Source organism: Salmo salar, chromosome ssa07 (genome assembly GCF_905237065.1).
Source record: "Salmo salar chromosome ssa07, Ssal_v3.1, whole genome shotgun sequence".
NCBI classification, from domain to species: Eukaryota; Metazoa; Chordata; class Actinopteri; order Salmoniformes; family Salmonidae; genus Salmo; species Salmo salar.
The window spans coordinates 47,592,874-47,653,165 of record NC_059448.1 but is presented as its reverse complement, the minus strand read 5'-3'; the positions used below and the strand labels follow the sequence as shown (position 1 = coordinate 47,653,165).

The 60,292-nt window shown below is 42.3% G+C and overlaps 3 protein-coding genes across 4 annotated transcripts; 1 reads left to right on the top strand and 2 right to left on the bottom strand.

Moving 5' to 3' along the window:
- The first annotated feature begins 5,801 nt into the window (after positions 1-5,801).
- On the top strand, positions 5,802-35,573 carry LOC106609408 (protein lin-7 homolog A). 2 transcript variants are annotated; one of them, XM_014208202.2, is made up of 6 exons: positions 5,802-6,010; positions 16,679-16,797; positions 22,646-22,717; positions 25,460-25,669; positions 30,816-31,031; positions 33,591-35,573. In XM_014208202.2, exons 1-5 carry the CDS (start codon positions 5,974-5,976, stop codon positions 31,029-31,031), a joined length of 654 nt encoding a protein of 217 aa, XP_014063677.1. In that variant the 5' UTR covers positions 5,802-5,973; the 3' UTR covers positions 33,591-35,573. The 2 variants fall into 2 exon arrangements, with proteins under 2 accessions (XP_014063677.1, XP_045578078.1); XM_045722122.1 differs by lacking the exons at positions 5,802-6,010; positions 16,679-16,797 and adding an exon at positions 16,830-19,018.
- A 4,235-nt stretch (positions 35,574-39,808) lies between these two features.
- Positions 39,809-42,098, bottom strand: LOC100136547 (myogenic factor 5). Its single transcript, NM_001123644.1, is given in 3 exon segments — positions 39,809-40,002; positions 40,341-40,416; positions 41,649-42,098. Coding segments are annotated over 3 exon segments (720 nt in total).
- A 5,375-nt stretch (positions 42,099-47,473) lies between these two features.
- LOC100136544 (myogenic factor 6) lies at positions 47,474-48,940 on the bottom strand. Its single transcript, XM_014208355.2, has 3 exons — positions 48,357-48,940; positions 48,067-48,160; positions 47,474-47,969 (listed from the first exon to the last, which is right to left on the bottom strand). Exons 1-3 carry the CDS (start codon positions 48,867-48,869, stop codon positions 47,860-47,862), a joined length of 717 nt encoding a protein of 238 aa, XP_014063830.1. The 5' UTR covers positions 48,870-48,940; the 3' UTR covers positions 47,474-47,859.
- Between the last annotated feature and the right edge of the window lie 11,352 nt (positions 48,941-60,292).

Below are 60,292 nucleotides of genomic sequence, written 5' to 3'. Positions count from 1 at the left end.
CAAGAAATACATTATTCTATTCTATCGTATGCTGTTCTGATACAAAAGACTTAAGTACATGAACAGGGTGAAGGCATTGCAAATTCATGGAGCATTGGGCACATCAAATATTGTTAATATTAGTCTTATATTCCATATAAAATATGAGTTACTAATGTCGTATTGCTGAATCCTCAGCTCACCAACAGATCTGAAGAGAATTTGTCTGTGTACAATAGTATAACAACAAAAAAAGTTGAATGGTGTTCAGTGAGCAGAGTTTGCTGCACACTGTGTACCCTGCTTCAGGTCCCTTACCAAAATGACCGTGTCTGTTTATTTGAAACACTCTGAAATCCTGAGGTCCTTTAGGGTAAAGTTGATCTTAAATTATCTATTGAGGACTCGGATTAATGGCAAATATTGCAGTTAGCAGCTCCTCGGAAAAGCCCTGAGGGTATTTGTAAAATGGTCATATAAAGACAAGTCTTGTCTCCTCAAGCGCAAGAGTGAACACACTGAATGTACTTTATTATTGATCATGATTGCTGTCTCACTTCCCGTAGCATTTGCAGCCTCTATAAACCTACTAAAGTGAAGAGCAATGCAATGTGGGAAGTCTTGCAAACATGTTGATTGAAGTGCTTACACAAGACTTGCTTGTGCACACCTTTATCTCGTCACACCGCCGGTGTCTTTCGTTCATTGACTGCTGTCGGCTCAGATGCTGTTGCCCACGGTCCCTGCACTTTATCAATGTCATCAGCCAGTCTCTGGTAATTACCCACAATCCTGCTTACTCCCCAGTAAAATACCTATCTTTAGTTGACTCTGGTACCTGGAAACAATAATTGAGCAACTCATCAATCTGGCTGGCGTTAGAGTCCAATGTGATTTACAAATGCCCTGACTAATGTTTTCCATTTGGGTTTCTCAGGCATCAATCAATGCTAAACACATCATTCCAAGTAGTGCAATGTAAGAGGATAAATGCATTTAAATTCAATCATTCATTTAAAATCAATTCATTTAAAATCAATTCAAAATTGATTTGAACGGAACCTTCCATGACCATTATAGAATGGAAGGTGCTCAGAAAGTGAATTTATGGATCTGAATGTCAAAATATTCAAGAGATAAAGGTGCTCAAAGTTGACACATTTTGCATACCCCACCATACCACGAAACATCCATGTCTTCATCACTGGGAAAGATAACCAACGGTTGAGATTGATATAATTTAAATGTATTTTATTTATTTTACCTTTGTTTAACCAGGTAGGCAAGTTGAGAACAAGTTCTCATTTACAACTGCGACCTGGCCAAGATAAAGTAAAACTAACAACAGGGTTGTCAAACTATTTTATAATTTTTTAATAAAGATAATGTTTTAACCTTTATTGTCAATTATCCAAAAACATGTAAACTGAAACATCATATTCACATACAGTATGTTGTAGCTTAGACCCTATTTTACACCATCTAAGGTTTTGTACCCGACAGTGGTTGAGACACAACATGCTGTTGAATACAGAATGGGCGTCATGTTGTGGCTGATAAATGTACTAAAATGGGAATAAATATACATTTTAACATTCAAACATATCAACAATTCCCTCTGGGAAAGTCTGGAGAATATTTCTAACGATAACCACACAAAATTTGGTGAATGCTGATGCTGTGTGGGAAGAGCCTGTCTTTCGGGAAATGGCAATTAAAGACAAGTACACTAAATTTAGACTACCAAACGCCAAACCCAATTACCATCTATTAAAAGTAAGTTACTAAATATAGTCCAGTTTGTAACATTCTCTATGAAATGGGCTTTAAATTGTGTCATTTAATGTAATGAGCTGAGCTTTGCAGTTATTGATGTATGTCCATTTTAAAGTGGTTAAAATTCATTCAAGTGTTGATTACAGTAGTATGATAAACAGAAAATATATACATTTTAATCTAGTTTTTTCTAATGTTATGTTTACTTTTGAAAGTACTAATATTAATGGACCAACATACCAACAAATCTCCAAATTGATAGTTAGATGCAAAAATGGCATTTCAGCTTGTGGTACCTGGCCTTAGTGCAGTAAACTCTCCATAGCTGGTTTGTCTGCATGGCTCAACATGATAATGGATTTGTACAGGTTTCTGATCAGCCACTGTGATCTGTACCTCGATTGTACCTCTGCTTGCTTCTCTTTAATTAATTACTACCATGTCATCAAAAGGGAGATTGTGTTTTCATGTACAGGACTGGAGTCGTTGACTACATTCAAAACCTTGGATCGTCAAAGGCTGTCAATTCTCCCAGTGGTTTAATTTGTCCAACCGGAAGGGCTCTGTAAATCCCAGTACCCAGCGATAAAGCAATACTTCTTCCTCTAGTAACTCACGTGCTGCTGGCAGGATATGTTTCATTTACATTCTGTGTCTGGCACCAGGCACGGGTGTGCAGTGGACACTCAATGATCTCCTGTAAACGGGGGCTGCACTGGGTTAAATCATAAGGGCTCTTCCATTCACCTCTCTCCCTCTCTGTTAGATATGAGGAGTCAGTGTGAGTTTGTATGGGATCAAAACGCACTGTCCACTCACTGACTACTCATTAAGGGCAGGTTGAAGCCTGTGTAAAAGTCTATATAATTATAATTATATCGTACTGTGATTGATTTTAAACCCAATGTTACAATATGTCAGCATAAAAGTGGATTTATGAGATGATATTTGGTGTAATTATAGTGATTGTAATTTTATACCCTACTTTGTGACTGGGTTTAATGTAGCACCGCAGTAGATGCTTAGTTTCATTAATCTAAGTCATTTGTCAGAAGTCAATTTGAAGTAGCTACTTCTTAACCATTTCCTTACGGTTCCAAGCACATGACTGACTTGCTGTGACTGCGTTGGATGGTTGCCAGTTAATCTAGAAAAATGTTGGCTTCTCAGAGATCAGAAATGCAAACTAGTAGGCTACATTTAACATTTTTAAATGTTGGTCATTTAGCAGACGCTCTTGCTCAAGTCTTGCAAGTCCTGCATGTCTGAGCTCGAAGCCTAAGATTTTCACTGTACCCTGCAATCACACCTGCAACCCTGTACATGACCATTAAACACTCTGAATCTGAATCTGAATCAAAGGCACATCAATAGATTTTCCACCTAGTCGGCTCGGGGATTCGAACCAATGACCTTTTGGTTACTGGCCCAACGATCTTAACCGCTAGTACTAGGTCACATGTCTGATTTATTCTCATTTGACATCTGGACGTGTTACCTCTCTTTTCTGCCGAGACCAGGCTGGTTGAATGAAAGTTATTGAATGCATAAGGTAAATGCCTCATGTGTCTGTCATAGTACCACTGTACAGGATATGTAGATGGCATTTCCCTCCCTCTCCATAGGGAATAGGATATGTTTTCCAGGAGAGCTGCCATGCAGTACCAGCATAACACCCACATGTTTACACTGATTTCCTCACTGGTCTCTTTGATCAGCTGTCAACAGCTGCCTGTTGGATGGATTTGAACAGTCTGGACCACTGTGATGGCAAAGCAGAATGTCAAATCAAATCACATTTTATTTGTCACATGCGCTGAATACAACAGGTGTAGACCTTACTGTTAAATTCTTACTTACAAGCCCTTAACCAACAATGCAGTTTTAAGAAAAATAAGAGTTAAGAAAAGATTTACTAACACAATAAAATAACAATAACGAGGCAATATACAGAGGGTACAGGTACCGAGTAAATGTGCGGGGGTACAGGTTAGTTGAGGTCATTTGTACATAGGGGTAAAGTGACTATGCATAGATAATATACAGAGAGTGGCATCAGCATAAAAAGGGGGGGGGTCAATGCAAATAGTCTGGGTAGCCATTTGATTAATTGTTCAGCAGTCTTATGGCTTGGGGGTAGAAGGTGTTAAGGAGCCTTCTGGACCTAGACTTAGTGCTCCGGTACCGCTTGCCATCACAAACGTAGCCAGAGCCGACCAAAAACAATGTAGGCTAGTTCACACAAAAAAAGCTACTGTAGTCTACAGGCTACTGGTTTTATTTGACAAGCTTGCCAATGTTTCCCTGGTGCTTGTGTGTTTGCGACATGTCTCAGATACTTGTGAATACAGCAACAAGATTAGAAGGTGTCCTCTTGTCAGATTGATAACTCTGCTGCTTTTAATAACTACTAGATAAGAAATTCTTGTCTGGACAGGAGTCAGGAGATCCATGCATCCATCTACTGGATATATTCTCCCCGTCTCCCTGTTGCAGATTATAGCAGGAGGAGGATGGCATCCTGGCAACCAGCTTCAGTGTATTGTGTTGTCACTGATGTTGTTACCTATTGATTTCAACCTCAACAACCCCAATAGCAATTGATCATTCCTTGAAAATGGGGCTTGATCAGATCATCTCTGCAACCCTGAGCCTTTTACCTCTTGGATGGTGCATTCTGCACATAACCAATGGCATTTGTTTGTTCCTGACTTCCTTAAGTGCTCTCTTTCTTTCTTTCTCTCTCCCTCTGTCTCTCTCGCTATCTCTCTCACTCTCTCCCCCTCTCTCTCTGTCAAACACAAACTCTATCTCCTGAAGTAGAAAGTATCATCAATTTAGTAATCAATTCACTCTCAGTTGCAGGGCCTTAAGAGCACTGCAGTCTAATCCCCTCCTCTTTTTAAAAGCAGAAATGTTTTCCAAACGCTAGCGCAGCAGCCCATATGGATGTGAGCACATAATCTTCCTGTGTCCTCTTTCTCACTGGCCTTAAGCCCTCCCTCCCTCCATCCCACCACTTACCACCCGTATACAATTTGCATCTGCATGCAGCTGGGTGGAGCTGCTGTGTGGTTGTGATTCGCCAGCACATACGGTCTGTGTGGAGTTGATTACAAGTGCAAGTCGAAAAGCACTTTAAGATAAAGGATACAGTATGGAATGGGTTGCTGAAATGCAATCTTGAAAAATGGCACAGCGGTACACGGAAGGCTACAGAGTCATATTCTCTTCCATTGTTACACTTCCCCACATGAGAATGGAAATCTACCGGAAAGTGAGGTCATTGATTTTCTAATGTATAAGTAGACTTCGCTGAGAGGAGCCTAGACATAATTAAAAAATAAATGGAATCATTTGAAACTTAAACACTGTTGTCTAGTTTATAACTAATTGTGCACCGAAAAGTCAGCCAGCTAAATACATCTTGAAAAATGTCCCTCATTTGCTTTAAATCTAGAATAGCACTTACAAATGAAAATGTTCAGGCCTATGAAATGCTCTAGCCTACAGTATGATATGTCATCTTGTTTAAATCCTGCTTCCTCCACTCTAAAGGATGTACCCATGGCCATGGGATTGAGCACAACCTCTATGGAGAGGGCGGTATTCCATTTTCCTTGGTTTTTGGCCACACTGCTACAGGTCATGCAGTAGATTTGCCAAAGCTTTAAGCTGTAGCTGCAACAGGCATTAGTAAAGGCAACAGAGATACAGAGAGAGCCCAGCCCAGAGCCAGTTCCTGTCTATGCATGGGTCTCCTTTCTACAGTACTATAAACATGGGGATTAATCTATAAACCCTTGATCAGCTGCGGTTCCATGCCATCATTGAAATCTGTTTATCACTTTGTGGTTACTGTAGACTGTAGCCTTAGGCTGCAGGACAACAAAAATCCCCTGCCATGAGCACAGGTTGCCTATGAAATTGGCAGTGAAGAATTCAATATCAAAATGTTCATATCAGCTGGTCAATTGGGCTATAGGTCAATCCAGTCCCATCCACTCTCAATTATTTGCATAAAGATATTTATCCGGCGGTTGTTCGGTTTGACAGGACCATTGGGTCAGTCCGATAGAGCAGCGGCGCGGGAGGTAATCCCCTCTCCCTTCCAGCCACTCCCACCGACGGGCTCTGTGCTCTCACGCGCCCGTTTAGCTTGAGTTGCTTCTGATGCTGCAGCTACCGTAGTCGCTATATCTCCCCATAACAGCAGTCATGGCGACAGAGGTCCAACCGCTCACTCTGGATCGAGGTAAGACGCACAATTGTCGGATTCGCTTTCTTGTTGAATTATTTCTGGATGCCGAAACTTGAGCGAACGATGCATTGGCGGACCACATTTAAGTTGAAACTACTATAGGCTATTATTTCAATTTTTACATTCGTCAGCTTATATTTCTCTCTCGCTGGATACCGTTATTTGCTGGGAATAAAATGTCTGGACCGTTTGGTGCGCACTCTGCAAAATTGGATAAAAGGGCTTAATTAAATAATGCTGTTCAGCAATATTATAACAAATGTGTTATTAACGCACAGTATTACATCCCACTGCATATGAATAGAGTGCATTATCTCGGTTATGTAACATTCAGTAGAATATTATCTCGCTGTATTCTTCACTTCGTGATTGGGAGAAATAATGTATTGGGCGCAGGAATCCAATCACGCTTAAATCCTTACTTCTCTAGACACCAGACAACTTTTGGATGGGTAGGCTTAAGAATATATAACAAACATATTTTTTAATTGGTTTATATTTTTCTTGAATCTAATGGTCATTTGGACAGTGAACAATGAAGGGGTACAGGTCTTCACCCCATAGCATACCTGTTGTCGACAGTGAAAAATGAATTCACCTGCGGCATTATTCTAAAAGGAAGGGTGAGTCCACAATGTAGTCTACCTATAGCCTACGTCATAGTTTGGAGTAGTAATAGGTCTACTTGCACGCGGACTTCAGGTGATATTGCTTTCTTACAGTAGCCTGCCTGTCCAATGATAACAGATGGATAGCTTCTGATAGCTTCTCCTGGCTGTTCTTTAATTTTGATATTCGAAACGGGGACTTTGGGGAAATCAGATTAAATGTGTAGCCTACGTTTTAGTCTGTAAATATGTAGCCTATAGAGTGCTTAAAACGAATCCGGTGGTGAAATGCATTAGTGTGGCTGCATGGCACAAACGAAAGTGGTGGTGTTAAAAATAGAGAAAGAGGATACATCTGGGGAAAGTAATGGCCATGGGCCCACTTTGAATGATTGCCACAACTGTCAGTGACCGTAGGAAAAACTGTAAACGCCTTGGAATCAACAACTCACAGGAATGTAGAAGGCAAGAGGATATAAACATCTGTCTAAATTGGAAAATTACAAATGGTGACCTCTCTACGTTGTGTTGACCACAGCATTGCGCATAAGTAATCGAGCCTGGTTGTTATCATGAAGGATGGAATGGATGTAAACCGACCGAGGATCATCAGCGAGTGACCTGTTTTTATACCCAAGGAATAACGGATAATATAACGCTTTTATTCCCATTTTTTAAACATTGGCTCATTTGATTGATTTACAGTCAATTTAAGGCTCAGTGGCAATTGGATTCGTTATTGCGTGACTGCAACAACTGATAGAGGCTCTATATTAGTCAAACGTCTTCTCATACTGTATATGAGCTTGAATGGGAGGTGTGTGCAAGGGCAAAAACATGATACAGGGCAAAATGATAAACAAGAAGCTCTGCTCCGTTTCCTCCCACCATCTTCAGTTCAAGGAATTCAGTAATTAGGGGAAGGAACATTCCTAGCATTGAGATTCTACTGATGAACAGGTCATTCATTATATGACACATTGGGGAAGAGTTTTTTTCTCCCCAGTTAAACTGAAATATATATGCCAGTATAAGCTACTCAACCCTTTCCATTGGGTTTGCATAGGTAGACTAGTGAGTCAGAGCCCCTATCTTTTCAGAGAGAACATTCAGGTGGCTGCTGTGTCCACATGCTCTGCACAGTAACATTAAGTGGTCACTGCCCCGCAGCAGTGATCATGTAGGGGATCATAATGATAGCTTTATAAGAGCTGTCATTGTCTTTGCACAGAGTCCTTTGTCGCTACTGCCACTAGCGAAGAAACACTGTAATTGATATTGAAAATAATCCAGTTTTTTTGTTGATAGCAGGATGTGTTAGGAATTTGTCACGCACACACGAAGAGGCGGGAAACTCACAGTGTGCTTTGAGGTCATGACTGCACTTCCTGCTATTGTCTCAGGAAATGACTCCAATGCCACTGTCCTGTGGATAAACAGCCTGTGTTGAAAGCTCCCTGCTCATGGCACCAAAGTTCTCCTTCAATGATTGACTCTCATGCAAACACTAACCGGCTCCAGGCATGCCAAGACTTTTGATATTGATAGAGATACCGAGAGAGTTCTCATCAACTGTGTGCCATGAAGTCCTAATAATCCCAGTCAGGCTGAGGCTGTACAGTAATCACAGTGAAATGTGTTAGTGCTCTATCTACCAGATATTTGCTGATGGAGAGGCATTTGAGGCCTTTGTGAGCAGAATCCCTATCTATTTGCTGATTGAGTGGTGTAGGAAGACACAGATGCTCAAACAGGTTTCTGTGCTGTCTGAAATTACAGTGGATTTACTAAGAGGCCAAACATCGAGGGAGAGCAGAAGCTTGAAATCTGGAAGTCAATACTTTTTTGATGCTCTCCGTGCATGGTTTATTGCCGTAATAAATATAGAACAACCGCACATTTCCTTGCAAGTTATCACTGATCCTTTGTTTGAGTCTATTCACAGGGGAGAAAGGGCAACAAACTATAGCCTAATCAGGGCCCTAAGCATGTTGTCTCACCATACTGCAGACAGGCTTTGCTTTGCTTGCAGAGGTCACTGGATTTGTTCATTGTTGCGCAGCAACCTTCCCACTGTACCTTGCTTTGGGTGATAACAGAGAGGAGGGATTACAGGTGAGGTGAACAGCCAGCTCAGCAATTTCATCAACAGAGAGCTGTTTAGAATGGCACATCTCTGGGTAAGCTCTCATTAGAACCACAGTGAAAGGAAATGTCATTTGTTTGGGATGGACATCTGCCAGGTAATCAGTCAGAGGAAGGGAGACAAAAACAAAGTTCACTTATCTGCTTCTGCCTTAGGCTAATGAGCCCTGATGGGGACCGTCTAAGGAGTGATTCATTTTCCCTCTATAGTCAGAAATGTCACGGCAGGGCCATTTAGTGTTAATTCACTCGGCTTATGGGGGGATTGATAAAGTGAGGTGCGTCCATTTAAAAAGCTCTCCTGTTGAGGAGCTGGCCTTGTGTCTGGCAAGCCCCTGCTGGCCTGTTCCTCTACTCATCCAGAGAATGAGCACAGTAGAGGTTTTTGTGTGGTAATTTCAGCGTGGTTGCCAACGGCACAAAGGATACGCGGGTCAAACTGGGAAGTGGCAGATGGCATGGCCTCTCTGGGGCAATTTATTCTGGCATGTGTAAGTCAGCCATTCTGGTAGTGACAGTGTTAGGGCACTGCTCTGGGAAACATTGCATGTGGGAGTGAGGAATAGCTCAGACTAGTCTTGAATCAATCAGCTATGAAAGGTTTCTCTATTAGGACCTTAGACGTCCCAGTAGAGATGGAGAAGATGCACCTGCATCTCTGTTTTCATCAGCACCGTGTCTTAATGAGCCAGCTGAGTTAATTGGACATGTTTATTTACACCGCACAGCATTTTTATTGAAACTACGTGCCGATATTGGAAAATATATTCTATTCAGCTATGCCCTCTATTATCAACAGGGCAATTATCTGAGGATATTGGAGCACTGCCCAGTTTTGCAAACAGCTCAAAATCATGTTTAGACTTTTAACTCAAGTGTAGAAAGCAGGGAAGCACTCATTGTTTAATACTGCGGCGTGGAAAGGCTTGGACCCCAGGAAGAGTGAAATAAGCCGTGCCTAAGGCAGGACAGCACAGACCTGGCGTGTTTCAGCACTGCAGCATTGCTAGCTGCTTCTGTGGTCTTCACATTTATTTATGACACATCCAGAGTGATGGCTGCATTAGTAAATCCAGTCATCAAAGTAGAGCAGAAAGTGAACTCAGTGTACTTGAAAGCCTGACTCATTCTGGAACTGATGGCTATTTTAGACACCATGCTGTTTATAGTTTGAACATTGTATTTGATCAATATAATACCATCATTTCTGTGGTCGTCCGTCATTGATTCAATTGTAGGAAATCTCAAGGTAACACACAGCACAGTACTGTATATTATAGATTTATCACTAAACGTCTTTACATTTTCAGTCACAGACACAGATTTATCACTAAACGTATTTACATTGTCAGTCACAGACACAGATTTATCACTAAACGTCTTTACATTGTCAGTCACAGAAACAGATTTATCTCTAAACGTATTTACATTGTCAGTCACAGACACAGATTTATCACTAAACGTATTTACATTGTCAGTCACAGACACAGATTTATCACTAAACGTATTTACATTGTCAGTCACAGACACAGATTTATCTCTAAACGTCTTTACATTGTCAGTCACAGACACAGATTTATCACTAAACGTATTTACATTGTCAGTCACAGACACAGATTTATCACTAAACGTCTTTACATTGTCAGTCACAGAAACAGATTTATCACTAAACGTATTTACATTGTCAGTCACAGACACAGATTTATCACTAAACGTATTTACATTGTCAGTCACAGACACAGATTTATCACTAAACGTCTTTACATTGTCAGTCACAGACACAGATTTATCACTAAACGTATTTACATTGTCAGTCACAGAAACAGATTTATCACTAAACGTCTTTACATTGTCAGTCACAGAAACAGATTTATCACTAAACGTATTTACATTGTCAGTCACAGAAACAGATTTATCACTAAACGTATTTACATTGTCAGTCACAGAAACAGATTTATCACTAAACGTCTTTACATTGTTAGTCACAGAAACAGATTTATCACTAAACGTATTTACATTGTCAGTCACAGACACAGATTTATCACTAAACGTCTTTACATTGTCAGTCACAGACACAGATTTATCACTAAACGTATTTACATTGTCAGTCACAGAAACAGATTTATCACTAAATGTCTTTACATTGTCAGTCACAGAAACAGATTTATCACTAAACGTCTTTACATTGTCAGTCACAGAAACAGATTTATCACTAAACGTATTTACATTGTCAGTCACAGAAACAGATTTATCACTAAACGTCTTTACATTGTTAGTCACAGAAACAGATTTATCACTAAATGTATTTACATTGTCAGTCACAGAAACAGATTTATCTCTAAACGTATTTACATTGTCAGTCACAGACACAGATTTATCACTAAATGTATTTACATTGTCAGTCACAGACACAGATTTATCACTAAACGTCTTTACATTGTCAGTCACAGAAACAGATTTATCACTAAACGTATTTACATTGTCAGTCACAGAAACAGATTTATCTCTAAACGTATTTACATTGTCAGTCACAGACACAGATTTATCACTAAACGTATTTACATTGTCAGTCACAGACACAGATTTATCACTAAACGTATTTACATTGTCAGTCACAGACACAGATTTATCACTAAACGTCTTTACATTGTCAGTCACAGACACAGATTTATCACTAAACGTATTTACATTGTCAGTCACAGAAACAGATTTATCACTAAATGTATTTACATTGTCAGTCACAGAAACAGATTTATCACTAAATGTATTTACATTGTCAGTCACAGAAACAGATTTATCACTAAACGTATTTACATTGTCAGTCACAGAAACAGACTATAGTAGACTAATAGCTTATTAGATACGCACTATTAATTAATTGATTCCTCTTGAAAATGGCTCTTTAGTGGACACTGCCTTCAATAACACTTCAACAGCACTTTCAGAATATCTCTCTCCCAAAGTTGGGCACCCTCTAAAACACCTTCATCGTTGCATTAGAACATGAATCAGAATGAGCATAAATGTTTTATTTGTTGGCTGCCTCAAGAATTCTTTCCCACAAAGAATTCAGATATTATTTACATTGGCCTTTGTTCTATTGCTTTTATTTCTGTCTTTATTACTGTTAGGGACACATACATAGGCCCATTAGGAATGTATTCATACGTACACCGGAGGACGTACAGTATCATTTTGGTTCAAGTTGGCCACAGTGATTTCAGTAAACAGTAAGTTTGCTTCACTCTCTGTTGTAATTGGAGACGGATGATAAACCTTTCAAATAGAGAAATGTGTCATTACCCAGTCGGGAGTGATTGTTGAAATAGAAAATGGTAGATGAGAGCCCTATGTGACCGCTCCAAAGAACACGTCTCGTTACTTTCAGCTCATCCAATCAGGCAATGGTAATGTGTTCTCACTGCTGTGTGGCAAAGAGAAGTTAAACTAGGTCAGATGTTTGGCCAGTAGCATCAATGTTCCAGACTACTCAATGCATAGCAATGTACTGGTGTTTCATACTTTATTTAGCTATAGAATACTGATGAAGGCAAGAAACATGCCTCTCCAACTACACATATTGAATTAATGTCAATTAGGAGTTGTATGTTTAACTTTTAACAACCATTGTTTTGTATCCCATCTCTTGCTCCCCATCCTTAATTACACCTCCAATAAGAGCAGCAGTATCACCTTGACACCTTTGTCTTCCCTTGAAAATATGTGTCAAATGAAACAGAATCATTTTTATTTATTGCAAACAGTGCTCATGCCTTGCAGATGTTTTAATGGCAACATCGATTTGCAGTTGTGTCGGCGTTAAAGCTGAACATACAGTAACTGCTCTTTAAATATTTTCATTTTGCGACGTGGGGGGAGGGGTGAGTCGCACAGATGTTGCGGACATCTGGACCCCCTGAGTCCATCTCTAGAGTTGGTGAAGCGCCAAGGGGGCTGAAGTCTCATTGGAGTGTGGAGAAGAAGAACGACGAAGAGAATGCTAATGGTTTAGTAATGGAGTAATTCCATCTCAGTGGAGTGAGGACAGTGGAGTAATTCAATCTCAGTGGAGTGAGGACAGTGGAGTGAGGACAGTGGAGTGAATCCATCTCAGTGGAGTGAGGAAATCCAAAGAGAGGAGATCTGTAGGCCTACAGGACTGGTATCCTGGGGCTTCACTGAGCCACGGTCTTTTAATGAAGTGGAATAGAGAGAGAGAAAGGGCCAGATCCATGCATACTCTCAAGCTCCTCTCTCAGATGGGTTGGAGTGTTAGTAAGGCAGGCCAGGATCGTGTTGGCTGACTGTGTGTTACCCTCCAGATGTACTGTAGTTATTCATGGAGTGGCTCCGGCTTGGTAACAGGCCACGCCATGTGGGCGGTAAGGATATTCTTAGTGATGTGTAGAGCTACTCTTTCAAAGCGGTTTGCCTTTGTATTAGTATTGTAGGCTGAGGGACTTGCTAGTGGTGGTGTAGCTCAATATTACCATGGTTTTACTGGTCTGTGTGTGTCTACAGAGCCAACTATAATAAGGACTTAAGTTCTCAGCTGGTCTCCTAGGTGATGTGGGTGAATGCACCACGCATGGATTTAATGTGACGCGTCATTGTCTTATTTGGGAGTCGTTGCAGACTAAGCTATTTGGACGTGACATAACTCTGTGCCTGGATTCCCATAGTCATTGAAACTGCAAATCACCCTGGGCTGCCAAGCAAATCTTATACCCCGGGGGTTTATACCCCTTAGATCACACACAGAGGAAACCATTTGATGTCTCACTCAGTCCTCACACCGTAGACAAAATACAGGATTTCAGCAGAAATGCCTGACGTAGGCAGCTCGTCACAGGAATGGATGGTGTTCTATTACTGCTGCATGTTTTACACCAATTATCACACAACACTATCCACGGTCTGTCCAAGACATTCTGTCCACAAATAGCCATCTACTTATTGAAACAAATCGACATGACAGTGCTTGCAGAGTGGATGAGCTAGCAGACCAAGGGAAGCCGTGTGGATGATGGGCATGATATGTGTCACGATGCAGCAAATGAAATGCAACTGCTTGAGAGGTGAGGCTTTATGACCTATTACCTGTAATAACTCTAGGAGCAGGAGAGCCTCTGCTGGGGTGTAGTCCTCATCGCTGGTCTAGGGGGAAAACAACTGTCACATCTGGTAACCACAGGCCCGTTTTACTGCTGGTGTGTTGGCTGACTGGGCTCAGACACCGGACAGTCTGAATAGGGCAGATGGGGCAGGACATTTATGGCGTCGGTACGGTATTTGCGATTTTTTTTGTTATTCAAATAGGGGTCTAAAATACTGCCTTTGACTGCTTGGAGCCTAAGACCTTTGCGGACTGCTTTCTCCTTTCAAACAACTTGACACCCGAAGTCCTTCCTTTTAGCAATCAAACACGGTTAGCTTTACTTTTACAAAATAGCTTCTTAGCCTACACCCCAGTTTATTTCAAAGAATGTATTTATTTAATTCCCCAGACAGAAGTTGAAAGACAAACTACTTGAAAGTGGTGCTGAACAGGTGGAGAATCCCAACTATGGCTTTTGATCAGCGTAGCGTCAAAGTACAAAAACGGACCTCCATAAAAATCCCATCTATAAACAAAAATGTTTTTGAAATCTTAATCTTTGAAGTGTTGTTTGATGTCGGAGGCCTTGTCAGAGACCTTGACGTGGATAAAGAAATTGGCGCTAATGAGCAAATGAGAGCACGCAAAAGCTCTCCTGATCTGGCCCTGACCTCGTTATAATGAGAAATAAACGCTCATAAAACTACCCAGGCTGCTTGGAATAATACCTGCAGATTACTGGCCACTCATTAGTGCAAAGCTAACTCTGTTTTTTACAGATATGGTACAGAATATTGTGCAACCTCATTCACCTTACTTAGGGACTCATTGGATGCTTATTAAATCTGATGGAAATTCTGTACATTAGCTACATAACCATTGTAGGGGTAATGTAAAGTAGTAATGAATTCTGTTAGATCCCTCCATTCACACTCACAGGTTCAGAGAAAAGTGTACCCTTTCCTGTGTCCGACTCTCTATGGACCAGCTCCACTCTCATCTCCCATAGCTTAGGGTTCTTACCAGAACCAGCTGCCTCGAGGGTAGACTATACCACCCACGCCTAGACTTAGAGTGTTGGGCCAGTACCTGAAAGGTCACTGGTTCGAATACCCAAGCCGACAAGCTGAAAACAATCAGCCGATGTGCCCTTGAGCAAGGCACTTAACCCTAATTTGCTCCAGGGGTGCGTACTACTATGGCTGACCCTGTAAAAATAAAAATAAACATTTCACTGCACCTATTGTGACAATAAAACATATTTTTTTGTACATCCTTTAGAACGTCCTATGCGATATTATCTGTGCTATACAACACCATCATTACAGAAGATGCTGAGTGGAGTTGTGGAGTTAGGTTGATGAATGCCCTGTAAAGATCTCTCTGACAACACTTTGTGGCTTGCAGTAACCAATCCTGATGGAAATCGACCCCACCATTTCTTCTGGTTTAATGTAATCCACGCTGGTACTCTGGGTATCATGTTCTTTGTCCATGTATACTTGTGTACTAACAGTAAATGTTGTGCCCTTGTATGTCTGTTTGACTGCCTAATACTGGCACAAAACAAACCTGCCTAAACAACCACAGGTTCTACGTATGCAGTTCTCCCTCCTCTTACCTAGTTCGCCCTAGGTCTGTAAACGGTAATAGCTTTTCTGTCTCCTCTCTGCCTCACCGGGTTACACTAGATTGTCTTCCGCCTCAGTCCAGCCCCCCTGGGTTCTGCGTGATGTTTATAAACATCGTCGGTTGTTTACCTCTCTCTGTTGGTGTGGTGCAGAATGTGGCACTAGTTCAACACCAGGGTAATAGTGTTTAAGATGATTGTTTAGAGTCCTTGCACTTAGCCTCACTATACACTTGCTGTTGTGATGTAGTTGGATATTTGTTGGATTAATAAAGTAGACTCACTTAACGACGTTTCATTTTTCACATCTAAGCTATATTATCAACTCCAATACATCATCTTGCAATTCCCCTCCTGAGTGGCACTGTGTCACTGTGTTCGACATCAGGCTAGGTAGGAAAAATCTCAAATCTGTAGCTGATTACAAGTGGTTTGGTCATTTTTCGAGCGACTCGCTGATCTTTGCACATGCTCAAGGGATAAAGGGTTGACAGATGCACGTTATCCACCAACTGCTTTTTATTTAGTTTCTTCTAAAACAACTGACCCAACGATTAGGCTGAGCACCAAATCCCTCCTCTCCCCTTCCAGCACGTACTCTCTATTCTTTAATTTTCCCAGTTTGTCTTTAAGAGTGTGAAAACAATCTGCTTTACTCTGGATTTCTTCAGGGGATGATAATTAGGAGTGGCGAGTTTACTAGACACAGGAGTCAAAGTCTTTAACTCAGGGCATCATGGGTTTGTTTTAAAAGGATCGAATGCTCGTGGTGCCCGCTCCTGCCAGGAATCGCTCGCTTTGAACGGAACGATTCCCTCCCTCGAAGTCCGCCCCCCATTTTCTCATGCATGGAGCAGGCCTAATGCAAACGACGCTGGGATTGCTTTCTCTCTCTCTCTCTTGTTCCCCTTGGCCCTGACTCAGTTTTTTTTCCATTATCCTCTCTATCGATTCGCTCCGGACTTCTTTTTCAAGGCTCTGAGGTTAATGTAATTCAATGGGGCATTTCTTTCCTTCTTGTCATTTCTCTCTTTCTCTCTCTCTCTCTCTCTCTCTCTGACTTTCTCCACCTATCTCTCCCTCTTCCTTTCTCTCTCTCCCTCTCTTTGCCTCCCTCTCTCTCCTCCCTCTCTCTGCCTCTCCCTATCTCCTCTCTGTCTTTCTTTCTCTCTCTCTGTCAGATGTGGCCAGGGCGATTGAGCTGCTGGAGAAGCTACAGGAGTCCGGGGACGTCCCGGGTCACAAGCTGCAGTCCCTGAAGTTGGTGTTGCAGAGTGAGTTCTGCACAGCCATTAGAGAGGTGAGTCGATTCCCCTGCACCACGGCCCCAGGGTCCTTTTGCTCCTGCCAACACAGGGAAATTGACCACAGGTGACTGATGGTTATTTTAATGAATAAATGTGGCTACACAACAATGCAGACTTTTAGTGGTGTTTTCCCAGACATGGTCAGCTCAGACACACAGACTGAAGAGTAAGAGGGCCATCCATACTCAGACTGAGGTCATCTAGTAGGAAATGTAATCTACTAGAGGGAATGTCAGAGAGGGCTGGCCCTTTCATTGGACAGCAGGATGAGAGAAGCCTGGCCTGGGAGTCAGGCAGAGACACTGGAGCCTGGTGCTGCCTGGTGGTGGGGGAGGCTTCATGTCTCTGCCAGGAGTAGCAGCTAGGCAGCACCCTACAGACTAGGTTACAACAGCTGGCCATTGAGAGGGAAAGAGCGAGAGAAACACTTCAACCACCAACAACACATCCAGTCACCAGGGAAACTAGAGAGGATCAGCTTGGATTGGTTGCCGAGGCTGACCGGCCATAGTTTCCAGTCAGTTACGTCCTTGTGTGAGCTGACACTTTGCCATGGTGCAGAATGGCTCTTTCTCGTAGAGGTCTGACTGCTAGAGCAGCTGGAGAGTGAAGATGAGTGGTCGTGGCCATGATGATGATTACTGTTATTACAGAGATTGTTATCAGCACATACAGTCATGCTGCAACATTCAACAGCTGTGGCGTTCACGTCAGTGGTTATTGGATTAACAGTCTCCCAAGACAATAAATGCTCCCATGTCTCTATGGAAGAGCAGAGAACATGTCATTTATGTGAATTGAGCAATACCTTGCCATGCGTGCCGTGTCGCATGTGTTTACAATCCAGCATGCGGTCACAACCCCTGTATTCATTTTTCTAGCACATGCACATTTTTCCATGCAAATTTTTCCATGCACATTTTTCCCAGACTATGGATAGTGACGAGTATCGTAAAACACTTCCCAGCGGCTCGCTCTTAATACCCTGACATAGCAAGACTAGACTGCTGAGCCTCTTTGAGCTACATTGGTGAGCTAATCGTAATGTACTCACATTTGATCTCATCTGACCCCTGTTCTGTGCTGTAATGCGTCTGCAGATGGGAAATCTTTGTAGTTGAGAGAGCTACGTCGTGGGCATTCTAACCAAAAGGAGAGAGACTGTATTTTTCCAAACAACTTTATTATAAGATTTGCAAAAATGAAGCAATCAAAACAACCACTCAACATTGCCACCCTTGTCCGTTCAAGCCTGTATGTTTCCACACGTCTAAGTTGCTGTAGATTGTTAAAACAGGATGTCACATACTGCAGTCACACCTAAACGCCTCCTATCTGTACGCCCAGACAAATGACTAAGTCACACCAGACAAGCCTGTATCAGCAAAATACTAACATTTAACAAAGGACAATTCTTCAAGTAAAAACAGCATAGTATGTTCAATTAAACAACATAGTAGGTCATTAAATCATTTCCTCCACAGCTATTACAGGAAGATTAAGGGTTGCGTCAGAGCCATATATTGTTGCGCGGTATTGGGATTCACCTGCATGTCATTTCATTAATGCAGATGACCTATACTGCATTGAGCTGGGGCCACCGGGTATTATAATTGAGCGATTTCATTTGTTCCCCTCGTCTCATATCTGCTGGTGAAGCTCATTTCATGGTCTGATGAGCAGACACAGAATCCCACAGACCAGGGTAGCTTGATCATGTCTCTACTGTAGAAGTCATAGAGGTGATCTGGTTGAAAACCTTCTTCACAGTGTCAATAGAATTTACAGCCACATGAATCAGCCTAGCTATGGGTGATGGGGTTAGCTGGCTAACTGTTGATAGGGGAAATTTATGGGGGATGGAAATGCCTGCTAAGGTGAAAGACCCACATTTACAGAGAGGTGGAGTGAGGAGGAGCGTTGCTCTTCCAACCATGTCTATCAATGACATCTCGGAGCTCTGGGAAAGTGAGTCGTCAGAGCCAATCTGCTTTGCAAATGGAAAGGGAAGGACACCAGGGAAGACGACTGGGAGCGCTAACCAGCTGGAAATGATGGACTTTATGATGATTTCCAGCCACTCTGTTAGCTTGACTTAAAGCGTTATGCATATCAAGAACTGGTCCTGATGAAAATCCTCCTCAAGGCCCGAGCAAACGATTCAACCACACATGAAATCGAATCGTGAATTTCATTAGACACAAAACAATGCAGGTAATTTTTCCTTGCAAAAAAAAATCATAGTCTGAACTGTGAACTGAACTGAATCAATTATGTGATCATAGAGTTGTAGTAGCCTGATGATAATGGAATAGTGCATGTGAATACGGGTCTCACTTTGAGTTCATATAAAGGAAAGGATTTGTGTGCCACTCCATTGAGAACAGACCTTAGTCTCTTACTACATTTACTATGAGCTGAAGGCTGAAAGCCACTTCATTTAATTATCTCTGTGTGTTTAATATTCTATTTTTGTGTCATGCTGACAGAGCGAGGGAGGTCTGTGAATGAACAGTTATTAAATGCCATTTCGCTTCTACCAAATGACCCCTTTCAACTCTGTCAGCTAGAGAGAGGAGAAGGAGAGCTCTTCAAGCTCTCTCTCTCCGTCTCCTCCTTCCCCATTTTGCTCTCCGCTCCCCGACTCAGTAGAGAGAGGGAGACGGGCGGGGAGCCATGGTTACACGCGTCATGCCAAGCACCCTCCGGGCAGCTCTCTCCACTATCAGGCATTGTGGCGTCCTCGTAAGGCTGACGGTAGACTGGTAGCCCCCAGCCCATCAAGCACATTGAGCTTTCCACAGAGGTTAAATAGATCTGGGTTAATGAAAGCCTGCCGTGGTAAACGCCCAGTGAACCGGAGAGGAGAGAGAGGGAAGAGAGAGAGGGAGAGTATATTCAGGAGGGACAGGAAGAAAGTAGAGTTCGGAGGTAAAGATGGATGCATAGTAACAGGAGGGGAATGAGGTAGAAATGATGCCTTCAGGAGTGCAAGTCTTTCAAATCTCTCTCTCTCTCTCTCTCTCTCTCTCTCTCTCTCTCTCTCTCTTTCTCTCTCGCGCTCTTTCTACCCGTATGTATCTGTATGTTCCCTGGAGCTTCACAAAATCAACTGACTGCAAAAAGAACACAGCAATTTGTTCTATGTTGTGACTGTTTTCTTTATGTTATTGGAGATTATTTTCCCCCAATGAATTATCAGAAAAGAAGGTTAAGTTCATTCATTAACAGTGTTGTCAGACTGAGTTCAACTGGGTTCATTAAGGTCAACCTAAAAAGCTCCAATATCTTATTTTTGTAAATGAAATACTTGCTCAGAACAAAATACAATTGATTTATTTGGTTGTTGGGCATTGTGAGCTTGAGGTTATTATTTTATTTTCATATCAACAACGGACTTTGTTTTTCATCAGTCGGATATACCGCGGCTTCTCGAAACCACTTGTTTTATTGTTGAAACACAGATGAAGCACTTTGAAGTCGCAAAGAGGCAAGGGCCTTTGTTTTGCTCCAGCTCATCATACAGAACTATTGAATGATGGTTGAGCCCAGAAAACACATGCTCTCCTTTGGAGAGAGTAGAAACATACCGAGGTGTGAGCTGATGAGTAAAATCCATATTAGTTTTCATTCCAGAGAAAAACAATACAATGAAAAAGCTTTCAATTCACTGCACAGGGAAAAAACAAAGTCAATGTTGTTCTTCAAGAAGGGTTTGAGACATTACAATTTAATTTGGTTTGCTCGTTGAATAATTCAGCAGTAGTTAGTGGTAAATCCAATTTGCACTTCAACTAGTGGATGTTTGTGCATATAGTTAAGCAAATTACAGATTGAAATAGCTTGACCTTTATTGTTATTCACGTGTTTCCTAGACACAATTCTCCTGACTCACAGCAAGGCATCCACTGAGACCTTGAATACACAACAGTCCATACATCTTAAGTGTATTTAAATCAGGCTCACAATGATGGATGGATGCTGTATCTTTATATGAAGAACGATGCACTGAAAATGTTTATGGAATGGACCAGCCGCAAGCCTCTTGGCTAAAACACACAAAGGATGTGGGCTAACATGAGTCTCATCTAACAATTACATGACCCCGTATGGGGAATGTTAGGCCAATGTCTCATGTAATGTTCAACAATGCAACACTAATCAGAGCATTCATAATGTTTCTAGTTGTTTCTGTTGGATCACCAGAGGAAGGTGTCATTTTTAAAAAAATGTATTTATTGTACCTCTATTTAACTAGGCAAGTCAGTTAAGAACAAATTCTTATTTTCAATGATAATGTCATACTGTACACTGGGGGTGCTATTGTAAATGGTGTCGATACAGTATGTCATATTCTGTATAGAAACGAATCAAAATAGCTCTTTTACAGCTGAAAGCTTTCCATTGGCTCACAATGCTGACTCCTCTTTAGAGGATGTTAGAACACACTGTAGATGTGGAAGAGGTGTCCTGGAATGAAGGTCCCAAGATGGTGTTCAATATTGGAAATCAAAGAGTCGCTCAGCTGAAAAGCAAAGAACTGCTTTTTGACTGTAACACCAGAGTTCCACTAGTGTATACACCCTTAAGTTATACTAGGGACATTGGGATTCCATAGCTAGGGCCGACAGTGAGGACTTGTGAAGAGCGGAGTCAACAACCTCTGCATAATCAAAACAGTTGCTTTGTAAGGTGTTAAACATCATTCACAGTTAGCCATTGTTATGTATTACTGAACAAAAATATGAATGCAACATAAAGTGTAGGTCCCATGTTTCATGAGCTGAAATAAAAGATCCCAGAAATGTTCCATACGCACAAAAAGTTTATTTCTCCTTTGCCAAGATAATCCATCCACCTGACATGTTTGGCATATCTAGAAGCTGATTAAACAGCATGATCAGTACACAGGTTCACCTTGTGCTGTGGACAATAAAAGGCCACTCTAAAATGTGCAGTTCTGAGACCAGCCACCTGGACAGCTGATGAAACTGAGGAGTATTTATGTCTGCACCCCTGCCCAGTCATGTGAAAGCCATAGATTAGGACCTAATGAATTTATTTCAATTGACTGATTTCCTTATATGAACTGTAACTCAGTAAAATCGTTGAAATTGTTGCATGTTGCGTTTATATTTTTGTTCAGTATATAAATGATGCCCGAAAAGCCCCCGTGGCCTTGCCTTGGCCCCAAGTCAGGTCAGGTCCACTGAGGCCATGGCCCAGTGAGTACCAGGAGTTGGGCCATGGAGCTGGAAACAGACAGGTCTGAGGCTTTTTGGTAGAACACCAGGGTAAATCCTCAGTGAAAATTCACCTACTGTACCAAGAGTCTTAGCTCCACTCTCTACTCCGTTCCAAACTCCACTCTCTTCAGTTTATTTACTCAGTGCCATTTGTTACCCACATGAGAGAAAACCAAAAGGGGTAGTAGCGCCACACCCCAGTGTGCTATGAGTATTTTGTACTTACTGATGCACCACGCTTTGCTTATGCTAATTGTCGTAGGGACCAGATGTTTGAGCAGCCTTAAGGGCAGTAAGTAGCAGGAGGCAGCAGGATCAGGCGCCAAATAGTGTGCAGTTTATTAACAGTGAAAGGTGGTTCCAGGTGGATGAAGAAATCCAATGAATATCTACATAATCTTCTAAGGTATTTGCAAAATAAACACACTCAAAATACAGGTTTGAATTGAAATCAAAAACCTAACCCTACCAACTACCAAGTCTGGTAGCCTACGACATGGTTTAAACATGCAAGAGACTTAGAGAAATGTAGCAGAAAATTCAAAAGTACTGAGAAAATACACACATGGTTTGTCCATTTTTCTCTCTATTTCAGGTGTACCAGTACATGCATGAAACAATCACAGTCAATGGCTGTCCGGAGTACCAGGCACGGGCTACAGCGAAGGTGAGCAACATACTCTAATCTCAGACTGGCTTAGCTGTATTGACCAAACTTGAGGCTGAAAGATACTGTACAATGTAGCCTAGATACATAAACACCCATCATGTCTCCTTCAGATGATCAAAGACTGGAGCAGGTTTGGTGTACAATGAATTACTCATTAGCAGACCTTGGATGTAAACACTTGAGAGGTTCTACCAATGAGTCCCTCCACCACCGCTCATTCATATTCCTTCTGAGGAGAGCTTCTTTTGTGGAGGAGAATAAAGCAAGCAGACATCTAACAGTGAAAGGGGGACAGGAAAAGAGGGAATCAAGAGGGAGGGTGAGATGAGAGAGAGGAGTGCATCTCGGTCCTCTCTCCCAGTGTTAACAAAACATCAGAGAGGGAGTGAAGAAGAGATGGGGCAACATAGGGAGGTACGCACACTGACTGATTCAATTGGCTGCTCCTTCCAGAGACTGAGCACACAGAGGAGTAGGACACAGATTGATTGACAACACTGGGCAAGCAGGATGAATAGATAAATAGGCCCAGTGTGGAGTACAATTCCAAAGGGCTCTTTTTGTCAGTGAAACATCATCTCTTCAATCGCAAATGGTTTGCAAAACTTTGACTATGGTTCAGTCCCTTTCTCAAGGAGTATTAAACGGGGTAACCTTTTTTACGACTTTAATCAGACTGTAGATTGTGTTGTGAATTTCCACCTTGGATGAAAGGTATGCAAAGACATAGCTTAGGTCTATTGAAGGACACCACTTTATCTGATGTTGATGGAATACTCTTTCTAGCCTGCTCAGATCAAATGGTTTTGAGGTTGAAGGTATGCTGCTGTTACAGCGACTTGTCCTTTTCATTTCCCTTCAAATATCCATTATTTGTTGAATATTCAAGGTCCCTGTTCAACATTATAAAGCACATATTCATAAACAAATCATTTTATTTTCAAAGCTTATTCAAAGGCTGTTTTGAAAGAGAGAATGTAGATAGGTCTAATCAAACTACTTTACAATTCATGAAAGAGGCCTTGGGGCTTGTATTTAACAGTGTTAAAGTAAGCCAGATTGTCCATATGACACTGTTTACACAAGAAAGCAATGACAACAGCATGAAGTGCCTTTCAGCTTTGTCCTTGTCCATCACCAATCTTTTCAAAAGCATATTAAATACAGCCGTCAGTAGAGCAGCAATTAACATAGAGCAAACTCCGTTCACTGGCTTCCACGCCCATGGGAGTGATTTCAATCGATGACATCGAAATGAGATGGAGCGCTGCTTTTGAAAGTGCCGACCTGAGAGTTTCCGTTTAGCTGAGCCGGTGCTTGTTCCATCAGCCTCGTCTTCAAGTACATCTCAAGTACATCACTGACCAAAGGTCTGGAGGGCAGCACTCAGGGCATTTCACATGAATCACTTTAAGTAGGACATCGGGGGCCTAAAACGTGTTATAGTCCTATGGAAAACCAGGGATCCCTTGATACACCAGAAATCTTGAGGCATTAGCAGGGTAGATGTTATTTTAGATGCCTTTGCTGCAGTGTTGCTGGTGAGCGTTTACCAATTAAAAGGTGTTCCACCTGAGAACATGAGCACTTGATTCAGTTTATTACCCAGTTAATTGATTCAATTCCAGACTGTAATTTCTGGCCTGAGGTTTTTATCTTTTATCTTCCAGAGATGGGAGACCACTTAGTCTATGGTGCTCCAGAGAAAAGACTGAGCTGAACTGATGGCTGATGATGATAACATTTTATGAAATTAAGTAATTTCCATACGGTACTGTGACATTACTTTGGCAATTTCCCAGTGAGCTGTAATTTTGGTTTGGTTCGCCCCAGACACTTTTTGCATTTGGAGGAGGCAGCCATACGCCATCTAGTTTCTTCCTCCCAGGAAGGGAGATAAACTTGTGAAGGTCGATTTGCCGTTAGCCAGAGAGGGGATGGTGGCATACTGAACACAGTGCTTCTTTACCTCACAGTGGGAGAGAGAGATGGAGAGAGAGATGGAAAGCGGGGGACGAAGAAGTGGAGGATCTCAGGGCTTTCACCTGCTAGGGGAAACTTTGGATCCACATACACCAAGCTTTGAAACAGAGGCCTTTTTCCCCTGCAGTTTCCTGAGAAAGTATTGCTTAATAATAATGAGACAGACTTGACAGACAGGCACCTGTGGCGATGTACATCTGCTGTTCCTTTTCCAGGCTGGGCTAACAAGCTCCTGCACACTTAGTTTCAGACGACAAGGCGAGAAGAAGATTCCTCTAGAACTTGAAAGCTATCCCAAGCCAGTGGAATTTAATGAAGCAGGCTCACAGAGATTTAGTTAGTGGGGGTGGAAGTTATCTCGCTTCTTCTTCTCCAGCTGCGACAGATATGTGCTAATTCATGTTCTTACAGAGCCAGAAAACATCTCACATGGCTATACAATACATCACCACCTTGGTTCTCACTTTGTTATTCTCAGCCCTACTGGACGTCTCTAAGCCCCATTTAGAGAGAGAAGTCAGAAGGTCCCACCCACAGAGTGAATTTAAGTCTGTACGCTTTGCTTCTACATTGCTCTTGGGTATGGGAAAGTTTATTTGGCTGTTGGGAAATGCAATCCCAGTTCATGCACTTAGTATCGTCATTATCTAATCTATTTGTGTCGTAGACAAAATAGGGTGGTATAGGGCTTGGAGTTAGTGCTGAACACACCAATAACGGTCTGATCGTTATCCTCTCGCCTGTCTCTCTCTGCAGGCCACAGTTGCAGCCTTTGCGGCCAGCGAGGGTCACTCTCACCCCCGAGTGGTAGAGCTGCCCAAGACGGAGGAGGGGCTGGGCTTCAACGTGATGGGCGGCAAGGAGCAGAACTCTCCCATCTATATCTCCCGCATCATCCCAGGGGGCTTGGCTGAGAGGCACGGGGGCCTGAAGCGAGGGGACCAGCTCCTGTCTGTCAATGGTGTGGTATGTATTGCTTATTTATGATTACTGCTAGGTCTGGTTACATGGTCAGATTTTCCTGACCACGTGAACCGACCAGGAAAAACTCTGTACCCTATTTATGATAGTCGGTGAATTTGCGTCTTCTATTTTACGAATCCCAATCACAGTTGTGTGCTGTTAATATTTCAAGGTATTCATTTTCTCGTCTTGCTTGAAATTTCTTCTGACAAACCACATCCGAGCAGAGAAGCATTCTGTCTAAACCTTGAGTCAAACTTTCACAATATTGATAGGGTCAAGCTGTCACGTTTGTTGTATGAAGGAGCGGACAAAAGCGCAGCGTGTGTATCGTTCCACATCTTTATTTATCTGTGAAACTATGCAATACATACAATAAACAATAAACAAAAACAAACCGTGACAAAGAGGTGCAACATACACTAACTCAAAATAATCTCCCACAAAACCTAGTGGGAAAAACAACAACTTAAATATGATCCCCAATTAGAGACAACAATAACCAGCTGCCTCTAATTGGGAATCATACAAAAAACCCAACATAGAAAAAAGAAACTAGAACCAACATAGAAATACATAAACAAGACAAAACCCCAACATAGAAAAAAGAAACTAGAACCAACATAGAAATACATAAACTAGACAAAAACCCCAACATAGAAAAAAGAAACTGGAACCAACATAGAAATAAATAAACTAGACAAAACCCCGTGTCACGCCCTGACCTACTCTACCATAGAAAATAAAAGCTTTCTATGGTCAGGACGTGACACAAGCAGAGTGATTGGTTTTCTGAAGCCTAAATAAAAAGAGGCTTATAGTGAGCCACCGTCCAAGATATAGGAGAGCTATCTACGACTAAATGAATAAAGCAATGGGCAACAACAAACGCTATATCAAAGCGACAGTTTTTTAGAAGAAGCAAATGTCACCATGAGCAAAGTGTTCCAAACTTCACACGGCTTAGCAGTTTGGCCTTTCAAAGTCACTCCTTGCCGAATCCTATTCCGTAACTCTCCATTTACACCATCAAATGAAAACCAATTTACATGGTAAAGTCAGGATGTGTTTGGACTTAAAAAGTGCCTTCTTCAGACAAACACTAATCAAACGTGTGCTTTAAAAAGCAAGCTTCATGAAGGATTCATTTGATTTCCGTGACATCCAGAATTGTAATGTGAAAATATACAGTACCAGTCAAAAGTTTGAACACACCTACTCATTCAAGGGTTTTTCTTTATTTTTACTATTTTCTACATTGCAGAATAATTGTGAAGACATCAAAACTATGAAATAACATATGAAATCATGTAGTAACCAAAAAAGTGTTAAACAAATCAGCTTTTATATTTTAGATTCTTCAAAGTAGTCACCCTTTGCCTTGATGACAGCTTTGCACACGCTTGGCATTCTCTCAACCAGCTTCAGCTGGAATTCTTTTTCAATAGTCTTAAAGGAGTTCCAACATATGCTGAGCCCTTGTTGACTGCTTTTCCTTCACTCTGCGGTCAATCCCAAACCATCTCAATTGGGTTGAGGTCGGGTGATTGTGGAGGCCAGGTCATCTGATGTAGCACACCATCACTTTCTTTCTTGGTCAAATAGCCCTTACACAATCTGGAGGTGTGTTGGGTCATTGTCCAGTTGAAAAACAAATGATAGTCCCACTAAGCACAAACCAGATTGGATGGCGTATCACTGCAGAATGCTGTTGTAGCCATGCTGGTTAAGTGTGCTTTGAATTCTAAATAAATCACTTGCAGTGTCACCAGCAAACGCACCCTCACACCATCACACCTCCTCCTCCATGCTTCACGGTGGCAACCACACATGCAGAGATCATCCCTTCCCCTACTCTGCGTCTCACAAAGACATGGCGGTTGGATCCAAAAATCTCAAATTTGGACTCATTAGACCAAAGGACAGATTTCCACCAGTCTAATGTGTATTGCTTATGTTTCTTGGTCCAAGCAAGTTTCTTCTTATTGGTGTCCTTAAGTAATAGTTTCTTTGCAGCAATTCGACCATGAAGGCCTGATTCACGCAGTCTCCTCTGAACAGTTGATGTTGAGATGTGTCTGTTACTTGAACTCTGTGAAGAATTTATTTGGGCTGCAATCTGAGGTGCAGTTAACTCTAATGAATTTATCCTCTGCAGCAGAGGTAACTCTGGGTCTTCCTTTCCTGTGGCGGTCCTCATGAGATCCAGTTTCATTGTAGCGCTTAATGGTTTTTGACATTTTTCGGATTGACTGACCCTCATGTCTCAAAGGGTGGACTGTCATTTATCTCTGCTTATTTGAGCTGTTTTTGCCATAATATGGACTTGGTCTTTTACCAAATAGGGCTATCTTCTGTATAACACCACTACGTTGTCACAACACAAGTGATTGGCTCAAACGCATTAAGAAGGAAAGAAATTACACAAATTAACTTTTAACAAGGAACACCTGTTCATTTAATTCCTGTAGCACTAATTCACAAAATTTGGGGACACTAAAGTCCATGGAGAATAAGAGCACCTCCTCCCAGCTGCCCACTGCACTGAGGATAGAAAACACTGTCACCACTGATAAATCTATGATAATCGATAACGTCAATAAGCATTTTTCCACAGCTGGTCATGCTTTCCACCTGGCTACCCCGGCCAACATCTCAGCCCCCCCTGCAGCAACTTGCCCAAGGTTCATCCTTGGGAGCAATTTCCAAACACCTAAAGGTACCACGTTCATCTGTACAAACAATAGTACGCAAGTATAAACACCATGGGACCACGCAGCCGTCATACTGCTCAGGAAATAGACGCATTCTGTCTCTTAGAGATGAACGTACTTTGGTGTGAAAAGTGCAAATGAATCCCAGAACAACAGCAAAGGACCTTGTAAAGATGCTGGAGGAAACAGGTACAAAAGTATCTATATCCACAGTAAAACGAGTCAACATAACCTGAAAGGCCGCTCAGCAAGGAAGAAGCCACTGCTCCAAAACCACCATAAAAAAGCCAGACTACGGTTTGCAACTGCCCATGGGGACAAAGATCGTATTTTTTGGAGGAATGTCCTCTGGTCTGATGAAACAAAAATAGAACTGTTTGGCCATAATAACCATCATTATGTTTAGAGGAAAAAGGGGGAGGCTTGCAAGCCGAAGAACACCATCCCAACCGTGAAGCACGGGGGTGGCAGCATCATGTTGTGGGGGTGCTTTGCTGCAGGAGGGACTGGTGCACTTCACAAAATAGATGGCATCATGAGAGAGGAAACTTATGTGGATATATTGAAGCAAAATCTAAAGACATCAGTCAGGAAGTTGAAGCTTGGTCGCAAATGGGTCTTCCAAATGGACAATGACCCCAAGCATACTTCCAAAATTGTGGCAAAATGGCCTAAGGACAACAAAGTCAAGGTATTGGAGTGACCATCACAAAGCCCTAACCTCAATCCCATAGAAAATTTGTGAGCAGAACTGAAAAAGTGTGTGCGAGCAAGGAGGCCTACAAACCTGCCTCAGTTACACCAGCTCTGTCAGGAGGACTGGGCCACAATTCACCCAAATTATTGTGGGAAGCTTGTGGAAGGCTACCTGAAATGTTTGACCCAAGTTAAACAATTTAAAGGCAATGCTACCAAATACTAATTGAGTGTATGGAAACTTCTGACCCACTGGGAATGTGATGAAAGAAATAAAATCTGAAATAAATCATTCTCTCTACTATTATTCTGACATTTCACATTCTTAAATAAAGTGGTGATCCTAACTGACCTATGACAGGGAACTTTTACTAGGATTAAATGTCAGGAATTGTGAAAAATGAGTTTAAATGTATTTGGCTAAGGTGTATGTAAACTTCCGACTTCAACTGTATTACCCACCACTGCGACCTGTATGCTCTCGTTGGCTGGCCCTCACTACATATCCATCGCCAAATCCACTGGCTTCAGGTCATCTATAAGTCTTTTCTAGGTAAGCCCCGCCTTATCTCAGCTCACTGGTCACCATAGCAACACCCACCCGTAGCACGCGCTCCAGCAGGTATATTGCACTGGTCATCCCCAAAGCCAACACTTCTTTTGGCTGCCTTTCCTTCCAGTTCTCTGCTGCCAATGACTGGAACGAATTGCAAAAATCTCTGAAGCTGGAGTCTTATATCTCCCTCTCTAACTTTAAGCATCAGCTGTCAGAGCAGCTTTCCGATCACTGTACCTGTACACAGCCAATCTGTAAATAGCACACCTGACTACCTGATCCCCATATTATTACTTATCCTCTTGCTCTTTTGCACCCCAGTATCTCTACTTGCACATCATCATCTGCACATCTATCACTCCAGTATTAATGCTAAATTGTAATTCTTTTTGCCTATTTATTGCCTTCCTCCCTACACTTCTACATTGGCACACACTGTACATAGATTTTTATTTTGTGTTATTGACTGTACGTTTGTTTATGTGTAACTCTGTGTTGTTGTTTTTGTCGCACTGCTTTGCTTTATCTTGGCCAGGTCACAGTTGTAAATGAGAACTTGTTCTTAACTGGCCGACCTGGTTAAATAATTATTTTTTTAAATACAAAATTGAAATGCATTCCAAGTGACTACTTCATGGAGCTGGTTGAGAGAATGCCAACGCTGTCATCAAGGCAAAGGGTGGCTACTTTGAAGAATCTCAAATATAACATATCTTTCATTTATTTAACACTGTTTTGATTCCATATGTGTTATTTCATAGTTTTGATGTCTTTATTTTTTTTTTTGAAATAGTAAATATAAAGAAAAACCCTTGAATGAGTAGGTGTGTCGCAAATGTTGCTTGGTACTTGGTATATTACTCTGGGCTTGAGGAGGAATTGCTAATTATACCAAATATGCAATGCTTGTTGAACTAAGTTGAACTAAGTAGAAATACACTTGACTTCCATTCAAACCTAATTGGTTGTAACCATTTAGAAACTGAAGCTGCTGCTGTGTAACTGTGTCATTGTTGCTTACATAATAGTCTTGGCAAAGTTTCTTTATTTCTCTGTCCATGCCAATTAAGAAACTGAGGCAGACTTCAGAGACCATATCACTACAACACTAAAACATTGCCACCATATTTCTTAAATGTTCTGAGTCTCTTCTCTCTCATTCTCTTTCATTGTATCTCCCCAGAGTGTGGAGGGGGAGCACCACGAGAAGGCGGTGGAGCTTCTGAAGGCAGCCAAGGACAGTGTGAAGCTGGTGGTACGCTACACGCCCAAGGTCCTGGAGGAGATGGAGGCGCGCTTCGAGAAGCTCCGCACGGCCCGCCGCCGCCAGCAGCAGCAGCTCCTCATGCAGGCTCAGCAGCAGCAGAACCTCACTACCCAGCAGAACCATATGTCGTAGGTGAGGCTTTTCATTGCTTTAAGGGTGGGGGACCGTAGCCTGGTGCCAGATCTATTTGTATTGTCTTGCCAACTCCTATGGGCATTGTCACACCAAAAATGACTGTAGGTGTTGGCAAGAAAGCACAAACAGATCTGGGACCAGGCTAGGGGGCCACCAAGGAGAAGGAGTTGGACCACACAGATGAAGATAACAGCAGGTACAGTAAGAATACCAGTCCTCTAAACTGGCTATATATTCACCAAACTATGATTTAATTTAGATTCATACTGTTTTAAGGATCTGACAGGGATTTTTCATTTCAGTCATTTAGCAGACACACTTATTCAGAGCATACATTTTCTCACTTGTCCCCCTTGAGAATCAAACCCACAACCATGGCATTGCAAGCACCATGTTCTACCAACTGAGCCACACGGGACTCTTTGGCACTTCAAAAGTTTTTGGGGAATAGGGTGTACTGACGGAGACTGGCATTGTCTGGAGATACACATTGCACATTTGAAACAGCAACAACATTTAAAACGCAACGAATGCCTTTGAAAACTGCCTATGTGGCATCGATATGAGTCAGAAACAGTTATTCTTGTGTCCAAATTGACTACAAAGTGTTTGGAAACATTTGTGTGTCACAACGGGTAAATGAAGGATGGGTATTGATTAGATGAAGTACATTTGCCCATTAACATGGGGTGAACAGCTGCAGTGATTGCTCTCTATTCAATAGCATACAGTGAGACAGACCTGCCCAGCAGCCTGACTTTGTTTACATAAGACAACATGTTACGCATTTTTTTTACTTGAGAAATACTGCAACAAACACCTTAGTCAGATATAAAACTGCGCAACTACAACATGAAGTAGGCTTCTGCGTCTACAGTGTCTCATGGGGGACAAACATAATTAACCAAGCGTGGAATCGCTCCGGAAACAAACCTCCAAGACTGAAATCTTGTTTTTCTAATGAGCAACAGAAAAAACAGAAGTGCCAATCGGCGTGTTCAGTGGTTCTTTAAAACCCATTGGGCTCTTTATACCCAGAGAGAGTACCAGAGAGGCTCCTGCTACAGAATGATACCAGGCCTTGTCCTTTGGGTAAAAGTTACAGAGGATTACATCAAGCTTTTCATTTTTTCATTAAACATATGCTTGCTGCACACATTAAGTTCCTGGAATGAGCGCTTAATCTATTTCAGGGTGTTTGTTAACTAAGCAGTTGCAATCCCCTGTATAGTCATAACCGTCTATGTTGTGTCAGTAATTCAGCCGCGTGGCTTGTGAATTATTTTAGATATGGCTGAGCAAATAAGAGCTCACGCTCATGGGATGCTACATGTTTTATAACACATACCACAGAGCAAACTTTACTTGACTGAATCATATATACAAATATACCCCGTCATTGCTTAGATTGCTGGAGGTGATAAAGCAAAAATAACGACAACTCTGAAAATAGGTAGTAGTAATATTAAGCCTGTCTGGGCCTCAGATGAAGCTATAACACGTTGCTGTGGCTAACTCAGCTGAGCATTCTTTAAAGTGTACCCTTGACATACCTCCACGAGGCACATCACAAAAGACTTAACACCACCCGCAGGCTAAGGGATCCTCAGTGGCACGGATCGTTTGATAGTAACCCTCCTCGTGTAGCCCTCGTTTAGCTCGGGGAGGTATGTGAGAGCTTGTAGACCTGCGCAGTAGAGACATGGAGTGAGGACTGAGCAGGGATCATGTTGTATCAACCCTGGCATGCTGACTACAGGGCTTTGCCACAGTGGCCAAGAGGCCGGTGGCCAAGCAAGCGACATGCGCGGCGAACAGGCTGCTAGGTGGCAAGCACCATGGGACTGCATGGAATCTGTACGTCATGTAGCCTTCCTCTCTGACACGCTGCCCTGCCATTCTGTCTCCTCTCGCATACCTGGCCAGGCTGACCAAGGCCGAGGACACAATAGGCTCTGCTATATCTCTGTTCTCAGTAGTAGTGGGAAAGCCACAGACATGTAGCCATTTCCTGCTGTCAAATGACCTAGTGCTCTCATAGGTGGAATGTTATTCATATTTTTCATAATTTCATAATTAATAAACATTATTTCTAAAACCCGACCGAAAATCCTGTTTTTATGTCAGACGGTTTTGTTTTATTTCAGTCTTCTATGATGTATATAAAGTGTATTATTGGGATGCAAACTCAAATTGAATGCATTTCAACTCTATATCTGACATGGTACAGGTGTCTTCTTTTATTTAAGCCCATAACCATCTGTGTGATGTGTATACTTTTGTTTCAAAGTAGATTTGTTTAAGACTACCAAGAAACACTCTGTGTGACCCTGATTTAGCCCACTGCAGTAAAAGGTTAATTCACAATCATTTTTAATTGGCTTTTCACAGTTCAATGGGCTTTTCGCAATTCGCAGCAGAGTACACTTCACTTTTTTGTAAATAATTCTACCAGAATATGACATTAGCATCCCACTTTACTGACCTGTCAAAGTACTGACTTGTCAAATGGTTTCAAGCATTGCTCTCAGCTTTTCTTACATCTATCCCTCACAGGCTGTTCCAAAAGAAGAAGTGAAGGACGCTGAAAGGAATTTTCTAAGTCCATCTCTGTGCGGAGGATCCTGAAGGAACCACCTGGTAGAGGAGAATATGATACTGTTAAGCAGTGAAGACTCTCTCTCCCCCTTCAATGTACTACCAACAGAAGGAAGCAAAACTGAAAGATTTGTGTTCTGAAATGTAAACAATGGTGCTTGTGATTTGAGACATTGGAGGCTAGCACTGAAACCCATCCTTTTGACTTTTATTTTGTTTGTGTTCATTTGAAGTTTTCCTCTAACAGTTGAAAGTTGTGACCCTCCTCAATGTTCCTTCTTGTCATTTGTGATAGTTTATTTATTTTTGTTATCTGTTTTGAATTCATTTCACCTGTTTCCTGACTTTGGTTTTGCTATAGCTTTGTACAGTGATATTTCTATTGTTTCTTCTATGGGAGCTTGTGTCTGTGTGTGAATGAACATTGCTTTTTTTTGTGTCAAACTTGTCCTGCTTTGGATAAATGTGAACTCTTTTTTACCTTATATATTGCAGCGAGAAAATATTTTGTATGGAAACTTGTGGATTTAGCAATAACAGACTTTCGTTGGTTTTACATTTCACATGAAAGTAATGATTAGAGATATACAGTATGTGGTAAAGATACAAAACTTAACAATGTTATACTAGGTCAACTGTATCTTATGCACTGTGTGTCATAAGGCAGCTTCTGCCATTAAAATCAAATGGCTGTTAGAAGAGGGGTACATAAAGGGGGATGAATACACAGAGATAAGTGTATTCATACAATTGAATAGGCGAGTACAATTATCGTGCAATTTCATAACTTGACTTTCAGCTCTCAAGTCAGCCATTTAATGATTGTTAGTCATCTACTCCCATCAAATTAATATATACAGAGAGTATATAGAGTAATCATATAAAATAAAATCTACGTATATAATTTTAACATTTGCTATATCATTTATATGAGGAATGTCAAACACATTTATATATATATATTAATGACCTGGAGGGTTAATCATATGGTACAATTGTCTTTATTTTCAAATCAATCTATTTTATTGTTTATAATCTGAGTTTTGCATAAAGTAATTTCATTAAGGCATGTGTGTTTGTTAACATTCAGATGATTATTTAATAGATTGAATTGTATAAGACCTATAGCCCAGTGTATAATTCGTACCGGAATAGTATGGTTAATGGACTCATTCTCCTGGATCTGCGTCGTCACCTTTACATTGTGAGTAAGGGACTGTGGAATGTTCTAGTTGTCTTATCAATGAGGGACCTCTGTTTTAAACTCTCTCCTTCAACCCTCTACCTATAGTCTGACGTAGTATTCTCATAACAAGTAACCATATTTAGGTATAACAAGTTGCAATGTGGATTCATTGAAAGCTATTAGAAAACCAGTTGATGATCGACACTGATACTGAAAAGGAGTCTTGTATCTGTAGTACTGTCAGACAAACATTACATTGGATGGTTTTCCTAGTAGCAAACTCTAGTATGTGTGTATGTTCTATATAGGCCTAGTTCCTTTGTGGGTGGGTATTGAAGTAGTGCAAGATCATTTAACATCCACACTGTGTGCAATGTGCCATCATGATAGTCCAACCAGATTGGGCTGTGAACGTGTTTTGTCCCTCAACTTTTGAGCAGTTCATCTTGCCTCTGACAGATCCCTTTTGTACATTTACTTATTCTCTTTCTTATTGACGACTTGCATTTTTTTAGGCTGGAAGTACTGTACTTCCTGACTGGACGTACTGTACTTCCTGATTCGACGTACTGTACTTCCTGATTCAATCTACTGTACTTCCTGATTCTACGTACTGTACTTCCTGATTTGACGTACTGTACTTCCTGATTGGACGTACTGTACTTCCTGATTGTACAGAAAAAAAAGACAACACCAGGTGATATGCAATTGTTATACATATTATATTTGTATAAATAAATATATGTGCGTGTGTACAATGACGACTTTATTGACCCCAAACTTCTTCTTCTTCTACTGTGTCGATTGTGCTTGTCTGGAATCTGGGGTAAGGGGACTAACTCGTGACCCCTGTTTGTTTGAGCTGTGAACAGAAGTTTTAGGGCAGCAGTGTAGCACTCTTCAAAAGCAATTAAGGTCTCTCCATGATGAGGTCACTGGTTCTGACACTGCCTTCCACTGACAGGTACTGAGATGGAAGTGCCTGTGGTTGACGCTTTTACATTATAATTCCCCCTTTTTTTTAAGCATCTGAATATAAACCCAATCGCTAATGGCATGTCAATACAGAAGGCAGACACTGAAAGTAATGCCGGAGCTCAGTGGTCCTTGTAAGATGACGGAAGGAAACTCAAGCTGAGGATGTGGATTTGCTTGCGCCAGCTAAACTGACTATATAGAACATAGTGTGTATCGGCCTACTATTGTGTTTGTCAAAGGGAACACCACTAGACAAGCCAGGCTGTGTGTGCTATTATAAACTGGGTGGTTCGAGCCCTGAATGCTGATTGGCTGAAGCTGTAGACCGTATACCACGATTATGACAAAACATTTATTTTTACTGCTCTAATTACATTGGTAACCAGTTTATAATAGCAATAAGGCACCTCAGGGGTTTGTGATGTATGGCCAGTATACCACGGCTAAGGGTTGTGTCCAGGCACTCCACGTTGCATTGTGCCTAAGAACAGCCCTTAGCCGTGGTATATTGGCCATAAACCACACCTCCTCGGGCCTTATATCTTAAATATATTTCCCTCAGATAGAATCAAAGGAATATTTCCATCAGGAATGTCTAATTCATAAACAGCGAGTCATCCTCGCAATCCATCTATCTGTTTAATCACCTCTTTTCTCATTCCACGGGGCTAATGAACTGAGTAGTGAGGATGGAAACGCAAACTCGTAATTAGGCATCACTGATGAGAGATCAGTGAAATATGTTAATATCTGTCATTCTTATTCTGTAAAACGAATAGATCTCAGCTTGAATTCATCAATCAGTAGGCTACACACTACCGAGACCTTCATATAGTCTAGAGGGCTTGTGTTGGAGAATGTACAAGCTACAGAGACTGCGCCATGTCGTGGTTACTGACATTTGAGCCCTCAGGAATGACATTGCATTATATGCATCTCATCTCATCTTTGTGGACATATGAATCCTGGCTACAAGTCATTTCCATGATCACAACCTTTAAATTCATCTAAATGATCTGATGAGTCTAATGCAAATTAAGAACAGCATAGCTGGCATATGTATTCACTGTATAACACTGTAAGAAATTCACACTTATATGGCTGGTGTGAATTGATGTGTTTCTATGTAATGCTGGAACACAACACTTACTTTATAGCCAGGTGAAATCACATCTTCTCTGTCTCTGTGACGACAACATACTTCCAGATGCAGGGGTGGGGGTGTCTGAATTTATTCTGTAGGGTGGGTGCATTGCACGCATGTGATGTGATGTGATACCCTGTTGGTCTGCCGTGGCAACCTAGAGGTCAAAAACGTTGCTTTTGTACCACAGACATTTGGAAGTAGGTGATAAAACAATACTTTATATGATTCCCCATGGAAGAAAATGAAAAAGGAAAGGATAGACTAACTACAAAGGTTATGTTAACATAAATGATGATACAGTCTACTATACAGAGGAAAAGCATGGAAGATTAGACTGAAGCCTATAGTATGGTAGTCTGTCTGGCACCAAGTCTGGAAGTCTTCCAGTCACACCTCGCTGTGTAGTCACGTGGGTCGCGCGTCAGCCAGGCTAATAGTATAGACCAAATAAATTGTATAGACCCAAAAAACAAAAAAATACACATTTTAAATTTAGGCAAGTTAGCTGGCTAACTCATTGTTCCTGCTTTGTGGTATATCCCTCTGGTCTCCCAGGTTTAAATCAATCCCTGATTAGAGGGACTGAATTATGGTTTGAGGTCCAGATTTGAATTTGAGGGGTGTATACTATTATTAACTAGCCAACTAGCTATAGCCTAAAATCCCACTGGGCACACTGGTTGAATCAACGTTGGTTAACCAATGTAGAATAGACGTCTGTGCCCAGTGGGACAAATCAACATGGTGTCTAGATTACTCACTCAAAGATATGTCCTCAATGAAAGGGCAATAGTTAGCCATCATAATGACAAAATTGTTTGAATTGTATTGAATTGATGCGATTATAAATCACTTAATGTGGATAAATATGTTTAATTTAAGAGTCTGACAGCTAGCTAACCTCCTCATAGCCTCCTCATAATTTGAAGGAGGGATTTACAGTGAACACATGAGGACAACATTGGCTCCACTTGAGCACGTGGATTTTGGAGTTTTGATGTAGCCTACAGAGCAATTGAATTGTTACCTGTCTTCCTTTCATCCCAACCTGTCCCGTTAGAAGAGCACAATGTCTGTCAAAGACCTACAGATGTAGGATCTTAATTTGATCACCCTGTTGCTGGAGAGCTTTCCTGCAATCCAGGAAATGTAAAACGTGTAGTGTATTTGATGTTTAAAAAGGCTTCTGGAGTTTGTCATTTCCACTATGAAATCTCAGACTTGATTTTCCGTTACTAAAAATGTATCAACCCCTACAAAATGTCCATTAATTATAATCCACATAATAATTCACATCTCCTGTTGCTGCAGAATCATTTTCCTGCTGTAGTAAACTGGCTAAAATGAAGATCCTACATCAGTATCAAATTGTCAGGTAGTTATTGTTTAACTGGAATATGATGAAACAATATCACAGCCTACTTATTAGATAAGCAATAAAACAAGCTATGGAGTCATGAGAGAATGAGAAGTGACATCTCATAGTCAAGTATTAGAAATACCTCCCTCTTGTGGTAATAGTGTATACTCAGTACTGCAAATAATGGCTTTGGCTATTGTGAGAAATGCCAGAGTACTTCACATTAGAGTGATTTGTGTCAGGCTTCGTTTAGTCCTTACATTGTCCAGGTTGGAATATGAATCAAATTGAAATCGATTAATGATATCCTAATAATAAAGTACTTGATGCAAATTACCCCGTTTGTAACCATGGGTCAAACTATCTGTTGATGTGGGGAAAAAATATTAAATATCTTGTCATCTCATGACGTCACATGCCTGGTGCATGATGAGTGATTTATGAATATATCCAAGGTTTAGCCATGGAAAATGACTTCAATGCATGGGGAGCTTCGTAGCCAGCGGTGTGGCTTACTGAAATAGAAGCCCTCGCTGGTATGCTTGCTATGCCACAGAGCCATCTAGCATCGTGCCACAGAGGCAGAGCCAGAGTTTAACTACCAGTACGGCCCACTCGCCACTGAGTCTCTCCCTCTGGTGTCACACCAGGAAGGTGCTTGTCATAAATATGAAGACTTAAGTGTCTCTCGAAGGTTGTGTCACGACGAGACAGGTTTCTATGTTTTCACATGGTCGTGACTGTGTGCTGTGCTGCCATAGGGCAAGTGATACAGGACCTACATCACCTGTTGGTTGCTCTCAAACCCAAGTCAAAAAACATTTGATTTCACCGTCTTCTTCTATTATAAATGTGAGGGAAATCCTTTTAGCCTAATGGGGTCACAATACAACAGGAGAAAGACTGCAACGCTTTGATTTTATGAGCTATAGGCTTTGATGACACGCAACATATGATACTAGTAACCCCTTCCTCTCCCTTACACACAATTTCAAGTGTTACGTTCAGGCCATTTGTTGAAAGCGATAGTGTTTAGGGTGTAGTTAGGGGTGTTAACAATGAGAAACATCTGTTACTAAAGAAAAAACAGGTACACAAACCCTCTCTCCTCCCCTTCCCATCTCCTCCCACCACACCAACACTCTATTAGATAGAATAAACAGCATTTACACCAACAGATGTGGGAACTCTAGAATTATTGAAACGTTTATTGATCATGAGAAACATGAAGCTAACAAATGCAATAGCTTAAATACAACTTGTTTGAATGATGCATAGGCCTATATTAGGACAGACACATGAAAAGGATCAATTAAATATGTTACATTTGGTATAATATTGTTTAAAATAAATGAACATTTACAGTACATATTTACAATCTTATTTACAATACAAAGGTTGGCAGGTGCTGATCGATCTTAGCCATCACCGAAATAGGAAGTAAAAGCGGTATGCGGTTGAAGATCAGGGCCATGAGAATATTTATATTCTAATGCAGGTTTTCTTCACAACACGTGGTACACAGGTCTGGTCCCGGGGCTTTCTGGAGTGCAAGGCTGGGAGTCGGTGCTGGAGGGCGAGAAGGTAAGCATATCTCTGAGCCCTGCTGGGGCACTGGCATCCACCGAGGAGAGGCGATCTACTATGTTAGACAGGCAGGCCAGGCTGGAGGCACCAGCACCTCTCTCTCCAGAGCTCACTGGACAGGACAAACAGGGGAAGGACAAGGTCAGTCAAGACAAAGAAGGGAGCTATCTTATGGATGAGATCAGTTAACTACCACGTCCCATTGAGTCATTTTATGGTTATGGTGAACTTAAAAAGAAAGGCAAAATTATTCACTTAACTTGGAACCCCATTTGTGTCTTTATAGTACGAATCAAAACTAATGAAAGTAAACCTGGCAAGTTTTACAATACTCAACATACACAGGTGGCAGACAGACCTTACATAAGCCCATTACATGTATTCATTAGACTATGTCTATACGTTTTCATGACATAACAAAATAATAACGTATGAATCAATTTGTCTTACCATTCTTAGTATAACTGTAGTTGTTGCCATAGCTTGTGTTCATCTGAGGCCACACAACAGGAATGTTACAGTCAACCTACACGGAAACAAACAGAGTAAACTAACGTTAGCACAGCAGTCATAACAAAGCACGTGATATTATTCACCTTTCTACGTTTCAGACATTTTGAAATGTCAAGCGCATTTTCCTCATCTGAGGATTGTAAATGGTGCACAACAAAGAAAGCTACTAAGATAAGAACATACATATATTAAATAAGATTAAAATATGGGTAAATAATGTAATCCTTGGTCATCTTGCCAGACTGATAAATCCACAGTGTTCCTGCTTGTCTGGCTAGGGTTCTTTATTTCACAGCCACCTCAGGGCCAAAGTTGCAGGCTACTCCCATGATCTGCCTGGCTCTAGCCGTGGCGAATCGATTGTATCAGTGGAAGCAACACCAGTTTGTGCAAGATGACACTTTCTCCCAGTAAATCTGCAGAAAATCCTGGCAGCGGCGGAGAACATGCAGTCAGAATGGAATGCAGAAAAGCACAGTCTTTCCTGCCAGACTTCAGTAAGGTGGATTTAGCAGGGTTTATTAGGCTATAATGTGTCCAGCAGTGGGAAAGCCATTACTCCATCCACCATCATAAAGATCCATTATATTATTTAGCATTGCATCACCTTTTAACCACTGTTTTGTAGAGCTGATTCTAATCTTGTCTGGCCAACTGAGAAGGTATCATGCCCGCACTGGGGTAATGTACATGCACGAAACACACCAATAAAAAAAGGATAGGATTTCCAGGTGAAACATAAAGCATCATGCATATATAACACTGCAAAAGAGATGTTTGCATGAATGATGCAGCCAAAGAAGATGAAATGCACAAGGGAACATTGTAATTGAGATCCCCCAACAGCACAATCAGTGCAAGTCTATTCAATAAACATTCTACATTTGAAGTGAGCCTATTCCCCTTCAGATCCAGGGAGATATTCTAAATGCAAATTAGATATGGCATCGTAATATCAAATTATTACAATATGCATGCTCAGAGACATCGGAAATGAAGCTACTGAGCTAGAGTCCCAAACAAAAGCTTTTCAACTCAAGATCTTGGGAGATGCAACAAGACAGAGGCTAACAGCAATGTGATCCATCATGCAATTAGAGTACTCTGAATTAGTCCAATGAGGGAAAACGTTTCAGCAGACACTGAACTAGCAGGACCTGATAAAACCTTTGTGTGCTGCACAGAGATGAGGAGACAGTGAGAAAAGCTGTATATGAGTCCGTGTGTGTCTGGTCTCAGTCTCACCATGCTGTCGGAGCAGCTGGACGAGGGGCTCCCAGGCTCTGAGCTGCTCTCCCCAGGAAGGCCGTAGTAGTTCTCCACATGCTCATGGAGCAGCTCCTGGAGGCTCTCGATGTACTGGATGGCGTTGCGCAGGATCTCCACCTTAGGCAGCCTCTGGCTGGGGTTGGCTGAGGTGCAGCGCCTCAGAGCCTCGAAGCCGTGGTTCACCTTTTTCAGCCGGCGTCGTTCCCTCATGGTGGCAGCCCGCCGCCGGTCCACCGTGCTGGACTTACGCTTGCAGGCCTTGCAGGCCCACTGAAGGCAGTGACCCGCCTGGTGAGGAGTCCCAGGGACCCGGACGTGCTCGTCCTCCTCTGAGCCATCCAGTTCCCCGGGGCCGAAGTCCAGGTCCTCTGGCGAGGAGGCACAGGCGCTGTCATAGAAAATCTGGGATGGGGAGAAGACATCCATGGCTGGGCTGTTGTTGTGGTTGAAGAAAGGAAGCAAATAACTCTCTGCTTTGGGAGAGCAGTGGGGTGAGAGAGGAGACCTCTGAGTGATATGAGGGGGCTGCTGCCATGGGGCCCCCCTTATATGCCCCCAGTCCAGAGCCCAAGGCCCACATTGGCCAGATCTAATTACCATGCCCCATTGGCCCAGGCAGACTGGGGTTAGCTCAGCTCTCCACCCCACCCGCTCCCTCACCCCCACTACCCTGCAGAGTTCCCCAGATCTGCACTCCCTGGTGTTTTCCCACTCATTACACCACTACATGGCCCTTTTCTGTAAGAAACAGAGCTATTCTGACTAAAGGTAATGGTTGGTGAACACCAATAGTTGAACAGGTAAAGAGGAGAATAACTTTACCTCTCAGATGCGACAAAATTGTGCTTTTTCTATACCAATTTCTAAATATATACACTACTAATATTGCAATGAGCCAACACTCAAAATCTTACACATATGTAAGTGTGATAATAATGGAGATTAGTTTTGTTTTCTAAAACTGAGCAATAGCAACGAGGTGAACCATGTACAAGAGTTCGCAGGCCAATTTTATGCTTGAGACAAATAGCAGCGTTACAGATGCAGCCCAGCTGCAAAGAGAGGTGTAACATTTCAAATCCGGATCATTTTGCAGCGGTAACTCCACTAACCGGTCCTAACTCATCATTGAAGGTGTCATACACGGGGTGTCCGTGTTTGTTAAAGCTCATTAAAATAGGTAATTGAGCAATTAACACGAGGGCTTCAATTCGTGAATAATTTGCAAGACCTAGCTTACTGCCATAGCCAAACAAACACTATTAAAACCTAATTATGTCAAATTATATTCAAAACAGATAGGCCTATACATTTAAACATGTACATATAATTGTTGCACCTGGAAAGGTCTCTTAATGTCTAATACTGTATAGTTTTGAGGCCCCTCTTAAAATACCTGTATCGCATTCTATCCTTGATTAATTTTACTCAATAAAATTAGAAATCTGGCATTACAATTGTGTTAATTTTTAAAACATTCGGCTTGTAATACTGTCGTCCCAACCACATGTGCATAGCCTAATTACGCATGAGTGACGAGCTAGAACAAACACTGATGAATAGCCATGATGAGCTGCCTGTTTCAGTCGTCGGAGTAATTATTCGAGCTTTGTGTTTGTTGACACCCTACAAGGATACAATGTGGATATTTCTCACAACGTGTCAAAACGTTTGTCCTCCTCTATCTCTGGGAACCGCGCACACCTAAGAAAACACCCGAATACCTGCCACGGAATTGCCGTCCGAGTTTGTATTGCGCACAGCTGAAGAAGACATTGGCATGAGCCTGGCCCTCGATGCTGCCGATGAGATCAAAGGCTATATTGACTGTGAACAACCCCAACAATATGGACAACGAGAAAACCTGGCAACAACCGACAGCTAATTGAGCCTATAGGATACGATTGCACCAGCATATGGTGTTAGTGGCGATACATCTAGCAGAGGCCTATGCGCTGCTCCAGTCGTTGTACACACTCACTCTGGCTCTGTGATCTGAAGTGGTAGTGGTGTCTCTTGGGAACTAGGGGGTTTGTTTTTTATCGCCTCTATTCCGGAGTTGTTCTCAGGGGTCAGAGGCAGAGTTAAGTGTATGGTATTAGCTGGGATTTAATGTCCCTTTTCCCTCACGTGTGGAACCCGTATTTCTTCTAAACTGCTTAAACTTTGATTGCATGTGATGTTGTGCCCCTCTTATCCGGTCTCCATAGGTGTCATGTATCAAATGTTCCATAAAGGTTTACTTACCACTATATGCCATAGATGGAAACGTATTTTTGTTATATTTCTGAAAGATGTAGAGTATGGTGACAAATCATCTCAATTTTGTCTGATGAACAACATGTTTCAGACTGATACAATAATTTAAATCACACTTGTGACACATTATAATCCTTCAAGTATAGTATTTCACTTTTCCAGTTAACCAATGTTTGTTTTTATAAATGGGAGGCAGCCCATTTCTTAAAAGTAACTTTCTAGATTTCTATGAAATATGACCAACAGTCAGTTACAATATGAGTGAAATAGTTTTCCTTCCAAAAAGTGTAATTAAGTATGTTAAAAAGCAGCTTTACCGTGTTGGAATTGTGTGGGTGTACCTCAGCAACAGAATGTTGTGGGCATATACCATAATTACAAATATTAATGCAAGCATTACAAATATTCATGTGAGTAGACCGCTGATTGGCCAGTTTATCCTCCTTTAGACCACTGATTGGCCAGCTTATCCTCCTCAGGAGTATGACATCATACTTTATGAGGAAATAGCAAGCATTTTTCAAATGTTCTGTTTGAGACAGAAGTTTGAGGTGGGGTTTTCGAAGTGTTTTGTTGTCCAATTTAGGCTTTGGCCGCAAATGCGAGTATTGGATGAGTCAACAAGATTATTCGGGTATGAGTAAGATTATTTGGGTATGAGTTAACAGAGGCTTTCACTGGACAGTTACTTTAGTGAGTGCATTAGATCATATCACATGACAAGGGTTTTTGATTGGCAACACCACTTGTCTGGCAGGGAGCTGCAGTGTGCTGCCAACTACAATGTTGCAGGGAACCATTTCGTAGCAGGATATTCTAGGAAAGCCTGATAAATCAAGGCATTTCTCCCAAAGGCTGATCCTCTCCTATAAAATCCCCCTTTCATCGGCCTTGACTTTTTAAACACATCCTCCACAGCAAAATCCATTTCAATCGCATCGTAAGTGACAAGGAAATCTCTGTAAAATTGCAGGCCGATGTTGTCTACTAACAAGTCATATAGTGATAATACATCATACTGCACTTATCCTCCATTTGAAACACCCAGAGAGAGGATTAAACAATTTAATCTATAACACCTAACTTATAAAGACTGTATTATACATAAATAAGACAGTAATCATAGACATTAGTATAGGAATCACATCTATTATACCCCAGACTGATCAATTTGCATCTAAATCTTAAAATAACAGGTCCCAATGAAATTACGTCCCTCTCAACATAAAGGTGGTAATTGCTATTTTCCCAAGGTTTAGGTCTCAATGTTGAGCAGGTGGTAGATTTTGTTAAAACATATCAATGATATTATCCAAAAACAAACAGTAGATTGACAAAGTCATTTAGGGGGATCTAGGAGAGCCTTAGAACTCATTTGGAAGGAAGACGCTGGACAATTCTCATGGACACCGGGAAACAGGCCCACAAACTCACTGTGAGAAAGCTGCTTCGATCCATTAAAATAACATTACTGTGGGGGCTATCTAGTTTCAGTTTGGTTCAGTGAGAGAATCAGAAGTAAAAGTAAAGATGTGAAGGGACTTTGAAGTACAGGCCCTATATCCTTTGATAGTACTTACTGTATCAGGCATCACTGAAGTGCTCATTAAATCTATTTTTAATCGCACTAGAAATAGGAGCATGGGTGGTTTGACATTGTGATTTGGCTAAATGTTGGTACATTGGATATGCAATCTGCTGTTTTGAGAAATCACCCAAAACATGCCCTACCCTAAAGCCTTTTACGCCTTTATACAAAGACGGCAAGGTTAATTAATTTGAATGTACTCAGCGGCAATACAAAACAACACACCACAGAGACCCTACTGCATCTCTACTATGGCCTCTTTTTCAAATGACTGTTGGATGAGTCACTAATAAGTTGTGTGTGTGCTTGGGGTCATGAGTCAGTGTGAGGTGTGTGTGTGTGTGTGTGTGTGTGTGTGTGTGTGTGTGTGTGTGTGTGTGTGTGTGTGTGTGTGTGTGTGTGTGTGTGTGTGTGTGTGTGTGTGTGTGTGTGTGTGTGTGTGTGTGTGTGCTTACATTTGTGTGAGGGCTGAGGGAAAGGCAGACAAAACAACCTGGAATCAGGGGTGGACGTAACATAGTAAACAAAAATCTGGGACGCTGAAATTATGATGATATTTTACGTTTGGTATGACATGTATTAATTTCTGGATGTTTATCATCCATTTCTTATTATATGTTACAAATTACAATTCGTATGATATTTTACGAATTACATTTCATATGATATGTTACAAATTGCAATTCGTACAATATGTTTTGAATTTACAATTCTTATGATATGTTACACATTCCAATTTGTTGTGGCTAACATTATGTTATGACTAGTCTATGACACCAGGCTGGACACACAGGGGTCAGCAGGGGCAGTGTGTCAGCCCCAGAGATCTGAGAGGGAGAGGAGCAGTGCTCACTGTGATGCAGGGTTAGGTCAGCACAGCAATGCACTGTGGGATCATAAACAAGTAGGCCTCCCCAAGTCAACACATGTAGGAGAAAGAGATCATCATATCAAACATACATTCAGGGGGTCCCTTATAAACTATGTGTAAACGTTGTGCTAATGTGCATGATCAAACAAGTGATCATTAATTAGGAGCTAATAGCTGGCTTCATTATCACTGAGCCATTGCACCATTGCCTCCTGACCAAGTTTAGAGGTGACAAAACAATGATAATAATAATAGTAAAATAATAATAATAATAATGGTAATAATCTTTAATAAAATATATTTTTTAAATACATTCTTTCCCGACTAGCACCAACTTTGCTAACTACTTTATGAGGGAAAATGTACTTGCTACGACTGTGAAATGTGGTAGTCTCACCTAGCTATCCTAAGATGGACACACTAGTTGTAATTCGCTCTGGTTTAAGAGCGTCTGCTAAATGACTAAAACGTAAATGTAACGCTACTGAAGTGGACCAGGCTAGCTCTCTGGCAGCTGGAACAAAGAAAGGAGCCCATTTCAGGTCCCGTTGGATTTTATGGTCTTCTAATACCCATGAATACTGGGGGAACTTGTGGCCGATGCTTGCATGTACAGTGTCATATCTCTATTCAAATTCCACATGATCAAGTGGGTTAGTGGGGACATTAGGGATATCCTCGGATATCATTATGGGACCTGAAAGGTATGGCTGAAGGTTTGTCACATAATAAGAATGACATGACCTGCAAAGAGGTTGAACACAGTAGGACCTACCTTAAGTACCCATACAAACATACATTAAACTATAGTATTTGGAGTGAGTCAAGTCTAATTAAAAGACTGGTACAACATAGGATAATTACAAAATGAATACCTGAGGATTTAAATGCATGGGTTTCATGATACTATATTATACTATATGTGTCAAGGATATATAGTGTAGAAAATGTCATTTGTAATTATATCAAAATGTGTAAAAACTGAATTTTTCTTAAAATACCTGACAAGTATTTAAAATAAATAATGAAGTGCATAGTTAGTGATGAACAAAACAAAACGTGTAGATGCCTTGTAAGATACAATGCTTACAATTTATTTTGTTGGTCAGTTCATATAGAAATACTCAAATACAACAATGAATCTCTTGAGGTTGTGTTTCTGCCTTTTATATGTAAAATAAATTAAGTTGTTAATATATTATAAAATATTTACAATTATCAAATGTCCATTTGGAAATAAAAGATTATAGTTCCATTGTTGTCATACTTTAGAAATAAAATATTGACCATTCATACAATTTAAAAGAAAACAGTGACTACAAAATGCCCGTTAATTTGTACAAATGAATATAAGTAAATGGAAACTAAAACATATGAATAAAGAAGTGAAAATAATTTCGAAATAGACAATTGAAATACGAAATGTTGACGTCGCTTATACAGGCTACATAATTCCAATAAATCATGCATTATTTTTCTGAGACTTCTTCGTTGCAAGTCGGTTTCTCTTCACTTGAGATGCTGTCAACGATTGATGACAGGCGAAGAAGGCTGGTGGACGCTGAAGACTCCGTGAAGCCTGAAATATAGAAATCAAATATATAAGACGTACAATCAGTTGATGAGTTGCAAAATAGCAATTTAGATCTAATTTACTATTCATAATTGGCACCAACCTTCTCTCTGATTCGTCATTGGTGCATTGGAATGATCAGCTGAGGTCTGCCAGTTTTGACAGTTCTTCTTCCAATGGTACTCCTTATTGGACGCCTTCACGTACACACACATGTATTAGCTTAAGTGTCTACTAACACACGTGTTATTATACAAAGTAGTAAGCCTACAAGTATAATGCACAGTAAGATATTTCTCATTATGGCAATTTTCCCTTTAAGTGTAAAGCCAATTATTGTACGCATAAAGTGACAAAAAATGCAGATGCAAATATTTCTCAAATGAAGCTTACATGGTGTTCTTTCACGTTATAGTTATATGACCCATTTTGGGGCGTTTTTTCTTGCTCATCCAGTGTATGCAACAGGTCCTGCAATTGCTCGATGTAGTTTATGGCGCTGCGTAAAATCTCCACTTTGGGCAGCCGCTGGTTCGGATTGGGCACGGTCTTTTTCTTCAACGCATCGAATGCTTCATTGATCTTCTTGAGCCGCCTTCTTTCCCTGAGAGTGGCCGCTTTGCGCCTGTCGGTCGGTGCAGACTTTCTTTTACAAACCTTACAAGCCCAGATGAGGCATTGCCCCTCGCAGTGCGGCTGAAGACCCGGGTGTGCGAGGACATGCTCCTCTCCGCTGCTGTCACATCCAGTCTCGGACGGATCCCCCCCAGGTGACAACGGGCTGTCATTCCCGTGGTACAAAGGGGACACCCCCGCCATGTCCAAGTGCTGCAATGGTCCATGATCTCCCTCGAGATAGCGCAGATCGTTGAAGAAATAAGTGTTGGTCTCAAAAAGTTCCACCATACTGTTCTACCCTCGCACGGCCTATGTTTTGACAGTGGGACACTGCATGGCATTTAAATAGCCCAGTGACACAAGTTACCAGGCTTATATATAGAATGTGAAACTCTATCCAACGCTTAGCTGTCGCAGTGCATCAACCTTTTTTTTCTCAATGGGGTTTTTTACTACCAAGCGAGTTTGTGTAGAAAATAAATAAGCGTTAACACCTCTCAATGAAAGTTAAAACGTCACTTCAAACTTATGACAGGTGTTTTCAATATCTGTTTCACAGTGAAATGGTAACATACTGTACCGGTGCCCATCTCAACTTTTCGAACTGCAAGATAAATGTCAATGAAATCTTCAGGCCCTCCCCAAGAAGTTGGCTCCCCTAAGCGGGAACAAATATTGGCCCTCAACTGACTTGCGAAGTTCCAAAAACATTATGTTCATAATGTATAGTAATAATAAAGTCTATTTGTTCTTGTTGACTTGTCTTATCAAAAACGTTCCACCTTTAACCCCAATTCTGAAATTCTACAGTATAGCCTATTACATTTCAAAGAAACATATCCTAGACAGTGAGAATGTTTAAGTGCAACTGTAACTTGTGGCATGTCCAATCATAAATAGATATGAATGTGCAGTCAAAATGACACACGTGGTATCTAGGTGGTATAAATAAATCTGGGACTCATTCATCTTAAATCCATAAAATAGATGAAAGCCTTCTCAGTGGTGCTATGTGGCCTTTGCATTTTTTTTCTACGATCTGCAAAGTCTGCTTCTCTCAGCTGGGATACTAGTGGTCGCTGAGGGCTCCTGTTTCTGCCTGGAGGTATGGAATCCATGACATGTGCCAAGAAATTAGCCAAGTACATTTTTGTCACCCTTCGGCCACTGTTTACCATTTATAGTATTAGGGTTGCGGTTAACTGAACATTCATGAAACTATTATGTGTGTGTGTGTGTGTGTGTGTGTGTGTGTGTGTGTGTGTGTGTGTGTGTGTGTGTGTGTGTGTGTGTGTGTGTGTGTGTGTGTGTGTGTGTGTGTGTGTGTGTGTGTGTGTAATATCATACTGTATGATAAGCAGTGCATTGAGTACGTTCCAGATCAGTGTGTACTATACTGTTGTGCAACCACTCTTGGTTAAACCTTATGGATGTCGCATGGATGTCACACTCTGGCTCTGGAATACCTGTCAGTCAGTGTCACATCTCTCTGGCCCGTGTCAAGTCATCTCTTCTAAACCCATTTGGATAAAATATCGCTGACGTAAATTACCCAAATCAAAGTAGATTTCAATTTCTATTGAAATATTGCCCCTCAAATATACAATCTCTTCTATATATTGTATCCGTGACCCTCCATCAATCCATGCCTCATTCTCTACACTATTCTATTGTTCTACAGCTCTGTTCCAGCCTGTAAATGTACTCATCTCTCCCAGTAACTGACACTTTAGGGAGCGCTCCTAATCCTGCTGGGGTTTCGGGGTTTGTTGATCATTCCAACATCCTCCTGGGATCAGCAGCTGCCCATCCAGGACAACAGGCCGGTTGGTCCTGGCCTGTTCAATGGGACTATTCTACTGCAGTCAGGTCTTCTTTCACACAACCCCAGGGACTCTGAGCTGAAGGCCATGGTCAAGGAGAAGCTGCAGATCCACTTCACAATAGATGAGAAGTATGTCTATAGGAGGAGAATGGATTGTGTGGATGAAATTAACTCAATTTCAGAGGTAGTGAGGATGTGAAAGTTAATTATGTAAATGAAGACGTGATACATTTCCACAGTAAGTAGTAGAGGAAGAGCTGTCGTCTCGATCCCTGGATATACAGTATATGGTGAGCGTTTCATGACATTCCGTTTTGTTTACAAGGGTCTGGGGGAGCAGTCACATGTGGAAGCCAATATAGATTTGATTGGTTTCTTGCTGACAGATCACCAGACTGTGTCGGTTCCTGTCTTGGACTTGAGGACAGTTTCTCTGCAGAGATAGACTGCACACAATAATACCAATTTGGAAACCACATTTTGTAAAAGAAGGAAGTACTTTTCAGCTTAGGCAGATTTGCTGATTCCACATAATTTCACCTTTCACATCATTCATTTGACTGTTAATTACTATACAAATCATGATTTTACTTTTACCTCGTTTTTCTCCCCAATTGGTAGTTAGTCTTGTCTCATCGTTGCAACTCCCGTACGGACTCGGGAGAGGCGAAGATCAAGAGCCAAGCGTCCTCCGAAACACGACCCTGCCAAGCCGCACTGCTTCTTGACACACTGCTCGCTTAACCCATAAGCCAGCCGCACCAATGTGTAGGAGGAAACGCCATACAGCTGGCGACCAAAGTTAGCGTGCATGCGCCCGGCCCACCACAAGGAGTCGCTAGAGCGCGGTGGGACAAGGACAAGGACTTCCCGGCCGGTCAAATCCTCCCCTAACCCGGACGACGCTGGGCCAATTGTGTGCCGCCTCATGGGTCTCCTGGTCGCGGCTGGCTGCGATACAGCCTTGGATAGAACCCAGGTCTGTAATGACGCCTCGCCTTAGACCACTGCGCCACTTGGGAAGCCTTAATACAAGTGAAAACTTTTTGGGTTGTGTGACACTGTGTGACATTTCCATTCTAGAAAAACAAAAACAAATCACAATTCCCGCATCTGAAACACAATTAGGAGTTTCAATCAACATGATGTTGGTTGAGCCACGAGACTCTAGTTTCCTTTATCAATGCACATGCAAAGACAATAAACAAAGATCTCTTGCTGAACTGGGTCCAGATAATTGGGTGAATAAAAACAGTGTTCAGACCCTGTAGATGACTTCACATTGACATTTTGGTCATTTAGCAAATGTTTTTATCCAGAACGACTTACAGTTAGTGCATTCATCTTAAGATAGCTAGGTGAGACATCTAAGATATTAGTTCACACACTGCAGTATGCAATGGGGATACTGGGACACAGACCTGTTTCAGTGCTGTAATGAAGGTTCAGTTAGTTGTGCAACAGTCAGGATGGGACAGATGTGCTTGGTGGCTGGAGAGGACAGGAGATACTTCCTTAGCCTCCATAAAGGTCTGAGTTCTCTCCATAGTCTCATCTGATTGGCTATCCCAGACAAAATGGTGTCAGACAGAGTTCTCTGCTAGATGATGTTGATGGTGTAGATAGGGACTTGATCCTCTCAGGCCTGGCACTATGGTGTCACCCCGGTGTCCTGCTCTCCCCAGGGCTACTGTGTATCCTGCAAATGCCCATAAATCGCCGCCAGTGTCAAGGGGGTGACGTTTCAGCTGTCAGGGAGAATCACGGGATACCCTGCCAAGAAACCCAAAGCGCAGGGAGGGTCTAGCTTTCCTGGTGAAGGGGGACGGATACAGAGAGGAGTCGAGAGGGACTGCAGGAATCTCAAGACCCAGAGAAGCAACAGGGGCGATCAAGTCGACAAATCTTCAGTGTGAACTCAACATTTAAAAACACAGAACACTGGAGACCAATTGGGCATGTGAATATGGAATATGCTGACATGATAAGGATGTGAATTGACCTGAAAAAAATCTAATTATAGTGCCATGACACATTGGCACAAGAGTCCAGGTGCCATCAGAGGAAAATTATGTGAAAAGCTATGTTTCTGAACTGATGACATTGTGACATTTTAGGTGGTTTAGCTCCTGTAGTTAAACCTCAATCAGTCAAATGACTATTTCTGGAGTAAAAATCCAATAACTGCCCTGTGACTGAGCATAGTGCTGCATCACTCGACATAACAGAGATAATGTAGTGAGTTCAGAGTTGACTGTTGGTTAGTCGCTCCGGAGTGAAGTTTCCTCTAGATACAGATCTAGGATCAACTACCCCTCCCCCAATCCTAACCTTAACCCATAGTGGGGGAAATGCAAAACTGACCCAAGATCAGTGTCTATGGGCAACGTCACCTTACTCCTGGTCTGTCAGTGTTTGGAGATGTGATTTACTTGGCTTCAGGGCCCCTCTCTGACCTATGATCTTTAACCTCTCTGACCTATGAACTTTAACCTACAATGCGGTGTATTGTGTACAGGGAAATGCTCACCTTGCATGGCATTCAGAGACTCCATCTTCTTCAGAGGTTAATAATTGACCAGGTACATCGACAGGCCTCTTCCTCGACATGTCAGTAAAGCCCCCACTACATGCCCAGAGTACTGAGAGAGAATATCATATAACAGGAAAACATGACTGATACTTAAGGGACGCACTCACACTTTCTACAACGTGATGTGAAACTTTCAACCGTCAAGGCATGAATCCCTTTCACCAGGTCACATTACTGGAATATTCTAGTGTATTTGTTGAACTGTTAACAGTAACCTCGTGCTGCTGTCCTCTTCCTCCATACGCAACATGGTCAATAAGCCCAGTATTAGCCCCCTCACCAAAGACATGGAGAAGATTGCCTTACAGGAGGATATAAATACACATGACAATACCCAGAGCTGGGCCTGTTAGCACATTCCAGCTAATGTGGAAATTTACGAGAAATCTGCAGAGAGCTCAACTAATGATTGAGGTGGGACGTTTACACTCTGCGTTGGTCCAATCCGCTCTCTCTCTTTTTCTGCATTGGTCCAATCTGCTCTCTCTCGCTCTCCCTCTCTCCCTTCTCTTTCCCTGTCTCTCTCTCTCTCCCATTCTCTCTCTGTATTGGCCCTACCCTCCCTCCCCACTCCCTCTCTCTCTCCCTCTCTTTATGTCCATGCTGGTCAGGGCATAAACAAGATGTTTCCACATGGTCTGTATGTTCTCTGAGTGTCAGTTAGTTAGTGAGAAGGGGAGATCCAGAGGGGTGCTGACACAGGGGTCATAAACATCATAAACAGATGAAAATGAACATGAACTTTGGGGACTTCATCCCTCGCCGACCCCTGTCTCCCTGCTTGACCGGACCACCTGGCTCAGACAGACTACACAATCATTGGGCTGTTTTAGAGGAAGCCAGAACCCAGCGTGACTGACACGCCGTATATTACCCAGCAGTCTCACACGGTCACACCTGGGATTTGACTTAGCCAATGAGAGGTTAAGTAGCCTGGTCATGGACACAATGACAGTGCCTCACCTGGGGTCATGAACCTTTGACCTCCAGGTCATCAGTCCCATTGGCTTGGTGACTAGGCTCGTTAATGTTTGGGAAAGAGGCCTCATTTCACAATGAGGACACATTATGTAAACCAGGATGTGTGAGGTAGAAGTTAGATGCTATAATGTTTAAATACACCTTCCATCCTCTTCATCCATTGACCGTTTACAGATTCCTAGTTTCATAATTCATATCCATAATCAACGGTATCACAAGCCTGTCCCGTGAGGTATTGTCATTAAAATACGTTGTCCTCACGTTGCGAGGGGAGACAGAAACCGGAGACACGTTGGTTGTAGCACTTCACATTGACAGAAGGTCATGTTTGTAGAAGTCCGCTCTCTCCTCTTCTAAATGGCTTCAAGCCATTTCGCCACAGTTAAAACCCCTGCCCATCTATCCCCTTACGAGGCTCAGGAGGGGAACCGGTCCTCTCAGATACTGTCTGCACAGATTACCAGGCTGCAGTTGTGTGGGGAATCGTCTTAAAGCCTAATGCTTGTTCTTTGTCTGAATGGAGGGGAATAGGGAGGATCACGGTCTAACAGCTGCCCTGCCCAGCTCATAGGAGAGAGTGGAGCCAGAGCTGGAGAACCGCCAGTCATCTCTGCTATCACACAGGGGCTAAAGCACTACACAAACATGGGCTCTCCTCCCTGACCCAACCCAGCTATGATGCAGCATCCCCCAGGGACTCTCAGGGCTACTGCCCCGTCTGTGGCTACTGATGATAGCATCTCTTCCCAACAACAATCCTAAGCCCCGGTGCCTGGCTCCCTCAAACACAGACCCGTGTCAAGTGTACTTTGAAAGCAACAACAGTGGCGCAGCCAGCGACGCGGGGCCAGGGCACACTGTTTCTTAATGCAAAGCAAACAGACGGGTCCTCTCACTGGCGGCCGTGGCAGCGCCAAGAGCTCTGGCAAATCATCGGGGGCTTGAGTTTCAAAGCAGAGGGGGAAATAATGATGCCATCTGCATTCTCCCGGGTGGACGAGGGGGATTCAGTTCAAAGAGCCCAGCGGCTGAAGTGCATCAATTAGCGAGGGAGAGAGGACTGGCGCAGGCTCCACACGCTGCTAGCTAACTCTCTATGACCCTCACAGTCACAGCATTACACTACAAGGCTGTATCATGAGAGTGTTGCAACCTGGCCACGGACCGATCATCACGGACCCACACAAACGGTGTGTTACTGACAGACTGGCTCATAGAGTTGTTCCCTGAAGATGGAGGCTAACAATAACAAGCAACGGAACAGAACAGGCTACTGGACGGAGGACGAGAGGAGGACGTGTTACATGTCTTTTGACAATCCACATCACAGGTTATGTCTCCTTTGACAGTGTGGACAGGACTCAACAGCTTGTCACTTGACAGACAATTCTGATTTAGTCTGGACAAATCACATTCCTTGGTGATTGATTCTGTCCTCGTTCAGCAGAGTGATGGATTGTGGGTGTTAGCCAGTGGCTTGTGTGTATCCAGACACGGTCACTCATGGGGACTTAGAGGGGTGGTCATTGGGTGCTGGTCTTGACCCCCAGACGAGACGCCTTATCTGGACAGAGGGGCAAGACGTTAACCCCCTACCCCCACCCTGGCCTCTCTTACAGTTGAGACGATATGTGTAAAACACATAAAACTACTACAGTACTGAGAAAGTTTATGAGAGACATTTTTCTCAAACCACACATGGCTGAGAGAATTGGTTTGTAATCAAAACAAAGGGCATCAGCAGAGCACTTTAATGACACTTGGGTGCTTTGTAGCGGTGTGCTTCAATGTAAACGGCTGTAAATGATCTGGTGAGACATTGCTATCATTAATATCACTCTGCCGGGGGATTTAGTGATGTAGCCAGCGATAAGACCGAAATAAATCCAATCACCAGAGAACGTGTGACGGTTGGCATAGCAACCACCAAGACAATGGCCCCCAATATTAGTTTTTCTAGCAGTCAGTAAGCCAGTATACCGTTTTGGTTACAATGAAAATCAGCCCGAATGTAGGCATGGGATATAAAGCAATAACAGGCTTTGTAGAATAAACTTACAGGCTCCAAGAGAAACTAATAGGATATTGACAAATGTCAGTGTTAAAGACTGAGGAGAGGGCTACCGCTGTCTTTTGTTATTAGTTATATCGGGTCCATGTCATTAAAACAACAGCTACTAGGGCAAGGAGTCTTTAGTTGAATGGATGCTAGAATATGATAGCCATAAAGCCACTGTTAGTAAAGAACAAAGTAATATCTCCTAAAGCAGTGTTGGAAGTCTTTGAAACAGAAAACCCTTTTTTTATATTTTCACTCAGGGTACCTCACTCAGGATACTCCACTCAGGGTACCTCACTCAGGATACTCCACTCAGGGTACCTCACTCAGGATACTCCACTCAGGGTACCTCACTCAGGATACTCCACTCAGGGTACTCCACTCAGGATACTCCACTCAGGGTACTCCACTCCAGGTACTCCACTCAGGGTAGTCCATTCAGGGTACTCCACTCAGGGTACTCCACTCAGGGTACTCCATTCAGGGTACTCCACTCAGGGTACTCCATTCAGGGTACTCCATTCAGGGTACTCCATTCAGGGTACTCCATTCAGGGTACTCCATTCAGGGTACTCCACTCAGGGTACTCCATTCAGGGTACTCCATTCAGGGTACTCCATTCAGGGTACTCCATTCAGGGTACTCCATTCAGGGTACTCCATTCAGGGTACTCCATTAATTTTGGGTCGACTAACTTCTACAGTGTCCCAAAGGCAAACTAAGCATTCTGGCTTTGAAGATTACATCTTTCAGTTTGACCAAATTCTCTTCTTTAAACATTTTTTCAATTCTGATTTTGAGCCTCCATTACCAACATTTTAAAATGGTGTAAAGCTTGACATGAAGATCAAACGAGGAAGTTAATTATTCACTTTTACCATGATTTATAGATTTATTTGTCTCTCTATGACATGTGACCAGTTCCCAATAGATGGGTTAGCTGACAACGTCACAAAAACAATGCATACGCCTCAATGGGGCAGAAGTCTGTGTGTTGTTATGATTCTAGATGGCCAGACTGCTAGTAGCAATGACAAAAAACTGCCATGTGGGGAATTGTAAGTGGCTCATTTCATCTTGTTCTTGATACCATGTCTTGTTTTGAGGTGTTTTGACTGACTTCATGTCAATGCTATTATTGCAAAAATGTGTTAGCTATCTAACCAACAACAGGAACGATGCATTTGAGAGACAAGTGCTCATTGTGCATATGTATTTATGTTTTCAATAAAGAGACTAAATCTTGTTTACATGCTGTCAACATTCTAAGCCAACGCCGTCTGTTTTGCCCTATAGTTATGTTGCTTGCGCACATGACGGTTTTGTTGCTAAACAACCAACTCGTCTATAAGTATAAATGACCCTGCACTAAGATGTTCATCCCTCTAAATCCCTGTCTAAAATGTCTGGTATGTGGGTCTGCTCTACCTTGTGATGGCTATAAATGTAATCTGAGTTACAATTGATCCATATAATGGTGATAAATGGCTAAGTGCTAAAGCGCAGCCCATCCAGATGTGTGGTCCACCAATAGTAAGAGTATCCCTGGATTCCCACATTTGACACTCACATGAATTACACTCAACAGGTTGCTCTGGAAGGGCCTAGTGTGTCCGTCTGTCCGTCCGTCCATCTGTCTGACCGCGTGTGTGTCTGTGGGAGGTATGCTGTGCTGTAGCCAGGGCCAACTGCAGCAGGCATGGTAGGCATTCCTCCCTGATGGTGAGTGTTGTTGTTGGCAGACAGGTTCTCCTGGATGGTGGGTGTTGTTGTTGGCAGACAGGTTCTCCTGGATGGTGAGTGTTGTTGTTGGCAGACAGGTTCTCCTGGATGGTGAGTGTTGTTGTTGGCAGACAGGTTCTCCTGGATGGTGGGTGTTGTTGTTGGCAGACAGGTTCTCCTGGATGGTGAGTGTTGTTGTTGGCAGACAGGTTCTCCTGGATGGTGGGTGTTGTTGTTGGCAGACAGGTTCTCCTGGACGGTGGGTGTTGTTGTTGGCAGACAGGTTCTCCTGGACGGTGGGTGTTGTTGTTGGCAGACAGGTTCTCCTGGATGGTGGGTGTTGTTGTTGGCAGACAGGTTCTCCTGGACGGTGGGTGTTGTTGTTGGCAGAAAGGTTCTCCTGGATGGTGGGTGTTGTTGTTGGCAGACAGGTTCTCCTGGATGGTGAGTGTTGTTGTTGGCAGACAGGTTCTCCTGGATGGTGGGTGTTGTTGTTGGCAGACAGGTTCTCCTGGATGGTGAGTGTTGTTGTTGGCAGACAGGTTCTCCTGGATGGTGGGTGTTGTTGTTGGCAGACAGGTTCTCCTGGATGGTGAGTGTTGTTGTTGGCAGACAGGTTCTCCTGGATGGTGGGTGTTGTTGTTGGCAGACAGGTTCTCCTGGATGGTGGGTGTTGTTGTTGGCAGACAGGTTCTCCTGGATGGTGGGTGTTGTTGTTGGCAGACAGGTTCTCCTGGATGGTGAGTGTTGTTGTTGGCAGACAGGTTCTCCTGGATGGTGGGTGTTGTTGTTGGCAGAAAGGTTCTCCTGGATGGTGGGTGTTGTTGTTGGCAGACAGGTTCTCCTGGATGGTGGGTGTTGTTGTTGGCAGACAGGTTCTCCTGGATGGTGGGTGTTGTTGTTGGCAGACAGGTTCTCCTGGATGGTGGGTGTTGTTGTTGGCAGACAGGTTCTCCTGGATGGTGGGTGTTGTTGTTGGCAGACAGGTTCTCCTGGATGGTGAGTGTTGTTGTTGGCAGACAGGTTCTCCTGGATGGTGAGTGTTGTTGTTGGCAGACAGGTTCTCCTGGATGGTGGGTGTTGTTGTTGGCAGACAGGTTCTCCTGGATGGTGGGTGTTGTTGTTGGCAGACAGGTTCTCCTGGATGGTGGGTGTTGTTGTTGGCAGACAGGTTCTCCTGGATGGTGAGTGTTGTTATCGGCAGACAGGTTCTCCACGTGCTGCAGGAAGCACCTCTTGTGAACAAATCTGAAAACATACAAGAGTAGGATAGGATGGATCAGTATCCCATCTCTTAGGTGTCCTAGAGACACACACACACCCATGCATACACACACAAACACATTCCGCTCATCTTGGATGTCACCCCCACCTGTTTTAATACTGTAAAAGCTCTAGTGTTACTGTGGTGGAGGTTATTAGATACTGTATAGTGTTACATACCTGTGTACAATTTAAGTGTAGGAGGGTGTGTAGGAAAATGGACTATAAAGAATTATATGGACAGGTGATAATACGACTGCTATGATAGTGAATACTGGGACTGGGTCCAGTACAGGGTGCAGAGGAGAGACAATGGAAAAGCCTCATTCTCAGTGTTATGATAGTGAATACTGGGACTGGGTCCAGAGGAGAGACAATGGAAAAGCCTCATTCTCAGTGTTATGATAGTGAAAACTGGGACTGGGTCCAGAGGAGAGACAATGGAAAAGCCTCATTCTCAGTGTTATGATAGTGAAAACTGGGACTGGGTCCAGAGGAGAGACAGTGGTAAAGCCTCATTCTCAGTGTTATGACAGTGAATACTGGGTCCAGAGGAGAGACAGTGGTAAAGCCTCATTCTCAGTGTTATGATAGTGAATACTGGGTCCAGAGGAGAGACAGTGGTAAAGCCTCATTCTCAGTGTTATGACAGTGAATACTGGGTCCAGAGGAGAGACAGTGGTAAAGCCTCATTCTCAGTGTTATGATAGTGAATACTGGGTCCAGTACAGGAGAGACAGTGGTAAAGCATCATTCTCAGTGTTATGATAGTGAATACTGGGTCCAGTACAGGAGAGACAGTGGTAAAGCATCATTCTCAGTATTGTATACTGGGACTGGGTGCAGTACAGGAGAGACAGTGGTAAAGCCTCATTCTCAGTGTTATGATAGTGAATACTGGGTGCAGTACAGGAGAGACAGTGGTAAAGCCTCATTCTCAGTGTTATGATAGTGAATACTGGGTCCAGAACAGGAGAGACAGTGGTAAAGCCTCATTCTTAGTGTTATGATAGTGAATACTGGGTCCAGTACAGGAGAGACAGTGGTAAAGCCTCATTCTCAGTGTTATGATAGTGAATACTGGGTCCAGTACAGGAGAGACAGTGGTAAAGCCTCATTCTCAGTGTTATGATAGTGAATACTGGGTCCAGTACAGGAGAGACAGTGGTAAAGCCTCATTCTCAGTGTTATGATAGTGAATACTGGGTCCAGAGGAGAGACAGTGGTGAAGCATCATTCTCAGTGTTATGATAGTGAATACTGGGTCC

Bases quoted from the DNA above. Each gene is read 5' to 3' on its own strand.
- LOC106609408 (XM_014208202.2), top strand. From the start codon at position 5,974: ATGGCGACAGAGGTCCAACCGCTCACTCTGGATCGAG. The intron at 6,011-16,678 runs GTAAGACGCACA...TCTCTCTGTCAG, and splicing joins ACCGCTCACTCTGGATCGAG to ATGTGGCCAGGGCGATTGAG. The intron at 16,798-22,645 runs GTGAGTCGATTC...TCTCTATTTCAG, and splicing joins TCTGCACAGCCATTAGAGAG to GTGTACCAGTACATGCATGA.
- LOC100136544 (XM_014208355.2), bottom strand. From the start codon at position 48,869: ATGGTGGAACTTTTTGAGACCAACACTTATTTCTTCAACGATCTGCGC. The intron at 48,161-48,356 runs GTAAGCTTCATT...GTGTACGTGAAG, and splicing joins ATAACGTGAAAGAACACCAT to GCGTCCAATAAGGAGTACCA. The intron at 47,970-48,066 runs GTTGGTGCCAAT...TCTATATTTCAG, and splicing joins AATGACGAATCAGAGAGAAG to GCTTCACGGAGTCTTCAGCG.